This window comes from Arachis hypogaea, chromosome 1, assembly GCF_003086295.3.
Source record: "Arachis hypogaea cultivar Tifrunner chromosome 1, arahy.Tifrunner.gnm2.J5K5, whole genome shotgun sequence".
Lineage (NCBI taxonomy): Eukaryota > Viridiplantae > Streptophyta > Magnoliopsida > Fabales > Fabaceae > Arachis > Arachis hypogaea.
Genome location: NC_092036.1, coordinates 47339627 through 47411715, shown reverse-complemented (window position 1 = coordinate 47411715; position 72089 = coordinate 47339627). Strand labels below are relative to the sequence as shown.

At 30.9% G+C, this 72089-nt stretch overlaps 1 protein-coding gene and 1 long non-coding RNA gene across 3 annotated transcripts; both read right to left on the bottom strand.

Annotated features, from left to right (window-relative positions):
• Positions 1–13652: 13652 nt before the first annotated feature.
• On the bottom strand, positions 13653–35044 carry LOC114924248 (uncharacterized). The gene is made up of 22 exons (XM_072229363.1): positions 35012–35044; positions 31975–32245; positions 31761–31860; positions 31186–31307; positions 30997–31081; positions 30802–30913; positions 30517–30671; positions 30323–30416; positions 29577–29694; positions 27463–27537; positions 27120–27260; positions 26936–27019; positions 26532–26756; positions 26270–26275; positions 25713–26151; positions 24678–25606; positions 23762–24487; positions 23270–23590; positions 23031–23135; positions 14357–14434; positions 14163–14275; positions 13653–14066 (listed from the first exon to the last, which is right to left on the bottom strand). The coding sequence occupies exons 1-22, from the start codon at positions 35042–35044 to the stop codon at positions 13653–13655; spliced, it is 4746 nt and encodes a 1581-aa protein (XP_072085464.1).
• A 3999-nt stretch (positions 35045–39043) lies between these two features.
• LOC112803505 (uncharacterized) lies at positions 39044–41150 on the bottom strand. Of its 2 annotated transcripts, none has more exons than XR_003202674.3 (3): positions 40674–41150; positions 40132–40212; positions 39044–39975 (listed from the first exon to the last, which is right to left on the bottom strand). It is a non-coding gene; the product is annotated as an uncharacterized lncRNA (long non-coding RNA). The 2 variants fall into 2 exon arrangements; XR_011862915.1 differs by having other exon boundaries at positions 40132–40238; positions 40674–41125.
• Positions 41151–72089: the final 30939 nt, after the last annotated feature.

Sequence of the window (72089 nt, the reverse complement as noted above, 5' to 3'; positions counted from 1 at the left end):
TATCAATTTATTATGCTTTCTTTTTGTGTCTTCCAAGTGTTTGATAAAATGCTTGGTTGGATTTTAGAATAGAATTTTGTGCTCTTGGCTTGGAAAGGAAACTTAGGAACTCTTGAGTTACTAATGTCCAAGTAATTGATGATTGGGAACCATTGACTCTAGTTCTCACTAATTGAATTAGTGGAGAGTTAGGACTTATGGACTTGGATTGATATAGCTCATTTGACTTTCCTCTTCTATTAGTTAGAGGATGACTTAATGGGATTAATCCTTGCCAATTCTCAAGTTGTGGTTAGTGATTAGGATAGAGATCCTTGTCCACCAACCCTTGCCAAGACCTTTTTAGCTATTAATTTACTTTCTTGCCATTTATCTTTCATGTTTCTTATCAAAACCCCAAAAGATAACTCATAACCAATAACAAAACACTTTATTGTAATTCCTAGGGAGAACGACCCGAGGTTTATATACTTCGGTTATAGATTTTAGGGGTTTGTACTTGTGACAAACAAGTTTTTGTATGAAAGGATTATTGGTTGTTTAGAAACTATACTTGCAACGAGAATTTGTTGTGAAATTCTAAACCAAACGAAAATTCGCTCATCAAAATGGTGCCGTTGCCAGGGAATTGCAATGGTATTGTGTTATTGGCTATTGTATATATGTGAATATTGTGAATATGTTTGCCTTTTGCATCTTTGTAAGTACTTTCTAGTTTTAGGATTTGATTTTCTTGCTTCTTATTTGATTTTTGTTTTCATCTTCTTTTGCTATCATGAATTCTCACTTTGGCTATGAGTTTGGTTCTAACTATGTTGTAGGAGATGGAAGCTACAATGAAAATGTGTATCAAGGATGGGATAACCAAAGGTGGGAGGAGCCATATGCATATGATCAATCTTCATGGCAACAACCTTCACCAATGCACTATGAAGAAGAGCCATTCTATGATGCATATCAATCCAATGGCTATGGTGAATCTCCTTGTGACTTTCAAGAACCACCACCATATGCCTATGAGTCATACCCCCAACATAACCCTCAACCATACTCATAAGCCTCTTTTCACCAACCGCCCTCATATGACCCTAACCCATATCCAATATTCCGACAACCATGTGAGCCATATGAGCCACCTCCTTCATATTATTGCCAAGATGAACTACCTCCAATATATGAAAATTTTCAACCATAAGATGAATACTACTTTCCACCACAACCTCCCATGGATGAATACTCATGTCCTTCAATCCAAGAGCCATATGATCCTAATCATATTATCCAAGAGGAACAAGAGTCAAGGGATCGTCTCAAGAAAATATTGGATCAATTTCAAGCAACCATGGAGCGTGTTGTGCAAGAAGTGAAAAAAGTGGAAAGTATTGAACCACGACAACTCTACCAAGAAGAACCACCTTCCTACTATGAGTCATTCCCCCAAGATCATGAACCCTTCCATCCACCCCAAACTCCAATAGATGACATCCTTAATGTTCTTGTTCAAGGACAAGAGGAGATGAAAAGGGATGTGAAATAATTCACGGCTGCCTTGGATGAGGTGGTAAACTGGTTAGCATCCCAATGCTTAAATACTCAAGGAACTCCCATGACTACATGTGGAGAAACAAATGAAGAGCATAATATGAAGGAGAGATTGGTGGAGAATGGGGAAGTTGCTTTGTATTGGAACAATTGGAGGAAGCTACAATTGTTGAAGAAGAGGAAGAAGTGGTTGAAGACTTAGGAGATGCAGAACCACCTTGGGAATCTAGAATTGAAGAAAACCCCTCTAAGATGATTGAATTTGATGCTAAGAAGGAATGTGAACAACCTCCAAGGCATATCCCTTATGAAGACTTGGATGGGATAGAGCAAGAATTGAGTTCCCTTGGAATTGAAGATCAAGCATCAAGTCTTAGTGGTGAAGAATCCTTTGAGCATGAAGAACCTTCTCCCGATGAGATGGAGAGTAATGTGGAGGTAAATTTCTCTCACCCTCCCATTTATGAATTGAGTAAGGGAAAAGGCTTAGATAAAATTATTGAACAAAGGATTGAGATTAAGAGATCATGTGAGGAGGTGGAAGTCCTTAGAAATAGAAGGATAGGAGTGGAATACACTTTGTCAAGAACCTTGGAATCATCTTTGCCTAGGTTGCCATCTACTCCTTCATTTGAGTGGGTAAAGTTTATTTCTATTAGCTTTATTATTCCACTTGAATATGGTTTGCTTGAAACGGATGGCCAACTTAGGGAGCTTTGTGGGATGAAGCGTAAATGAAAAAAGTTTTGTGGTTGGCGTTGCAAATCAAGGCTCATTATGGTTGATTCTTCAAACATGAGATATAAAGGTTGGGGTAGTGCTCAACTAGAGGGGTCTAGGAGGATTGTTGGCCACTTTATTGAGAATTCATCTTACTCACCACCTGGTTGGACTAATAATGATGATCAACTTCAAGACATGTGTGAAAATAAAGTGTGGGATCCCGGATTATAAGAAGGGAATCAATTTTGGAAGCCCCAAGCTTGTGAAGAACTCCATCAACACTTGGTGCAACAAATAAGAAATCTTGGGACACAATGGAGAACCAAGCATTAGTGGGAGTTCCAAGATGAATTCAAGCACAAGCCACCTTGAGAGGAGCTCCCCATAAGTCCAACTTAAGGACAATAAACAAAAGTGCTAGGTGGGAGACACCCTACCATGGTAAAATCTTTTCATTTTCTCTTTTTGTACATATTGATAAAATTAGTTTAATTTCATGTTTTATTTAGTTTGTTGAGTTTATTTGGTAGTATAATATGTTAAATAAGGTTTTAAGGTATTTTGGTAGCTGTTTGGAGGTTTAGAATGCTTAGATTGATGCAAAAACATAGAAAAACTTTTGAAAAATAGAGCACTATCCGCGCGTACGCGCACTGCGCGCGTACGCGTGCATCAAGCATTTTCGCCTACCCACGCAGATGCGCCATGCACACGTACGCGTGGATTGAGAAATTCCACCCCAAGCCAAAAACCCGAGAGTTGTGTGAATATTGCGCGCGCATTATGCCTTTGGCACAAACCAACTCGCGCGTAGGCGCACATGACGCGTATGCGTCACTCTCGAAATAAGCCATCGACGCGGACGTGCCAGGTACGCGTACACGTCCTGTCCATTGCACCACCATCCGCGCGCGTACACACAGATGTCCTTCCTTCACTACATTTCTTTTCTTCTCCTCTTTCCATTCCTTTCCTCCTTCTTTCTTCTTCCCTTTTTCTACCCCTTATCCAACACTCCCAAACACCATTGATAACCATTTATTTTAGTTAACTAATTAGTTAGTTAGTTAGTTGATTAATTAGTTTTAGTTAGTTTTCATTTCGTTTTCTCTTTTTCATTGTAAGCGTTGGATTGTTATTCTTGTTTACCATTAATTGCTGCTGAGTATTAAAAAGGGATGTTATCTTAACATCATTATGTTTATAATCTTTGTTGGACTCTATTGTTGAGGTTATATTTTGCTACTTGGTTTTGAGTTTTTCATGCTTATTTTTTAAGAATACCAAGTGATGAGAATTGCCTTCGAGCTTGTAACTCTCTTGAATTGCATGATTTGGCCACCATGTGATTTGAACCTTATTCTTTGATTAGGTAATCTCTTGATGGATGTTGTGCATTTACGTTAATGCATTGTGTTTCATGCTTATATGCATCCATATGTTTACGGCTTGAATGCTTTCATGCTTCTTTAATGCTTGTTTTACCTTACAAGTTTACTTAAAGCATTCAAGCATGCTAGAATGAGTAAAGTGCATGCTTCTTTAGTGACATAGCTTTTATGCTAATGTGTGTTCTAAACTGCGCAATTTAGAATTCACATACATAATATTTCTTAATGTCACACTAATTCACTCACTCATTCCTAGTGATTTACCTCATTCCAACAATTATGCTTCTTTGCTTTTGTTTTCTCATCTTATGGTGTTATATTTTTTTTTTCATGAATGATGCACCGCAAGCAAAAATGAAAGCGGAAGAAAGAACACGCAGCAACCAATTGATCTACCAACTGAAGGTAGAAATCCGTAGAGTCACCGTACCCCCTTGCTCATCTTTGAGTTCACCGAGGACGGTGCAAACTTTTAAGTGTGGGGAGGTCGTCCGACCGTTCGGCGATTTTGGGTGACAAATTTCTAATTCCAACACTTTTGCAGTTCATTTTTTTAGGTTTTTAAGATTTTTGTTGCATTTTCTTAAATTTTGCATATATATATACACAATAAGCTTAGTCAAAATAATGAAATTTTTCGAGAAATTATCTATAGGGCACCTCAATTGATTTGAGTGGAAAACTTTTCATAGAACTTGCTTGAATTATATATATATATATATATATATATATATATATATATATATATATATATATTGTGGATCATATTTTTGAGCTAAGAACATAAGCTTGTGAAATTTGAGCCTAATGGTGTGGTTACATCTTATAACCACTGAATTTTCCTTCTTGTGTGCATTATTCTCTTTCTATGATTGTGATCTTTGATTTGTTTGATTCTTTATGTCCATTATTTTGTGTATTCATGCATTTATATGATTGAGGCCATCATTTCAATTAGCTCACTTACCCAAATTGCCTATCTTTTACTCTCCATTGTTAGCCAATTTGCGCCTACAATAAACCCACTTGTTCTTAATTTAGCACATTACAAGCCAAAAGTGGAAAACAATAAATGTCCTTATTTGGATCTTTAATTAGCTTAGGCTAGTGTGTGTATCATTCAAGTGTGGAAACTTTGGGACATTGGGTGAATAAAAGGGTAGTTTTGTATTTTTGTTGTAAATATTGGAAATTGGGTACATGCTCATGTGTAATGAATGTATAGACCTTATGCATTGATACTTTTGTATATACTTTATTACAAAAAGAAAAAAATGAGAAAAACAAAAGAAAAAAAGAAAAGAAAAAGAAAAAAATAATATGAAAAAGAAAAAAAATAGAAAAAAATAGGGAAAGAAAGAAAAAGAAAAGAAATAAAAAGAGGATAAAATACCCCAAAGTGAAGCTCAATAAAATCAATGCATATGTGTTGTGATCAAGGAAAAAAATGCATTAGTATGTGAAAAAAGTGAAAAATGGGTAGTTAGGTTAGTTTTGAATTGTATAGGATGTCATAGGTTAGGTGGAAAGTTTAAGCTTATCAAAGATTCAAATTTTAAGCTCACTTGACCAAATATGCATCCTTACCTTTACCCTAGCCCCATTACAACCAATGAAAAGACCTCATGATACTTGTATGAATCCATGAAATAAATGTTGATTGTTAGAAGAAAAACAAATCTTAGAAAACATGAAATAGGGGAGAATTGAGTGAATCAACCCTAAACACTTGAGCGAATAGAGTGCAAACACATCCGGTAAGGGTTCGACTGCTCAATTACATGTTTTGCACCTATGATCATCACTCTTCATGCAAGTTTGTAAAAATATTTAATAGCTAAATTCAATTGTGGTTTGGCATGTTTGTTAATACCCTTAGCCCTTGTGCATATATGTATTCTTGTGAATTGCTTTATTTTGACCAAGCACTTGCATTCATGTAGATAGTCGCATATAGATAGGTTGCATTTAGATAGTTTGTTTCATTGAATAAATGTTGATACCCTTTGTTTCTCTCTCGGCTTAAGCATGAGGACATGCTTGGTTTAAGTGTGGGGAGGTTGATAAACCCCATTTGTAGGGTTTATCTTATATTGATTTTAGGGTGGATTTTATCACCTTTTACCCACATTTATCCAAGGAAATAGCATGGTTTTGTGATTCTCCCTTAATTTGTGCTTAAGTGTGAAAACATGCTCTTAGACCTTTAATTTGATGATTTTTAATCCACCTTTGATTCCACTAGATGCCTTGATTTTTAAGTGAATTCGCACCCAGCGAATTCTCAGGAGCTGTGGGGCCCAATCTACAACCAACTTTGGCGCCAAAATGCCTAAAAGGACCAAGGATTGAAGGGAATGCATCTTTGATCATCGAGGGAATCATTTTTACACATTAGGATTAGGATTAGTTAGTTTTCTAGAGAGAGAAGCTCTCACTTCTCTCTAGAATTAGGATTAGGTTTAGATTAGAATTTCTAGATCTAGGTTTTAATTCATGCTTTCATCTACTTCTACCTTTCAATTCTTTATTGTTACATTCATGATTCTTCTATTCCTTTGTTGTAATTTTCTTTATGTTGTTCTTATACTTTGTTGTAGATCTACTCTTGTCTCTTCTACTTTCTTCCAATTCCATTTGAGGTAATTCATAATAATTGTGTCTCTTTTGATTGTTGTTATTAATTCTTTGCAATAATTATTACTAGATTCTATTTTTGTTATCAATTTACTATACTTTCCTTTTGTGCCTTCCAAGTGTTTGATAAAATGCTTGGTTGGATTTTAGAATAGAATTTTGTGCTCTTGGCTTGGAAAGGTAACTTAGGAACTCTTGAGTTACTAATGTCTAAGTAATTGATGATTGGGAGCCATTGACTCTAGTTCTCACTAATTGAATTGGTGGAGAGTTAGGACTTATGGACTTGGATTGATATAGCTCATTTGACTTTCTCTTCTATTAGTTAGAGGATGACTTAATGGGATTAATCCTTGCCAATGCTCAAGTTGTGGTTAGTGATTAGGATAGAGATCCTTGTCCACCAACCCTTGCCAAGACCTTTTTAGCTATTAGTTTACTTTCTTGCCATTTATCTTTCATGTTTCTTATCAAAACCCCAAAAGATAACTCATAACCAATAACAAGACACTTTATTGTAATTCCTAGGGAGAACGACTCGAGGTTTAAATACTTCAGTTATAGATTTTAGGGGTTTGTACTTGTGACAAACAAATTTTTATATGAAAGGATTATTGTTGGTTTAGAAACTATACTTGCAACGAGAATTTATTGTGAAATTCTAAACCACATAAAAATCCGCTTATCACTGAGCCAAAGAAAACAACACATGCTGAAACCAACTTGTTGCAAACTAGAGTTATCATCGAAGCTCCATCAACTACTCCTGACATTATTGTGGATACTGTTTCTAACAAAGACGAACTCACACCCTTTGCACAAGACCCAATTTCTCATTTGCTTCAAACTGGGTTCACAAAAGTTCATCATCGAAAGAAAGATGCCATTGATCCAAACCAAAGTGATGATATTTTAAATGACCAAAGGGAAGAAATAATCGATCTTAGTCAAGGAGATGACATTATGAGTGAGCTTCTTGGAGTTATCTCGAAAATCTCAAAAGGCAAAGAAACTGAGCTTTTGAGTTCTGAAAACAAATCAATTCATCTGGATCGAACTTCGCAAATTGCTAATCCTCTTGAAGGCATACATGATCAAAATATAACCAAAAATCCCATTGATCCTGATGTTTTCGAACTTCTTCAAAAGCTGAAACTTCTACTTGTCAACCCTGTTAAAGTATGGTTTTCACAAGACGGTTTTGACGCTGCGTTCAACTAGACTTTGATCTCTAACATTTCTTTGCAAAATCCCTCTGACCATGTCAAACCATTTGTGTCCTTGATCAATCATACCAAAAAGTTCTTCTCTTGTTAGAACGAAGCTCATCTGACTGATGCTTCTGTCGAAATGAATCAACTAATTGCTAGGGAAAAAGAGCTCGAAAGAGAAATTGCTAAAATCAGACAAAATAAAGCCCTTCTCCAAAAGCCACTTAGAAAAATTCAAAGTATAAAACATTTGCTTGACAAAAAATGGTCCTTTCTTTATAAAAAAAGGATGATCTGGATAGTCGAACTCTTTAACACCAAACTACAGAAAACGAGCGTTTTCAAGAACTTCAATCGTTCACACAAGATCACACCAAAATAAAAGAACAACTGGATCAAATCTTGCAACTTTATGAAGATTGAAGGCTTGGGATGCCAAGTTTCTTTTGTAATTGAAATTCCTTTTAAATACATTTTTTGCACTTGGTTTTAATTATCTTGTGACATCGATAACGTTTCAAATACTTTCCATTTATCGATTTTATCTCGATTCCAGTATCAACATATTTAATTCGATATGCATTCCCTGAATACAAATTGATCACTTGAAAAGGCCCATCCCAATTAGGGGACCACTTTCTATAAACTCCAGATTTTTTATCGATGGGCAAGATAACTTTAAAACTAACTCGCCATTATCAAAAACCTTTTCCTTAACTCGTCAATTATAGATATGCGCTATACTCTCTTTTTGGTGAATAAGATTATTGAGTGTTAGAATGCATTCATCATCTAAGTTATTTAATTCATCAAACATTGCATTCCAATAATATTTGACTGGCAACTCATCTTGTCTCATTATTCTTAGAGTATTAAGATTAATTTCCAAAGGTAAAATTGCATCATAAACAAATTTATAAGGAGACTTGTTCGTCGATCCTCTTTGTGAATTTCGATAAGCCCATAACACTTGCCTTAAAGTCTCATGCCATGTTCGAGGTCTTTGACCAATATGTTTCTTAATCAGATTGATTAAAATTTTACTTGAAGTCTCAACATGGCCATTTGTTTGCGCATAATATGGGCCGAGAAAGTCACCATAGTTATATTTCTTGATATTGAAAAATTCTTAATACGGTGGCCAGTAAACATGGTACCCTAATCAATGCTCAAAGTTTGAAAAATTCCAAATCGATGAGTTATATGTTCTTCTATGAAATTAATAATTTCATTCTAACCAACTTCTATTAAAGGAATGGCTTCGACCCATTTTATAAAATAATCGATAGCCACCAAAATATATTTGTGGTTTTTAGATTATGGGGGATGAATTATTCCAATCAAATCTAAAGCACATCCTCTAAATGGTCATGTTTTTATAATTGAATGCAACTCAGAAGCAAGAATTTGTTGTATTACTCCATGTTTCTGACACTCTTAACGTGCTTTTACATAATCAATACAATCTTTGACCATAGATGGCCAATATACTCGATCACGTCGAAGTACCTATTTCATTCTTTCACCAGCTTGATGAGCATCACATATACCCTCATGTACTTCACCAAGAACAATAACTATTTCAGATTGACTTAAACACCTCACGAAGCTTCCCTCAATGCCTTTTTTATACAATTCATCGCCTACCACCACAAAATTCATTGCCTTTAATTTGATCTTTCGATCAGCCAAGACATTAGGATTTTTCAAATATTCTACAATTGGTTTTCTCCAATAAGCATCATTCCACTCATCTATGACCAAAACTTCCCTTTCTTCAATAGGCTCAAGAATTTGTTGGACTTTTGCTAATTTTATTAAGGTCTCAGGAAGAACCTTATATTTCGATGCAATTTGAGCCAACTCATTAGCAATTTTATTTTGAATTCTTGGAATATGAACCAATGATACTTTTCAAAATGACAATAATAACTCCCAAGCTATCAACAAATACTTTTGCAACTTTTTATTATTACACTTAAATTATTTCGACAACTGTTTTAAAACCAATTGAGAATTCCCTAAAATTTGGACATCTAATGCCCCTTGTCGATCAAAATTTCTAATCCCAAAATCAAAGACTCATATTCAGCTATATTGTTCGAGTATGGGTATTTTAATTCGAACAAAAATTTTGATTGGATATCTTCTAGAGATATAATCAAAATGCCAACACCAGTACCATCCTTGTGTTTCGATCCATCAAAGTATAACTTCCAAAGTTCGGAATTGACTTCATTAATATTTTCTCCCTGGTCATTGAGATCATACGGTCGATCAACTAAAAAATTTGCAATGACTCGACCTTTAATAGCCATAGCTAGGACATATTGCAAATCAAACTCCATCAACGCGAGCATCCATTTGCCTATTTGACCTCTTAACATTGGATATGACAACATGTACTTTATCAAATCTATCTGAGCAAATACTTTTGTAGTTTTTTCAACTATATAACATTTCAAATTTGTACAAGCATAATAGAGGGATAGAGACAATTTCTCAATAGAAGAATATCTTGTCTTGATATTAGATAATACGCGACTTAAATAATAAATTGCTCTTTTTTGTCCTTCATCATCATCTTGAGCCAACATATACTTAATTGTATTTGTCGAAGCCACAATATATAGTTTCAAAGGCTCAAAAGAACGCACTGTTGCCATTACTGGTGCTCTTGACAAATAATTCTTAATCAAATAAAATACTTTTTGATGTTTGTGTGTCCACACATATTCGGACTCATTTTTAAGTTTAACCAAAGTCGAAAAAATGTGTGTTTGACCAGATAATTTAGAAATAAATTGGCGAAGAAAATTTACTTTTCCCAAAAATAATTGAATCTCTTTTTTTGATTTAGGGGGTGGCAATTCTAAAATTGCACATTTTAAAGGATTCATTTTTAAACCTTTCTGTCGCATTGTGTTGAATGCCTGACATAAATAATCGAGATGTTGATCCATCGAGTTTGATTTTACCATCACACCATCGATATACACCTCCATAAATTTTTCAATAAATTCATAGAAGATAGTATTCATGGCACGTTGGTATGTTATCCCAGCATTTTTCAAACAAAAAAGTATCACTATCTACTCATAAGTTCCCAAAGCCCCAAGACATCAAAAAATAGTTTTCGGTACATCATTCTTAGCTATGAAGATTTGATTATAGCCAGAATAACCATTCATGAAACTTAAAATTTCATTACCTGCTATTGAATCTATTAACATGTCTGCCACAGGCATAAAATACTTGTCTTTGGGAGTAGCATTATTTAGATCCCGAAAATCAATACAAACACGTAACATTCTATTCTTTTTCATAATTGGCACAATATTTGATACCCAGTCAACATAACGAGCTGTTCGAATGATTTTTGCCTTAATCAATCTTTCAATCTCCCTTTTAATCTTAAGATTAATCTCAAGAGCAAAACGTCGAGGTGCTTGTTTCCTCGGTCGAGAGAATAGTTTTAATGCCAATTGATGTTCTACCAAAGATCGGACAAGTCCAGGCATCTCATCATAACTCCAAGCAAAAAAATCTTTGTATTTAGTCAAAAGATTGATCAAATTTGCTCGAAATTGCACATCGATATTTTTGCAAATATAAGTGGGTCTGACATTGTCATCAGATAATTTCTTAAAGAGCCTAAATAGTGCAATACATCTTGCTGATTATCCATGACAAAATAAAATCGAACTCTCACACTAAACAGAATCACTCCCAGCCAATACGAGTATAATCAAGTACCGGGTGTCGAAGCTTTACACTAAGTCCTTTTGAAGTTAAAAAACAACCTTCACTATTATAATAATTGAGCATCCTGTCAACATCAAGAGGTTTCAACTCATCATTATACACCTTGAAATCAATATGCATTTGCTTATATAAAGACTTGAATCTGTCTTTACTACTTAAGACTTTCCTTCATCAGTCCAAAGAATGATACTTTGATGCACAGTCGAAGGAACAGCCCTAACAACATAAATCCAATCTCGACCAAGTAAGGCATTATGACTTGCCTTTGAAGAAACCACCACAAAAACCGTGGTCCGAGATGATGACCCTACCTGCACTTGAAGAGTTACCAAGCCTTTTACAGGTGTTGATACTCCACTATAATCAGTCACTAAAATATTTGTGGGTATCAGGTCATCAAAATGCTTTCCTACTTTGTTTAGCATCCTCTCCAGCAACAAGCTAATTGTCGTGCCACCATCAGTCAATACTTTATTAACACAAATACCACTCAAATAAGCGGTAATGTGTAAAGGTCAAAGATGTGACTTCTGATTCTTTGTTGGCTTTTGGAAACATCCCAATTCTTCATTTTCATGAATAAAAGAAAAAAAAATCTTCATCTTACATATCATAATCCTCATTCAAATTTTCTTTATATTCTCCCAAATATTCTGTAGGGTTGATGGAGATGGTACTCACCATTTCCTCATCCCCCTCATCGAAATACTCCTCATCAAGATCAGCATCTTTCTCATCAGTTTTAATCAGGGTCACTTTGATGGCATTCCCTTTCTCATTTTTAGCTAAAGTAATTCATTTAGGATGAGTTTTCCCATCAATAAGAAAAACTATTCGTGAATGAAAGGAAGGAGTTGTCCCCTTGCCTATCGAGGTCGATGGCTTTTCTGGCACCAATTAACGTGCAAATCTTCTTCCTTAATTACCTCTTGCCCTTCCTCAGGGGTATGGATATCGACCTCGATTAAAACCCCTATGACCTCTTTAGAATTGGCATTGTTGATATTGGGACATTTCACGTTACCGAAAGTCTTGACAATTCTTGGTCCATTGGACTCCTAAAGCTTGTGAACGATTAAGTGGAGGCACAAAATTTCCTTGAGAACTTCGAGAACTCTATCCCTCTTGTCGTCGAGGGGGATGCCTCTGACATATCTATTCCTCCTTATGAGCTAGCTCCTTTTTCATTCTTTCCTTTTCAAATATTGTCGCAGCCTCAGCATCAAACACAACATTACATCGAGGGCGTAAGGACACAACTCGACCCTCTAATTTCTGCTGCATCAGAAACTCCAACAACCCCTCACCAACACTAGTGTACACTGATCTAACATTAGTTTTAAAGTTTCCCAAAGTAGTGTCAAATTCATAAGTGAAGCTGACCATGTGGATCCCTAAGAAAATAGGCTCACCAAAATTTGCTCCAGCATCAAAAGGATTAGTATCAATTTTCATATCCTTTTTGCCATCATCGAACTTTAATCTCCCTTCCTAAGTGCTTCTTGGATCAAGTCCCTAAAACAGACACAATTATTAGTCAAATGTCTAGTTTCTTGGTGAAATTTACAATAAGGTTTTCCTTCTAGATCTTTTATCGAAAGCAATGTCTTGCCTTCTGAAAAATCCAATTGTTTATCTCTAAGCAACACATCAAATATTTGATCTAATTTCGAAATATCGAAACTATACTTTTTTTTCACTCTTATATTTCATATCATTAGCTTTATCAATACTTGTGATTTTCTTAAGAAAAGAACAAACATAAGATGGACCTTTTTTCAACTCAACCAAATCGACTTCAGAAAATTTAACATCAGACTCCTCACTCGAGGACTCTATTTCAACATACGAAACCTTTCCCTTTTGAGCAAAGGTTTTACTTCTTAACTTGTTCTCACTTTTAAACTTTTCTTTTTCTTTTCCAAGAATTTCTATCTGACGAATTCTTTCAGCCAAATGATCTAAATCAAGTATATGCACATTAAGCAACTTTCGAGGCATATAAAATCCTAATCCCATAGTTGCTATTTTATCTACTTCACTTTCGAGAAGTGACGCCATAACATCAACTCTGAGAATTCTTAAAACAAATCATGAATAATTAATCGACTCCCCATCATCGCACTTCAAAACCACTAAATCAGTGATTGTTACATTCAATTCTCCTCTGTAAAATTGGGAATGAAAAGCACTTTCCAACTATGCCCAAAGTTACAATCGAATTAGGCCTAGGATTCGAAAACCAAGTAAAAGTATTCTTTGTTAAAAGAAGAAGGGAAAATTTTTATTTTCAAATTTTCATCATTTGCTAAATTGCCTAATTCGACCATATATCAAGCGATATACTCGGTAGTCAATTCACCAACCTCTCCTGTAAACTTTGTTATATCATAGGATTTTTCACACCCTTAGGTACTTCTGCCATTTGCACGATAGCAAGAAATGTAGAAACAAAATATGATCGATTCATATAACCCAAATTAAATCTGACCATGTTAAAATCATCTTCAACAATTCTCGTAACTTGATAATGTTCACCACATTGATTGACTCGCATTCGAGCCAATACTTTATCTGTATTTTGGCCGCGTTGAACTACTCGAGGGATATCTCCACCCAAACGTATATCAGCATCCCTATTTCTAGGCATGTTCTCTAAATCTTCCGGATTTACTTCAACATTATTACAATCAACTTCATCATAATTAACAATTCGAGCAATCCGCTCGACTTGTCTAGCAAGACGTTCAAACTTTGTCACATGATCAGCCATCATGGGATTCAAAATAGTAGTCATCTGCTGAGTCAATAAATTGAACAAATCATGATGACTTTTATCGACATGCTGTCAAAATGCTGCTATCGAACCAAAGGCATTCGATGTTGAACTCACCTGATAATCACAGGCAAACTCAGGATGCTGTAAAGGTGGTTGATTGTTAATTGTTCCTGATGTATTTCCAAATCGAATTGGAGGCCCGTAACCACCCATTGGTGGAGTATAATCTGGAGGAAGGCCGAAAGGAGGCCAACTTGAAGTTACTGGTGGTTGTGTTTGTGTTGGAGCAATTCGTGGTCATGGATTACGCCCACTATTCCCAACAGCGGGATTGTTAACCGTCGCATTTTCTCCTAACATACTACCTTCCATATGTGATGCGAACTCTGCAGAAGTTTGTGCAACTATAAGAATATTATCAATTATAGATGATCCACCAATGGTATTAGAAATTTCTTCTGCCATATGTATAATTCTTCCATTTCTAAGTTGCATAAACTAAATCATTACAAAAGACTTTTGACACACTTTTTCAAAGTTGTCCCACCGAGCGTGCCAATTAGTTATGCAGATTTTTAGCAAATCTGAGTTGGTTCGATATCTAGTGATTTGGGAGCGAAACATACTTCTCTTTAAGAATTTTAGTTTTTAATTGTGCATCAAAAACTCCCGTTGAACTAATAATAAAAGAAAGAACGTAAAAACAAAAGACAAAAAACTACAAAATTTGAAATGAAAATGATGCAAGAAAAATAAAGTAAAAGAGTAAATTTAAAAAAAAACAATAAAATGCCTTTAGCGAAGTCGAAGACATCAAATTCAAAAGACAATATAAAAAATGGAATGCAAATAAAGAAAACTTGCAAAGGAAAAAATAAATTTCAGAAAGGAAACTTGACAAGAATCTTAAAAGAAATGTAAGACAATGGAAGGAATTCTATAGGAAAGAGACTCAAAGCAAACTCAAAAAGTCGCTTAGATATGATTGTGCGTGAGTGTTTTCCAAGAACGAATTCCAACCCTTATTCCTCCCAAGCTATGTCTATTTATAGCTAGTTTTAACCAATCAAAAGTCCTTCACGTGCTCCACATACAAAAAAACCAGACGTAATTGTTCCCGCCACAACAATAATGTGATAACCGTCTTCAACTGCCTCAATTACTGGTCTTTCCGTTGCTTTGATCACAAATCCTTATTTTCGATATGTATCTTCGATCAACCTAGCTTGCTCATCGATGATTTCTCTTCAATCACCTTGAGCACCTCCTCGACCTAATCCGGACAAATATCTTCGATTTGTTCATCATCAAATTTAAATTTTTTTAGCCAACACTTACATTATCAGAAATTACAAAAAATAGACATTCTCAATTTTTTTTATTTTTAAGTGTAATTTTTTTATCTAGTTTTTGTATATATATTTTTTATTTTATTTAAAACATGTATAGTAAAAAATCACACTTGATAAAACAAGTAAGAAAAAAAATCATTCTTAAATTATAGGAATGTATTTCTCTTTTTTTTTGAATAATATAATATAATTGGTGCACTAAAGTTGGATATAACAATAAAACAAGGAAAATCATAATACTATTTCTATTTTGATAATTGAACTTTTTTTTACAAATTCATAAAAAATATAATGCAAAAAAGGTTACATGAGGAGTGATATTATTATTTTTTTAAATTAATTATATTAATTAATTTTTTGTAAGACAATTCAAATTTGTTCTGATCAAGAATTACTCACAATGGTAATGGTAGTAAATGATAAGTTGAATAAGGAGTCAACAGTCAGCTGTTATTTCGGTATCTAATAGAAGTAGTATACCTATAAAAATTCCAACGATCAATTCAAGTTGAGATTTGAAAAATACAAAATTTAAGATTAAAAAACTTTTTATAAATTTTGGTGACTAAAAAATTTGAGGAGAAGCTTTATCTAATTCTGTTTTGTTTTGTGAGATATGATCTCAATTTACGCTTGTGCAACCCCTACAGCTGGACAGTAAAACTCTGTAAAAAAAATTAAGTTGTGGTGTGGTATGTTGTTTATTTCTGTTGTAGTATAACAACAATGTAGGTTAATTATATTTTATAGGAAGAATTTTAAATATACAAAAATATCGATATTCCAATTATTTTAACAGTTGATTTTAATTGATATATATTATATATTTTATAATTTAGATCAACAGTTAAAATAAAAAGAACATTAATATTCTTGACACACTTAAAATTTTTCCTATTTTATAAGTAAAGGGTACTAATATCTTTACAAACAATCCATCAGGTAGGCATGCCAAAGGAAATATTTTATAAACAAAATTGAAAAGCGATTTTATTGACTATTTTATTTCTTTTAAAATTTCCGCCGTCTCTTTCATCATATTTTCTTTTATTCTCAATCTAGAAGAAGGATTAAAACGCATGTAAATTATAAATCATTAATGTAATCATCGTCAATCTAGAATCAGACTAATAAATCTGTCAACCACTTATTATGAGTTATGACATTTCTACATATTGCATATTTCATATCATTAGGTGTGATTATTCACAATCAATTAATAAATGGTCCACAATGAAAATGTCTAAATAGTATTGGTTGCGAATAGCATACGCACACGCATGACTCAAATAACGTAATTGAGGGGAGACACCATCCAAGACCAAAAGAGAACAAGTTCGAGTGATTGCTTAGTAATTATTTTCATATGAAATTAATAATTAAAAATATTAAATAATAATTTAATTAAATATATTAAAATATTTAATAATTTTAATTAATAATTTTATATAAATAATAAATTATCATTCTTCATTTCTTTTTAGCGGTGCTTTAATTTTCAAAAAAAATATTTACATATAAAAATAAAAGATTCATAATTCTTTCGTATTAATTTAACGAAAAACTAAAAAAAAACTGAAAATATATAATATAAAATAAATAAATAAATAAATATAATAAAAATAGAATAAAAATTGTGGGGTATGTCTAAAATAAGCACAATAATTATATATTTATTAGATGTATCACATTTATATAGACTATTAAATTTTATTATATGAAAATCAAAGGCTAATATAAAAGAAGAACATTGATAGGTTCTAATAAATATATAATATCCTAATATATAAATAAATATTTTAAATAATAATTTTAAGAGTAAATCACAATAATAAGTAAAGGGGAGCAAAATTTTACACGAATAAGTCAAAACAAAAACTGCTTCATGAATCTACTAATGCACGTTTAGAGTAGTTTGAACCAGTTAAATTCGAATTTTATTTCTACATAATTCGAACCAGGTTCGAATTATACACAAATACACGCACACAGTAATTCAAACCAGGTGGGTTCGAATTATACACAAACACATGCACATAGTAATTCCTATGCTGTTAAAAAATTAATAATTTATTAAAAAATTTTATTAAAAAATTTATTAAAAAATAAATAATTTAAAAATTAAAAAATATATATATATTTTATTTCATACATTAAAAAAAAGCTAACAAAATATTTAATTACGATAATTATTTAAAATATTTGTGATCTATCAATTCAAATTCTATACAATATTCTTTTGTCCATTTTTAATAGCTCATGAATATTTTTTAATAAATTTTTTTAATAAATTTATTTAAATTCTACTACAAAAAATATTTTATCTTATGCAAAATAATTTTAAAAAAATGGATTAAAAAATGTTAGGAGTACTATAAAAATTTGTAATGTTCTAATAACTTAGGTAAATACATGCATGCATGTACTCAAATTTTAAATAAAATACTCTACATAGTCAATAATAATTTAGAAATAAAAGAAAATATTTTATTCCATACAAAACAATTAAAAATATATTTTATTCTAATACAAAATAATTTTAAAAAAATAGTTTAAAAGATGTTACGAGTACTATAAAAGTTGTAATATTCTAGTGATTTAGGTAAATACATGATAAAAATAATTTTTCTCTAATAATACATGATATTTTTTCTCTAAAAATTTGAGTACATGCATGTATTTACCTAAGTTATTCGAACATTACAAATTTTTATAGTGTTCCTAACATTTTTTAAGCCATTTTTTTAAATTGTTTTGCATAGGATAAAATATTTTTTGTAGTATAATTTAAATAAATTTATTAAAAAATTTTATTAAAAAATATTCATGAGCTATAAAAAATAGACAAAAGAGTATTGTATGGAATTCGAATTGATAGATTATAAATATTTTAAAAAAGTCTCGTAATTAAGTATGAAATAAAATATATATTTTTTAATTTTTAAATTATTTATTTTTTAATAAATTTTTTAATTAAAATTTTTTAATAAATTATTAATTTTTTAACAGCATAGAAATTACTGTGTAATTCGAACCCAGCTAGTTCGAATTAGTGTGTGCGTGTGTTTGTGTATAATTCGAACCCACCTAGTTCGAATTACTGTGCGCGTGTGTTTGTGTATAATTCGAACCAGCTAGTTCGAATTATGTAGAAATGGAGTTCGAATTCAGCTGCTTCGAACTACATATAAACGTGCATTGGTGGATTCATGAAGCAATTTTCGTTTTGGCTGATTCGTGTAAAATTTTGCTCTCCTTGGCTTATTATTGTGGTTTGCCCATATTTTAATACACAATTCTTTAAATAGCAACAGAATTTTCTATTTTTAAATAATTAAATATAAAACATATAAATACAAAAAATAAGAATTTTTTTATTCACTAATATTAATTATTATGAAAAAAATTTTATAATATTAAAAAATTATATTAAAATAATATTTTAAAATATAATATAAATATAAAATTATTAAAATGTTATTTTATACAAAATTTAATAACTAATTTTTATGTTAAAAATATTATTATATAATATAATTTTTATCAAAATATTTGAAAAATATAATTTATTTAAATTATTATATATAATACATGAAAATATTAACTTTTTTATTTTTAATTAAAAAAATAGAATAAATAATATAATTCTAAATACACACCTATCATATTATATATTTGCTTATATTAGTATGACCTAAACTAATCAAACTTACACAATTAAAAATATTAAAACTATATACAAAGTCAGGCTATTGGAGAAGGAAAAGTCTAGAGAGCCAATAACTTTATTAAATTCTGGCTAGCATGTAACCAGCAAAATAAAAATGAATTATCTCACATTATTGGATGAAATCTCACACTATTAAAAACATTATTGATGACTACTTAATAGTTACAAATCACAAAAGTTACTAACCCCTAACACTCCTCGTTTGAGAAATATAATCACATAATACGCTCTTTCTTTTTATACTTTTCTCAAAACAACATATATACTATATACTATCTGAATTAAAATGTAGACTAGTTATTATATATAATTATACCTATATATATATATATATATATATATATATATATGTCTAAAAAATTTGAAAAAAAATAAAAAGTTAATATTTTTATATATTATATATAATTTTTTAAATAATTTTATTTTTACAAATATTTTAATAAAAAATTATATTATATAATAAAATATTTAACAAATTAATTAGTTAATAAATTTTAAATATAATAATCTAATTATTTGTCAAATAATATAAAATAAATTTTAATTATTTTATATATTTATGTTGTAGTTTAAAATATGATTTTAATATAATTTTTTAATATTATAAAATTTTTTTATTTAATAATTAATTTTAATAAATAAAAAATATTTATATTTTTTATATTTATCTATTTTATATTTTTTGGAACAAAAAATTTTCAAGCTTTATATATTGAAATAGGTAATAATCTTCATAATATATATATATATATATATATATATATATATATATATATATATATATAAAAGTCTGGTCGAGTTAAAGAATAATAAATTTAACTAGAAAAATAAAAAAATATTTGAAAATAATAAAAAATAAAAAATAATGTTATTATAAATATATAATTATAAATATTATATATAGAAAACTATAAATGTTAAATTTAAAAAGTTATTTTAAATTATTATCTATTTATTATTACTATAAAATAAATATGAATAAGAAAGACTATAGAAGAGAATCATAAGGTGGCATGTATATTAAAAAGTCTAAAAAATAAAAGAATATATACTAATTTTTTATTAGTTACTATTACATACACACATATGATATATATACATAGTTGATACATATTATTCATTTAATTTTTCTAAAAAAATTAAAAAAATATTTTATATATAAAATTTTAAATAAACTATATTTTGACAAATATTTGATAAAAAATTATATTATATAATAATATTTTTAACAAAAATAATTAATTAATAAGTATTGAATATAATAACTTAATTATTTATCAAGTAATATAAAATAAAATTTAATTCTTTTATATTTTTATATTGTAGTTTAAAATATTATTTTAATATAAATTTTTAATATTATAGAAAGTCTTTTACATAGTAATTAATTTTAATGAATAAAAGATATTTATATTTTTTGTATTTATATATTTTATATTTTTAATTATATAAATTTAATTAGTTTAGTTCTTACTAATATAAGTAAATATATAATATGATAGGTATATATTTATAATTATATTATGTATTCTATTTTTTTAAAAATTAAAAAAATGAAAAAGTTAATACTTTTATGTATTATATATCATATTTTAAATAAATAATATTTTTAAAATATTTTGATGAAAAATTATATTATATAATAATATCGTTAACAAAATAGTTAATTAAAAAATTTTGAATTTTATAATTTAATTATTTGTAAAGTAATATAAAATAAAATTTTAATTATTTTATATATTTATTTTTTTTAAAGTTAGAAGTGAGACTCGAACTCAACACCTCTAAATGAGAATGAAAAAATTATGTCATTTGAGTATAATGGGCTTTGGTCGTTTTACCTAATTGAAGTCTTACAAGTTGAAAAAAAATCTAATATATTGGACTATAATAGGATTTGATAATTAATTAGCTTTTGACAGTAATTTAATTTAATGTTATTTTAAATTTTATTAATTTTTTAGATAAAAAATTAAAATATTTAATAAATATTGGTGTTATAATATTTAAGGTTTTGATATTTTAAGTTCTAAACTAAATTCCAAACAATTATAATTTTATATATTATTTTTGAAAAATTAGATAATTTAATTTAATATTATTTTATAATTTTTTTAGTTTCTTAATTAAATTTATTTATTTATTTTAATGAATTCGTGTGTATATGATTCTAAATTATGTCTGGTTACATTGAGATATGATTATGGATTTATGGTACGGTAGAACAATTGGAATTGAGGTGTAGATTTAGTATGTTACTAGTGTTAAACCCGTGCGATGCACGGGCTTATATTTAAATTTGATAAGTTAAATTAAAAATAATATTTTATAACTATATATTTTTTTAAATTTAGTATAACACTATCATCGTAGTTATATAATAAACGTGTTAAATATGTTGTTTTATCTTTATTCAAAGTAAAATATAAATAGAAAAGTTTGAAGTTTATAATATTCTTAAACCATAAGGAGGGAGACATGAAAAAAATAAGAACATATATAACTGTAATAATAGCATGTTAATTTTACACTAAATTTTGTATAAAATGCTAATAAAAATTTATCGATCGATAACCTAGTATCTTACTAACTTCATTAGAAAAGCAATTGGCATAGGATGTTGTGCTCCTTGTTACACATTTCATTTCAAATCTGAAAAAAGAGTTATAGATAAATTAGTAATATCTATAGTAAATATTTGTACAAAAGTATAAATCATAACATGCTATTAAAATAAAAATAATATTATTCTTACCTAAATATTATTAAAAACCTCTTTGAACACGACATTTGTTGTTGATGACTTTGGATTGCCGTCTTCATCTAGAATTAAAACCCTGAGGCCACTGCGACTCTTAACTCTTGACAAAGCAACATAAAGTTGTCCATGGGTAAACACTGATTTTGACAAATAAAGCCCTACATGTGATAATGATTGACCCTGACTCTTGTTAATGGTCATTGCAAAGCATACTGTCAATGGAAATTGTCTCCGTTGGAACTTAAATGGCAATCCTGAATCTGAAGGGATCAAGTTCATTCTTGGAATGTACACTTTATCTCCAATATTTCTACCGGTCACTACTGTCGCTCCAATTACATTGCTGCCAAGTTCGTTAACTATTAATCTTGTCCCGTTGCATAAACCTGAAGTCTGGTCTATGTTTCGCAGTAGCATTACAGCGACTCCTGGCTTCAAAGTCAACTTGTGATTGGGTAGTCCCGAACATTTGATGTCATTTAGGAACTCTGGTGTGAACCACTCTTGTTGTACATCTTCATTCTCATCAGCTTGACATGTTGTGTCAGAGCTCAAATACTCCTTTTCCATCCCTGGAAAGATTGTCAAGACAAAATCGTTTACCTTCTCGACACTCTCAAGCGTGGGTGCAAGAATTGCCCTACTCTGAAAATACCTGTAATCTGACATGTTTTGCAACAAATTTGGATATGCAAAGTCTACCAAATGAGAGAGAGGGTCATCAGTAGTTGTAATCAATAGATCATTTGGAATTTCAACTTCTGATTCATCACCAACAACAGAGCCAATATTTCCATTTCCAACATCAAGTATCCAATTAGCAAATCTCTTCATTTCACCTTCATCTTGATCCGAAGAAGACATTAGAAGCCTCATATTCGTATGCAGTTTCAGAACCTTACAAAATGACCACAGATGGGATGAGTTAATAGCGGATGCCAATATATCGTGTCTACTTCCTTTCGGAATCACCGGAAGTATCTGTCTGAAATCACCTCCTAGAACAACAACCTTACCACCAAATGGTTGATGTATCTTATGTTGATCGGTAACTGACATAAGATCCCTGAGCGTCCGATCAAGTGCTTCAAAGCACATTTTATTGAGCATTGGAGCTTCATCCCAAATTATTAAGCTACTTTGGATGAGCAGCTCAGCCTTCAAACTGCCATGCTTGATGTTGAGTATCTTCTCAATCTCAATAAGGCAGAGGTTTTTCAATTCGTCATCAGTCATGCTTAGTCCTAGAAAAAGCACATAGTGGTTTTATGAAATATTTAATAAATAATTCTAAAATAAAATTATTAATATTCTTAATAAAAATAAAGATAATAAGAGAATACAATCTTGATATATAAAAAAAGACATAGTAAAATACCTTGGTTTTTCAAAGCTTTTCTCCTCTCATATAGTATTCCATTAGCCAATAATGTCCAAGTTGCATTCCAAACACGCTCTGGGTTGCTAATGCTATTAGATATCAGTAGCATCGCAAATAATTTTCTCAATTGATGACCAGATGCAAGTTCAGCTACCTCATTAATAGCTGCAATGAATTCCCTATCATCGCACAGTAGTCCCATGGAATAGCAAGCATCTTGGAAGCTAGAATATGTAATTCCATTAACTGTCCTAATAGACTCATATGTTGTGCAACCTCTCTGAACAGCTAACAAAATTCTCATATAATAAATATCACCTGTACCCGGTGGAACATAATTTAACCTCCCGATAGAATACCCTCTTTTGCGTGGATGCCACACCCTTGATTCTCTATCATAAACAAATTGATTTGGAAACTCAGCATACGTCAAAGTTTGACCTGCTTCAAATTTTTTATTGGCCTCCATCCATGCTAAGAACATTGTACATTTTCCTTCCTCTTCTTCCACGATTTCTTCAAGATCGTCATCATCTTTAAAGATGATATTTTTCTCTCCAGGCAAATGAAAGGTTAATCTCATCACTGAAGGCCACCTTTGATGAATATCATACGCTAAGGTTCTCCACACAGCCTCACATGCAGACAAATATCTGCAATCATAGAATTGTTTGATCTCATCAATAACCTGAGCATCCTCTCCACTGGAAGCTTCCTTTGTAACTCCAACTGCTACCCTGTCTGGACCTTTATTCACATACTTGAACAAATATTTGATAGCATTCGACTTGTTGCAGTACTCTACATTAACATGCGCTTGATAAGACATCAGTAGATATGCATTGTATGGAACCACATTCCTATTATCCATATGGACTCCCTTCTTCTCAGTAACCACCCCTGTGTCTCGTCTTCTATATGATGGGTATCCACTATCATCGATAACTGTGGTTTTACTGAATGTCTTGGGATAATATTTGGTGCAGTACCCATCTTTCATGCAGGGAGATTTTGAGAATGCTCTACCACATGGTCCATGAATCATATATGTAGATACAGCTCTAAACAATTTTGGATGCTGAGCAGGATCTGGCAACTCTGAAGATATTAATTGATCAATTTGAGTTGTCGTTGTTATCTTATGGTCTCCACTTAACCACAAAAGAATGTGAGCATGTGGTAGACCTCTTTTTTGGAATTCCACCGTATACATTCCTTATACCAAAAAGACAAAAAAAAAGTTATATGTTATATTTAAACTATCTATTTTATGTATGTGCTTTGATAAATTAAGGGTGATAATAAAAAATCAACAATACGTTAAGTAAGAAAATATTTTGCCATTTATTTTATAACAATCTAAATGAATATTTCTCTAAAAATAAGGTCGGATGATGAGCAATACCTGCATCTAGCACTCCAAATGGAATTCCTTGCTTAAGATCCGAGATTATCATGTCAAGCTTAATTTTGAATACTCTACACGATATATCCGGCCGGTCTTCAACCTTTAAGTTCCTTGGATTGTTAACCCTGCCAATCTCTTGCCAACTTGAGTTACATGTCATTGTGATGAAGAGGTCTGGATATCCATATTTCTTACAAATTGCCATAGCATCTTGACAATTATTAAACATGTATCTCATGCCACCAGTGAAGGACGCAGGTAGGATGATACGCTTACCTGCTTTAGAAGCACGTGTCTCACCCCTAACAACTGCATCTTGAATCCCTTTGTATATATCACTCCTCACCTTGGTTTGGTTGTTTCGGTAGTAGGTCAACCTTTGTGCTTCAATTATAGAAAAGCAATCAACCAAGAACTGCTGAAATAATCTTCCACCATTGACAATGGTTGCATACTCGACCTTTCTCTCTTGTATTCTAAATGCTATGAACTCCCTTAAACTCACACGCTGTCTCTTTCTATTTTCATCAGCCCTATGAGATTCTCGCAAAGGAATGTCTTCTTGGTAGCCATCTTCACCGTAAGGAAACATCATAGGGTACTGAAGAGGAATAAATGCGGTGTGTGTCTCATGAATCCTTTGCAGATGTCCAGACTTTAATTGAACTATAATATCACGCCCTGCATCTCCAGAATCAAAATCTCCTACTATTAGAGCTGCGACCTCGTTAGAAGATGGTAAATTGTAGACTCTTGCATCCTTTGATCTTTTTCGGTACAACCGTAGTCTTATATTTGCGATATCTCCTTGATTCAGGTAGTTTCTCACTATCCTAAATGTGTGAGCAAGAACATTATGTTGATCGATCATGTCCTTGAGATCTAGAACTAAGGACTGGTCAATGTTGTTGTTGTTTGTTCTTGAACTGTATAAAACATCAATTGAAAAATATTAGTATTCATAATTAACCAAAATCAAAGTACGAACTACCTAAATAATTTTTTAATCAGTTTGGAATGCATGATACAAACCTGAAAATCTCTATCCTGTTTGAGACCTCATTTTCTGTATCATAAATATATAACTGCGTAAATTTTGGTCTTTGTCCCTCAATTGGTACCAAGCTTCCAATTCTGTGGTAGTTTTGTCCACTCACAATGAACTGGGGAGGACCTGTCCCATCATTGATAGAGGTCTCTATTTTACCTCCGAGGGACGTGAAGCAAAACATGCTATTATAAGTTCTTATATTATCCTTAAAGTGTTTGCTTCTCTGGTCTGCTCCAGATAATAAACCTTGCAAGAGCTGAGGTGGACGTTGCAAAAACGGCAATTGTACCTTCCCTCGCATACAACATATTGAGAACTCAATATTGGATCCTGTTTTAGACTTTTCTGATCTCTCCTCATACCACATCATGGCGTCGCAATGCCGACAAAAAAATTCTGGGTCACCAATATCTATCACATCTAATAATCACCAAGATAATAAATTATGTTTCAGTTATATCTGAAAAAAATACTTTATATAAAAATATATCTTTCTTTCACCATGTTAGGTATAAAAATAATATTTATAAAAGATTACCGAATACTGCAATTTATAGATTAAAAAGATGAGATCATATAATACAATTTTTTTGTGCCAACCTCAAGGTTTAAGTTTTATATGCACACTAATCAAACAATAAGAATTACAATATATCAATGTTCAAATACAAAAATCATAATATATAACCATATCTTAGTTTGAATTTTAAAAACTTGAACACTAAACGATAATTTTTTGTTTATAAAAAGCATAACAATAGTAAATAATAAACTGCTGATATTGCTACTTCTTAGATTACCTGTATTCTCAGCAACATCGAATATGGCTGGGTATTCAATTTGCACAGAATCATCTAATATAGTCGTGTTTTCAGTAATATCCTCAACTTCTTCAAAAAATTTTGAAAGATTTATAGCCAATTCCTTCAAGAATATTTTTCTTTGTCTCAGGTGTCTTCCTTTTTCAGCTATGCACACTTCTTCTAATTCTTTAGTATCTAAATTTGAATTAGATGTACTTGCTCCTGTAATCATTAGAGATAGTAAATCAAGCACTTTATATTATAAAAAAAAAAGAAAAATGAATATATATTAAATGTTTGAATCAGCTGAGTTATGAATATATATTATGAAAGTAGTATTAAAGATAAAAGAAGTAGAATTTTAGCTTTATGATAATTACAATCTATCATGCTTATCTTACCATGTCTCTTTTGAAGTAGCATAGTCTTTCTATTCAGTCTTGCATCCCTTTGCAATCTAATTCGATTTGAGTACTCCAATGAATCTATAATAATTATTTAGCATATATCAAAGATTGTTTTCAAGAGACCAATTGAAAAGTTAAATGTTTGGTCTTTAAGTAATAAAAGCATATATTAACATACGCTGGCTTTGCAACTGGTCGATATTGTTTGATGTTTGTTGAAGCTGTTGTTGACTTGTCTGATGACATGGGCTATCATATGCTTCGCATGTGATACCTGAATTACTAATATCACTAATATTGGAACATCGTTCCTTTTCACCTACAGAGTGTAGATTAGTAGTTGGAGACCTTGATCGATATGGTGTTGGGTTATTATCTAATAAGATAACTCGAGATATTAGTTTTTTGAACATATTTTTTGTTAAAGTTTATAATTGAATAAATAGTAGGAAAATCAAAATACATAAAGTGCATGTACATTCACATAAGTAAGTTCCAAAAAAAATCATCCAAAAATTAACCTGTATTGAGTCCATTTGTAATGTTCGACAACACCGATTGAAAATGCACATCATTGGAACCATCACTCGAATTTCCTGTAATTTTTTCATAAACAAATTTAGTAACATATTACAAAAACAATGTAAATTAATAATTTATTACTTGTCAATAGCTAAATAATATATAGAAAATATTGTATTTTATGGGCTTTCATTCGTCCAAAATACTCATGACATGTTAGTTATTTTTTGTATGAAGTCTACCTTGAATTGTGGTCCGCTTTGTATTTTCTTTGTCTTTTAATATCAATTTTCTCTTCGATCTTGCTTCTCTTTGGACTTCTTGCATCTTTCAATATATACCTGGAAATACCAAATAAATAATTTTTTAACTAATTAAAAATATATATACCTTATACCTAATACATTTTTATTATCAATTTTTTTATATTATTAAAAAAATAAAGTACACAGGAGTACACATATGGCGGCGTTTGTTTTTGGTATACATATCGATCAAAACATAGATACGGGAGTACATAGGAGTACATGTATAGTGCTTGAATACTGAGACAAAAATGATGAAAGACATGGTATGGATTTAAACATATTTTATGGAAAATAATATATATTTTTTTTCAAAAGTATCTTTTTTCAAATAAATATAAGTTTAATCTCACGATCAATAAATTCAACTTACAGTTAAAATCTTTTTTTTTTATTTCCTTAAATAAAGAGATTGAAAATGAATAATTTATAAGTAAAAAGAGAGAAAAAGATGAAAGTACCTCTATTGTTGTGCTGAGATAATATAAAAAATAACAATGTAAACGAAGTAAACAGAGAAATTTATAAATGTGACAAATCAAAAAAATTTAAATTTAAAAATCAAAACGGTTAAGAAGTCACTTAATTAGGAATTAGTATTAGAATTTTAAATTTCAAATTTTTAAATAGAGTTTCCTAATTAGCTAGTTTATTTAAAAAATTTTAAATAAACTTTCTTAATTAAACGTTTGTTGTTTATTAAGAATATAGAAATTTGTTAATTTACAAATAATTTTTATTAGTTTTGTCATAAATAGTATCAATCCTATTATTTATCGATAAAAATAATAAAATTAAATATAATCTAAAAATTAATAACCTTATAAATATCGTAAATTTAGAAAAAAATATTTAAAAAGAGAGAAAAAGATGAAAGTACTTCTATTGTGGAGAAATAATCTAAAAGATAATAATAAAAATTTATAAATATGGCAAGTAAAAAAATTTAAATTTAAATATTGAAATGGTTAAGAACTTACTTAATTAGAAATTAGTATTAGAAATTCAAATTTAAAATTTTTAAATAGAATTTTCTAATTAGCTAATATAAATTTTAAATTTTTAAATAAAATTTTCTAATCAAATGTCCGTTGTCTATTAGGAATATAAAAATTTGTTAATTTAAAAATAATTTTTTTAGTTTCATCATAAACAGTATTAACTTTATTATACTTTTTCTAAAATTTAAACAGTATTACATTTTTTTAAATAGTATAAATAATTTCACGTCTTAATAAGACTGATAATTCTATTTACTTTATTATACTCCTTTGTAATTAGCATAATAACTTATAAATTATATAAATTCTTAAAAAATATTGTCAAATTGCTTACGTAAAAATTCAAAAAAAAAGTATATTTGAATTTAAATTTAAAATTCTAAACATAATACTTTAATTAAAAATTATAATTAGATTTTTTTTAAAAAATAAATACACATTAAAAATTAATAACTAACTTAATTGTATCAACAATAATTCAAAGAAAAAATTTATAACTTTATGACATTAAATATTAAATTAGATATTATCAGAATATCAACGGTGAAAATCAAATTAAAAATAAAACCACAAGTAATAACCAAATAACTTCAATTTATATTTAAAAAAATTCTAAATTCCAAACATAAAAATAGAAAAGAACCAAAAGAAAAATAACAACTCAAGAAAAGATAATGTTTCCACCAAAACAAACATATGCTTGACATTATTCTATAAGATAGACTCTAAAAGGGATTCCAAAACATGTGCATCCAAATTCTCAAGTTTCTTTCTCAATCTTGATCTTCTTGGAAGTTGAGGTATCACCTTCTACCTTCGATTCTTCCGACTCCGAGCATAATCGCTTAGTTGGTGTAATAGCATTTTCCAACAATTCGGATTCATCATTGGCAGCAACTTCATTGGAGAATTCAAGCAACAAATTCTGTACAAAATACCACGTTAAATTAAAGACTTCTTTCTAACCTTTGATTTTATAATTAATTATTAATTATAAAAAAATTAATTTCTAATTTTGAGAGAACAAACAAAAAAAAATTATTTTTTGAACAAATACCTTAGCACCTTTTACTTTCTCCCCTTCAATGATTGAGGATGTTTTTGAAATTGGAAGCAAACCACCGGTGTAGTCAACATCCTAAAATTATAATTAATTATTAATTATAAATTAGATACTACTAATGACCAAGGAAGCAAAAAATAAATTAATTTTTAATAGAAAATACACTTATAATTATACTCACAATTTGAATAGGGTGAGCCTCTTTGAATTTATTTATGAGGTCCACATTATCAGTCATCTTCTTAACTTTATAAGAAGGTGAAAAATGTGGATTATCAGATATTTGAACTTCAACGATGAAGAGAAATGTCTTATCAATTAGGTTGAGCAAAAGTGTAGGTGTATCCGATAGATCTCCTTTCTGTAGGGTATTACATAATATATTAATAATAAATAATATAAAAATTACCAATAAAAATATCTTCACTAATATTTTTAGAAATAAATATTGGTTAGATCTTACCAATAGGAGTGGATCAAGTATCTCTACACAGCTCTTTCCCAAAACTTGTTTTGCCTCCTTGTCAAAGACTACAAAACATGCACAGTCAGAATCATCAATGACACCAAGCTTTATTCGATATCTGCTTAAAAAAAATAACATAAAAAAAAGTTAAATATAGACTTATTCAATATCTAATCCAATGTGCATATACTTTAATTTAAAAAAAATAAATAAATAACCTTGGAGTTATGGATAAAAGGAGACGGCCACAACTTGAACATTTGAAAGTTTTTGTAAAAGCATATGTGGACCTGTTGCATTCACATTGGCCGTACCACCAGTCTGGAGTATCCATAATATGACTTATAGTAGCCAAGACAATACAAATAGAATTCTGAAAAAAAAAATAATGATTTAAATTCCCTAAATTTGGTGAATTTTTTAAATAAATAAGATGAATAAATAAAAATAATCTATGTACAACGGATTTCAATTATTTTTTTCTCCATTTAAAAAAAAATTACCGTTTCGAATTCTTTTAACTGCTCGATGGTTTTGCCTTGATAAATTTTTAAGAATGCAGCCTCATTTGGAATTCCGCCGATGTTACCTCTAGATTCTTCAAATCTTACAAAGCTTGATAAATAAAGTTAAAAAAAAATTATGTTAGATAACACACACGTAGTATGGAACTAAAGAATTAAAAAGAAAATACCCACCTATTTTTAAATTGGATGACAGTTGTATCTTCAAGATTGAAGAACATCTTTGTGCCATACATGGAATTTTGTAAAACAATCTTTTCTGAAAAATTTATTTTAATACAAAATGAGTAAAAATTCACATAAACAATAAGTAAAAGCTCACATATAAAAATATATTGTTAAAAAAATATGGATAAATATTACCGTTAAATAACTTCACTCTAACAAACTGTAAGACGACAACAGCTCCATCCTTATTGCCAGATCCCAGAAAAGCATTTAATTCATGTGCATAGTTGCCAAAAAGTGCACACTCCATTATTTTTCTATATCAAATAGAATGTTTAATGTTAAAAAAGTAACTACCAATAAAATAATATCAAATTATATATATTTTATATTTTTAAAATTTAAAATTTAATAATAAAATTAAAATATCAAATACAATTTAAAAAATTAATAATTAATTAATTATTTTAAATTTGTAACAAATAAACCGCGGAAAGAATGCTTTTTATTATTTTTTTTAAATTTGAATCTTTTTTTTTTAAATCAATCCGAAGTGATTTTTTTTAAAAAAATTTAAATTTAAATAATTAGACGTTTAAAAACGGTGGCTTTGAATCTAAAACATTTTAACTAAGCTTAATGTTAGTTAAGATACATTTGTTACTTATTAATATTAATAAAAATATTTATAATAAAATAAGTTAAAATAATAATTTAAAAAGATGAGATTAGCAAAATTTGTATATTTATAAAAATAAATAGATAATTACCCATCATCAATCTCTAATTCGATAACAATATATTTGGTAGATTTGCCATCCTTTTCAAGAGTCTTCTCATTCCCAATTCCAGCAAGATATCCAACAACATCTGAAATGATTTAAAATAAAAAAAATTATTGTCAATAAATTTGTTAAAAAAAAAACGCAGAATAAATTATCAATAAAATAAATAATTATACTTTTTCTAAAATAATAAACTTACCAACTAAATAGGTGCAATCATACCCAGGAGCATTGAGAGTGTCAAAACTCACAAACTTAAATCCATATCGTGGGATACTCGACGATTCTGGAAGTCTGTGCACATCAGTACGTTGGTTTAAATTAACCACGTATTCATGATGTGTAGTCTTGAAGTAACCCTTATTGAGTCCAACACCAAAATATCTTATTTGGTAAGATATTCCTTCCTCCAGCAAATTCACGAATCGAGACAAAAAAGCCTTCTTAACTGAGGCGTGTATTTTTCCTCCCTAGAATTAATGAACAAAAAAACGATTAGATGGGAATAAACAAATAAATTTAAAATATAAATAATATAAATTTTAAATAAAATAGAAAAAACATTAGTAGAAAACTCACGTCTTCATCGAGCCAAACCATCTCAATTGAGTATGGCAATGGAGAATTTCCGTAACTTGGCAGTGTCCATAACCGTATCACTCGTATACGTACACACAAATTGTTGATTGTAGGATTGATGTTAGCAATTTTGTGAATACCAGCCATTAGAATAAATAGAGAGATTTTAGATATATGTAAAGAAAGGGATTGATGTACTTTAAATTGTGGTGCTTTACATCTCTCGTAACTTATACTTTTATAGTTGCATCATAACTAATATTTTTTAAATTTGATTGACTTTAATTTAAAATTTAAAAAATAACAAACTAAATAAAACAACCAAAACTTAAATTTTAAAAATAACAACTTAAACAAATTATAATTTAAAAATTCTAACATAACGTAAATTTTTATAATAATATAATAATATAATAATATTAGTACGTAACAATCGAAGAATAATTAACGTAAATTTTTTTAAAACTCTAAATTTCTTTAAAAAAATTTATGTAGCTGCAATTTAAAAAAAAATTAAAATTTTAAAAAATAATGCTAAAAAGAATTAACAGATATTTAAAAAATAGTGTTATAATATAAAAAAGAACAACCTAAGTAAAATCTAAATAAAATTAAAAAAATAACAATTTAAATAAAATAATTTGAAATTTAAAAAATAACAACCTAACTAAAATAACCCAAACAAATAAAATAATTTAAAATTTAAAAAATAACAACCTATGTAAAACAACCCAAACTTAAAATTTGAAAATAACAACTTAAGCAAATAATAATTTATAATTTATAAATATAAATCTAAAAATTTCTAGTCACGACACGTAAGCAAATAAACTCCCAGACTCAACGTATGAGCGCCACGTCAGCAAATTGGCTCCCTATTTGTATTACTATAAAGATAATTTAAAATATTATTTTAATATAATTTTTAATATTATAAATTTTTTATGTATAATAATTAATTTTAATAAATAAAAAATACTTATATATTTTGTATTTATATATTTTATATTTAATTATTTAAAAAAAGATTATATTGCTATTTAAAATATTATGTATTAAAGTATTGTTATATAAAATATTTATTTATGTATTAAGATATTTTTTATTTATTAGAGTCTATCAATATTATTTCTTTTTATATTAACCTTTAATTTTCATCTAATAAAATTTAATAATTTATATAAATATAATACACTAATAAATACATAATTATTATATTTATTTTAAGAGATACTCTACTATATAGATTAAAGGGGAAAACTCTGCGTACAAGCGATTAGGGCTTGTAAGTATTACAAGCCAATTAAACTCTAATCCCCAAAATTCGCTGCAAGTGCTACGTTTCTTACACGCGCTACATCCCTTCTTCTTCTCCTTCTTTTTCGATCGTTCTTTTCTCCTCCTTTCTCACTGGTTTGTTCTTCGTCGTTGACGTTAGTTCCTCCACATACTGTTACGGCACGTTTTCATTGCACCTTCTTCTTCTTCTTGCTGCACGTTCTTCTTCCTCTTCATCTTCTTCTTCTTCTCTTTCTCCTTCTTCATTTACGTGCTTTTCTCTCTATTTTCTTTTTTCGTTATTCTCGATTTCTATTGTTTTTTGACATCAAGCTCTAAAATCGTTTTTGAAGAAGAAGAAGTAGCAGAAGATGAGGAGGAGAAAGAGAAAGAGTTCTGAATTATGCATGATTTTGGGTGTATTTCTTAAATCCTTTGGGTGTATTTTCTGTAATCTTTTGGGTGTATTTCTATAATCGTTTGGGTGAATTCCTGTAACCGTTTGGGTGTATTTCTGTAATCTCTTGGGTGTATTTTATGTAATCGTTTGGGTGTATTTCTGTAATGCTTGCCATTTTTTCTGAAATGAAAAATACACCCATAGATATCAGTAAGATACACCCATAGATATGAGTCAGATACACCCATAGATATCAGTCAGATATCACTCAAATACACCCAAATGATTACAGAAATGCACCGAAAGGATTACAGAAAATACACCCAAACGGTTACAAGAATTCACCCAAACGATTATAGGAATACACCCAAAGGGTTACAGAAAATACACCCAAAGGATTTAAAAAAATACACCCAAAATTCGTTGAAGTACATCTTATGCATAATTCAGAACTCTTTCTCTTTCTCCTCCTCATCTTCTGCTGCTTCTTCTTCTTCAAAAACGATTTTACCATGAAAAATCGAAAAAAAAGAGAAAACAAAGAGAAAAGACGTAAATGAAGAAGAAGAAGAAGAAGAAGAAGAGGAAAACGAGGAAGAAGAACGTGCAGAAACGAAAGAAAAGGAGAAGAAGAAGAGTAAGAGGAAGAAGAACGTGTAGCAAGAAGAAGAAGAATTTCAGAAACCATGAAAATCGAAAAAAAAAACGAAGAAGAAGAAGAAGAGGAGGAGGAGGAAGAGGAAGAGGAAGAGGAAGAGGAAGAAGAAGAAGACGAAGACGAAAAAGAAGAAGAGAAGAAGAAGAAGAAGACGAAGAGGAACCGTTTGAGTGGGGCGCGTGTAGTTACGCTCCATTCAAAATGAGTTAATGCGCGTGTTAATGAAATTTGGGCTGATAACTTGTAAAACTTGTACGGCCTTTTTACTTGTATGTGTAGCAGGCCCCTAGATTAAAATTATATAAAAAAATATAAACTTACATCGTTATTGTATAATTTACCCAGTTTAGACATACTCAAAATTGTGATTCATACAAGATGAAGCTTTTGAAACAGAAGAATTTCGGTCGCAAATCTGTCAAACACGTGTCAGAGAACAGTGTGATCCCTACCAAGTACCAACACCGTGTCAACAAAAAGTTCCACGGATGGGACCCACAAGTAGAATGGACCTTCTTTTCTTTGCACTCCATTGTCGCAGGTCACATGCATTGCAAGCGCGTCATAAAAGCATGTAGGAGGGACCTGTCCGATGTGGCAGCAAGAGGAATTAACCTGTCGTCAACTAACAGTTTAGGGGAGCTTCCGTCGTTAAGGCTGCAGGCGAGGACGGCTTGGGAAAAGACAAACGGCCGTTGGGTCATGAGAAGGAGCGCATTTTTGAAGCGGAAAAAGATGTGGCGGGAAGAGACACTGTTCGCGCCAAAAAATGGGACGGTGGTGGTTACAGGTTACTTGACCCCACTTATTATCCGCATAGATATTGTGGTCTGTGGAGGCTAAAAAGGAATTCATGGGTCCCCCTACTCCCTATTGTTCCAAAATTGAAATTATAAATAGTGGCATTGAATTTATATGCAAATTCTTTTAAAAAAATTTAGTTATTTTCTTTCAAGTGAAAAGAGACCGATTAACTGATATAAATAATTTTGAATGTTAGGTTAAGGGCCTAATTACTAGCTACTACTACAAGTGGTCCAACTCCAACATTTTTATTTAATATTCATTGATCGGCCATTTAAAAGTTACATTGTACTAACGAACCAATCAGTTTAAATAAGTAAGATTTGATACGTCGTTCATATTTTTATTGCCCTTAGCCCCTTATGGTTTTCATTTTGATTAGGATATAATTAATAACAATAAAACATAGATCGACTGTACAGAATTAAACATAAAATAGACTCCAAAACTTGACATAAAAAGAATAAAGAGACAACAATGTGGGTGAAGAGAATAGAGTGTGGTTGCTTGCTGGGGCTAAATTAAAAGCCAAAATGAGTGAATTCGAGAATGGTAGCCAGCCACAACGTGGGTAGCGTCTTTTGACAGGGGCGAAAGGGCAGTGTACTAGAGAAGATAGAGAGAGAAGCCTTCAAGAGTTCGCGTAATGAGAAGTGAGAACCAGAAATGAGTGGTGCCACGTCATTGACAACTCAGAGAGCGAGGACCTCATGCGGGCCCACCAATTATTTTTCTCATTTTCTTTTTGAAAAAAAAAAGTTTTTAGTATTTTCGTAAATCCCGCCAATTTTATTGCGTGTCAGAACCTTTTTGACCGTTAGGACTTCGGTGCGGTGGATGGCGCCAAATTCGAAGTTAGCGTGGTTGCGTCGTTAGTTTGAAAACTTGGATCGATGCAACGGCGCCGCTTGTGTTGGAGGCATGTTTTCTTCTTCTCTCGACGTGCATGAATGAATAAGAATAGGTATTGAATCAATCAAACGAACGTGGTTACCATTACGATCATTTATGTGGAATTGTGGATGGAAATTGGAAAGCACGAATCTTGGCCTGAATTTTGGCATCATTTTTTTGGTTTTCAACTTTCTCGCTTCCATGCAGGCCACATTCCCTGATTTGACCGCTTTGAGAAAAATATTCCTTACGCAATTTCTCGTGTCTCGTTCCCAAGTCCCACCCCATCAGCTTCACGCCTTTACAATTTCATTGTATATATCTTTTTCTTTTATGGTTAGGTAGCAAGCTAAGGGAAAGAACATGCACCTATTCTTATCATTGACCTTGGCATAAACTACTCTTTTATCTTATCTTTTCTAAGTCGATTACTATAAATTGAATTTTTTTATCATTTATTATGCCAACTTTCACTGATGTTACACTGTATAAGTTAAATCTTTAATGATTAAAACTATAATAATATTAGGTACACAAAAATCAGTTATTAAATTAGTTATTTTTATAAAATATATATTAAAATATAAAATAAATATTAAAAATGAATTATACAAAATATATATGTATACATAAATATATAATAACTACTATAATAATTAATGTGCATGTAATATTTTTGTTAAAATTATTAATATATTTGAATGTATATTATTTTAAACAATGTTTTTTTTTAATTAGTATCCTTAAAAGGTTTGTAACAAAAGGTCTTAATAAAATAGAAGATCGTGTAATAAAGTTATGTTTAGATAATCAATTATAATAGGTGTACATAAAAAACATCTATTTTATATAAAAAAATTATCTACTAAAATATTTATTCTTAAAAAAAATATAAATATATATTAACAATAAATTAAACAATATATATTTATATTTAAACACATGGTGAATAATTTGGTAGATGATTTAATGTTAGGATGCACGTAATATTTTTTATTAGAAAATACATTAATTTTAAATATTATGCACTTATATTTTCATTCTTATTTTTGTGATTGACATTTTTTTATATAAAAACTCTATCTTTTTCCATATATATATAAAGAGAGCGACAATGTCATTTTTTAATTTGATTGATAATATCAACTTTTCATAATGTGATTTTTTTTTTGTAATAATCCTCCATTACTTTTGTTATTCGATTTTTTTTAATGATGAAAAAAGACTCATAAAAATTGAAAGTAATTGAGAAATAATAAATAATAAAAAGTGATATTATTAATTAAAAACTTGAAAAATCTTTTCCATAAAATAAGAGATATCGGATTACCGTTTGCCAAAAATTGGGGTAAATTACACAAATAAATTAAATAGGAATCAATTTGATTATGCATTGTGTCATTGTCTCTTTCACTATAAGAAAATCAGTTTTATGCCATGTTTTTAAAGCGTGTCGAAAAGTGCAAAAAATCAGGCCAATATATTTTCGCCATGTTTTTTGAGCTATCGGCACGTTTTTAAAAGGGTCACATCCACAAACGTGTTGGTTGCTCTATCGCCACACTTTTGTGGATCTATCGACATACTTTCTTTTTGTCATGCTTTTCGCTATTGTCACGCTTTAAAAATGTGGTCGTATATGTGATGCTATAGCCACACTTTACAAGCGTGCTTTCTGAGTGATAATACAGCCACGTCTTTTTAAACGTATTTTATGGCCACGCTTTTGAAATTTGCCAATACTAAAGCAATCGGCACACTACAATAGCCACGCTTTTAAAGCGTGCCGATTGCTGAAGCTATAACTACGCTTTTGAAACGTGCCAAGTTTGTGGGATATGGCCATGTTTTAGTAGGAATAACAAATCTACGTATCTAGTACATAATTTTATATGATCTATCAAATTAAAGAAAAGAATATAAGACAGTAGAATGAGAACCATCCATTCATGTGAAAATTTTAAAAATATAACAACACTTCAACATTATATATGCCTAAAACCAAACCAATGAAATCAAAATTATTATTAGAAATACAATATATAATATGTTTATTGAACCATATATATAATAATAATAATAATAATAATAATAATAATAATAATAATAATAATAATAATCCCAGCCATCCCCCACTTTAACACAATATGCATTCTCTATTTTCAAAACACTGGTTCAGCTGCCAAAATCTCTTCAGTGAGTTTGTTGTCCTTGCCAATCTTATGATTGGTGAATGTCTCAAAATTCTTCTGGAACAACCCAGTAAGTTTCAATAGTGTCTTATTATAAGCCTTTTTATTTGACCACTAGAGAATACATAAATCAAAACAAAATGTTAAATTTAAAGACATTGGCAAATGATAGAAAAATAAAAGTATTAATAGAGTTAAAGAAAAATTATTAACAATATTAATAAGATCAAGAGTTTGTATTGAATCAATAACCATAGCATGAGGGGAAAGAAGCTAAGCTTTCTTCAATATGTCTTGAAAACATGAAATAAATTAAGATAAAAAACATACAAGTATCTAGACTTCACTATACACTTCTCGCAAGTTAAGGCTATTACTTGAAATAATTGGTTAATAGGACCCAGACAATAACTTCAATAAAAATCCATGTATAAAACAGAAAATAATATAGTAAGAAGAATGCTAGCAGCAAAACTAATCAGAAGAAATCTAGATTTCTACCTCAATATCAGTATTTGAATATAATATCTGATTTAATTCCAAGACATTCTGCTCTGTTACCAATTTACTCAAGACTTTGTCACATGACACAAAACAAAATAAATGCAACTAAATTAGAGAAAGTCAACTAACTCTAAACCCAAAGCACAATCACAAATCAAATGTTAAACTTCAGTGCCCACATAAGGGAAATCAAATATTATCCCAAACTACAATACTAGGATGCAAGAAAGAAACCTAATAAAAGCTAACCTCTTCACTAGATACATATAAAACTCGAGATGCTTTGCCTTCACTGCAACCCTTTACTATCATTGTTGTCATCTTTCAATCAAATTGTCACAATAAAAGAAAGCATTAGTGGTACTTGACCACTACATAAATAAAAAAGGTGATAATCCGATATTTAGATTCAGTTTATCGACCAAATAAATAATTCATACTTGTAACAATAGAGTACTCTTCCCAATACCAGGATCACCACTAACTAAAGTTAAGGAGCCTTCAAAACCAACAATTATTGATGATGTTAGTCATTGTCATCAAATTCACCCCAAACTGAAGTGGTAAGTAAATATGACACCCCCCATAAAAAAACAGCAAACAAAAAGTCATTGTAACTTCTTAAACAACTAGCTCAAAGCAAATGCCAAATATTAATTCATTATGTTTATGTATCTCAAAAATATCATTGACATCATCAACAGGGTCGTTAATTAAGAAAATACCTTTTACACTTGCTCTTTAAGACAGGAGAAGAAGAAGGATTCTTGTTCCAATTTCTCTTCCTCTAATTGATAAATCAATTATTAATCTGCTTTAATTACAGACCAGTTTCCTGCATCAGCCTTACCTTATCTTCCTCTTGAAGAAATCACATAAATGTTCAGCAATCTTTATGGAATATCCAACATGAAAGTGGGAGAAAAACATATCAATATATTCAAGAGCTTTTCCTTGAATAACAATAAGATCAAGTAGAAAGGGTTATGGTAATAAATAAGATCAAGTAACTACAAGATATCATGAACGTCATTAATTGTGACATACCTTGAATACCATAAGTGTTGCTGTTGTCCAACATCTGTGACGTATATAATCCATTCAGCCTTCTCTTCATTTATCCAATACCTACATGGTTCAAGTAATAGAGAGAACTAAAAGGAAATAGTTTTCCCAATCAATATATTTCCAATTCTACTCAGGGATAAAAATGCAGATAGAAGTAGGTTTCCAAAATGTATATGAAACATCCAAGATTAAAATAAATAAAAGTTGAAATAGTATTTGCAAATATTGAATCAATTATATTAGATTAGATAAATAAATACCTTGATAATACACAACAAAATAAGAAGCAAGCACAATTAAACTTGATAATACACAATGTACAACACAAAACAGATTCACAACAAGCCAATTCTCTCAATTTTTTGGTAAAAATATTCGATCTTAGAATATTCTTAAATTTAATATGTCAATATTTAAACATCTATTTTCACATCTGCAACACAGGAATAGATTCACAGCTAGGGAACAAAAATAATGGCCCTTATCATAAGAACAGAGAAATAGAGGAAAGAAATAGTTACCTTGTAGTGTTCATGGTTAGGGTTGAGCGCCGATTGAGGGATAGGCAGTGACGGTTTAGCACCGATTGAGGGAGAGCATGCCTATACAGGGTGCGCCGACGGAACAGTGCCGATGGAGGGTTGCGAGAGAGTGCAAGGTTGCAAATCCAAGGAGGAGGCTTGCGTTGAGGGTGCGAGGGTTGTGACAGAGAGGGTGAGACAGAGGGCTGCAAGAGAGGGCTCAGAGAGAAGGATGTGTGCAGGGGTTCTCAACAGTGGTGTAGGTTCTCATCAGTGATGAAGATGAAGGGCTCGGAGAGAGGGCTGGGTGCGAGGGTTCTCATAGTAGTGATGAAGATGAAGGGGTGGGAGAGAGCACAGATGGGTATGAGGGTTCTCATCGGCAATGAAGGGTGATGATGAAGGGCTAGGTAGGGTTTGTTCGACGGCTAGGTAGTAGGGTGTGTTTGACGGCTGAGTGATGATGAAGGGTTATCACTTAAAGGGTTTAGCGTTAAAGTGTTTAACTTGGAAAAAAGTAGCGTTTGGAAAAAAATGGGTGGTAAAATTAAATTTTTTGTGGGAACTCTATCGCTATGCTTTTTTAGAGTTTTTAAATGATTAGAGGATATCGGCATGCTTTAAAAAATGTGACCATTGGAAGACAAACTGGCCACGCTTTAAAAGCGTACCTGTTTTCTTCTATGACCACGCTTTTGAAGTATGGCCAAATTACTATTTAGTCGCTATCCTCATTAAAGTGTGCCGGTTTTCCTCTACGGCCACACTTTTGAAGTGTGACAAAAAAAGCGTGGCCAAATCACAAATTAGTGGCCGCCCCTCATAAAAGCGTGGCCATTGACCACTTTTAGCCATGCTTTTAAAGTGTGGAAAGAAAAAAGGGTGTTGACAGGCCCTTGTAGTGTTCGTTGTTTATCCTGTGGAATGGGGAGAGATTAAATAGCTTCACTCCTAACCAAGGACTCAGATAAGGAGACCCAATGTCACCATATATGTTTGTGTTGTGTATGGAGAGATTGTCCTGCTTTATTAATCATCAAGTTGAAAGGAGCTTGTGGAAGTCGGTGGCTGCTTCTAAAGGGGGTCCAAGAAATTTTCATTTGATGTTCGCTGATGATTTACTTCTTTTCTGTAAAGCTGAAAAATGGCAAGTTCAAAATATAATGGTTGCTTTGGATAACTTCTGTAGAGCCTTGGGAATGAAGGCTAATGTGGAGAAATCTAAAGCGCTATGCTCCAAGAATGTCTCAGTGGCAAGAAAAATGATTTTTACTGGGGTGTCATCCATCATTGTCTAGAACTTGAGCAAGTATATAAAGGTTACCCTTAGTCACTCTTGGATGACACAAGCAGCATTCGATGATGTTCTAGACAAGATTCGGGGGAGGCTGGTTAGCTGAAAAGGGATATTTCTTAACAAGGAAAAAATACTATGTTTGATCAATTCAGTAGTGGCTGCAATTCCTTCTTACCGCATGCAAGTATCTTTATTCCCTTTAAGATAGAATCTATGATGCGGAGCTTTTTCTGAAAAGGTCAAGTTGATGGTAGAGGCATGAATCTGGTTAGTTGGAAGGTGTTCACCCCTAAGAAATCTAGTGATTTGGGGATTCGAGATCCGTTTTATGGTAATATTGTTCTTCTTGAGAAGCTAGTTTGGCAATTTTTTTATCATCCAAACAAGTTAAGGGTTCAATTCTTGGCGAAATAATATCGTTCCTCTCCCAGAGACTATTTCAATCAGTCTCGAGACACGGGCTCTTATGTTTGGAAGAGTATATATAAGACTTGGGATCTCTTGAAGGATGGCATTGTTTGGTGCATTGGGATCTAAACCAGAACTTATGGTTTTCTAATTGGAGACAAGAGGGGCAACTTTGTCATGAGATGGATTATATTCACATTTTTTATTCGGATATCCGGATCTTGGATCTTTGGTCATCTGGATAATAGCACCTTCAAAATATCTATTTTCCTCTAAACCATTTTTTGCAAGGCAACATTCTTTCCTATAATTTGGATGTGCAAGCAGGTTCAGTGGTAAGATGGTTTTGGTCTGATGCAACGTCAAAAGTATATAACTCTCGTAGTGGTTACTTGTGCCTCAGTAAGAAAAAGTTTGGTTGGAAGGACCAGGAGAATTGACTTTGGCTTTGGCGTTAGCTTGTTGCAGAAAAACATAAATTCTTGGCTTGGTTTTGTCTTAGGCAGACTCTGTCTACTGCTACTTTTTATTTCAGGAGGGACATCTCATCGATAGACAGTTGTCCACGATATTTTCTAGTCAGGAATTGGTTGTTTATTGTATTTGGGATTGTCTAAAACCTCAACTAGTTTGACAGGCTTTGGAGATTTTTGATCAATCTCTAGAGGTTCTTGCTTCATAGCAAAGAGCGCCCTTTTAAATTCTTTTCGAGTCTATAATGGATTTGGCGTTCCAGGAATTATGAGATCTTTCATCCACACGAGTCCCCCTGAATAAGGTGACAAGTTTGGCTTTATCCTTGGAAATGGTGTTTCAGAATATTTTTGAGTTGCAACGAATTTCAATCCCCTCTACCATTAGTGGCTCATGGATTCTCCCTCAGTGGGCACTTTTAAGATTAATGTGATGTAAGCTATCTTAGTATTGGTAATCGTGTTGGTTTTGCCTGTGTTGGAAGAGATTGGAATGGAAGTTGGTATCGAGACTGTTTGGAAACGATTGAGAGTAGTAATATTTTGCAAGAAGAGTTGTTTGCTATTTAGAGATGATATCTTCTAGCCTAGGACTCAGGGCAAAGAGATATGATTTGTGAAATAGATTGTGTGGATGCCTTGACTCTTGTCAACAATTTCCAAGGTAACTCTGGTTTTGTTGGCCCTTTGGTGCTGAAAATTTGAGACATCATGTCTTGAAAATGGTGTGTTGACCTCCGGTTGATCCTGAGAGATGCAAATAAAGTGGTAGACATCATGGCAAAGACGACAATGAGGAGTCATACTCATTAAGTGGAGCTCCCGTTACTTTGGAAGGAATTTGTGAGTAGCATTCAATGCGACTATCTTGCTTCTTAAGCAGTTTCATGTTCTTTATTTTCTCTTTTTTTGTTGTTACTTTTCAGTCAAAAAAAAAAATTCAATATTATACAAATATCATAAAGTGAATTAACTTACATGTACGTTTTAAAGTAATTATATGTAAATTAAATCAACTAATCGATTTATGCTTTTTCAATATAAATCTAATATAATTAATTTGATTTACATAGATATATAGATAAGACATGCATGTAGGTTGTTTTATTTTAAAATATTAGTGTACTATTAGAGATTATTTAATTTGTTTATTTCATTTAGGCCAAAAATTGTGCTAGGCGTCGGCCGACTAGGAAACAAGCATGATGAAAAGCAAGGAAACATGGAGACAAATTGGAGGAAGAAATGCGGAAGCAAACTTATTTGTCAATGGAGCAAGAAACTAATTTCTCACCATGTTATTGTTTCCCCCATTTTTCAATAGACATGACGTGACGGGGTTCCATTCTTTCCACTTACTCTTGCGAAAACCACGTCACTAATCACTCGACAATATTTGACGTTGTTTGCTTGTTTCCATCAACCAAACCACGTAATAGAATATTGGAACAAAATTGTGTTGAACGGAAAAAAAAATTGAAATTTATCAAAAATGTAAAGATAAAATTAATGTTAATAAAATTTTTAAATTTGTTAAAATTAATGAATAAAAAATATGTAGTTCTGCCACTTATTTATATCTAAGCATTATCTTCACTAAATTTTAAATAAATATCTATTGTATCCCTTTTAAAATATAACTCTACTATACACTATATTTTAAAATAATAGTTGATTTATCAATTAATAAGTTAGAAATTATAAAACCAAAACACCAAAATTTATCTACCCACTTGTTATTCAATACAAAATACTTTGTATTAATAACTTAACATGCTTCAAACAAAGAATAAACATATATTTTAAATAAAATAAATATCAATATAATTCACTTAATTCAAAACACGTTACATAGATATAAAATAAGGGAGATATTCTGATACAGATTTAAAAAGTAAAGAGATACAAAGAGGAAAAAAAAACATATTTATAGGTTTCTCTTTTGTTATTATTTTTTTTTTGTCTTTTTTTTTAATGATACTACAAAAGAATCTATTTATGTATCATATATGAATATATATGTGAAGACCCACCATAAAATAAAACTAAATTTTGCAAAATATTTATTTTTGTTTAAAATGATTTATTTGTTAGTTGTAACATGCATGTTTGTTGCAAACAATAAGCCATTTTCATTGGATTTATAAGTATGCTACATATACATTGAAACTAAGTTATCTAAATAAAATACGTATTAGAATACTATTAAGGATACAACATAATTTAATAAGATTCTGATGAAGAAAGAGTGAAAGAAGAGTAGTTAGAGTCTTGTTTTAGTCTGTTATACAGCCTAAGGTCTATAGTTTCCTTATACATAGTGCACGCCTTATATTAATGGGATGAGATTCTGTTTTGTGTAATTCTACACTAATATATTAATTACTCAATAGTTATTAGTTCTTTGGTTTATTACTTCATTTCTTACCGTTCAAGAAACCTTCTTTACTTCTCTTCAGTACATATGCTTGACTTGTGTTTGGCTTCTTCCACAAGCAACTATGCTTGATCTTTTATATGGTACCAGAGCTTTTGGTTCTCTCAAACAGGGATGCATCTTCTAATAACCTGAATCCTGTAAACGCAAGCAATTCTGATTATGAAAATTATGCTAACAATCAAAATCTTCTCATTAACCCCAAAAATAGGCGCCTAGGGAATGGTTTATAAAATTGATTTGTACATTATAGTCTTATGGAATTTATAGTACTAAGTCTGATACCTCTTTATTCATCAAAATGAACCTCATTATGTTGGGTATATTTTGTGTTATGTTGATGATATCATTATTTGTAAAAAACCTTTTATTTAAGCTTGGGAAGAATGAGGCAAATGCTATGCCCACCCTAATGATATCATCTCTTTAATTATTGTCTTCTAGATCAGAATAATTTGATGATCCTAAACTATTTCGATTTGTGGTTGGAAGTTCACAATATATTATTATAATTCGTCCAGATTTAAGTTTTGGTGTGAGTAAAGTGAGCCAATTCATGCATACTCCTTTATTGGCTCATTGAAAAGCTGTGAAAAGTCTTGAAGTATGTTCAAGGCACAAAAGAGCATGGTTTGATTATGCATAAGTGTTTAGATTTCAGGTTGTATGCTTGTTCAGATGTTGATTGGATAGCAAATAAATTTGGAGGATAGAAAGTCAGTTTTAGGTTATTGTCTTTATTTAGGTACTAACTTAATCTCTTGGTCTTGTAGGAAATAAACTACTTTTAGTAGATTATCATTTGAGGCTCAGTTTACGAATCTTGCATCATGTGAAGTTGAATTAGTATAGATGAAGAATTTGCAAGAGTCCCAACAATATTTTGTGATAACTTAAACATTGTTCTCTTCATAGCTAATCCAGTGTTACATGATAAAACAAAGCACTTCCAACTTAACATTCAAGCCAAGGGTTTACAAGTTGTGTACATCTCTGGTTCTGAACAAATTGTTGACATTCTGACCAAGCCCTTCTCAACAGCTTCTTTTGATCGATTGAAGACCAAACTCATAGTTATTCTAAGACACAACTTGAGTTGGGGGTATTGAGGATACAACTATAACTGAACAAGATTCTGATCAAGAAAGAGCCAAAGAAGAGCAGTTAGAGTCTTGCTTTAGTCTTTTATACAACATAAAATCTACGGTTTCCTTATATATAATGCAGGCCTTATATCAGTGGGATGAGATTCTGTTTTGTGTAATTCTACGCTAGTGTATTCGCACTAACACTTTCTGTTTTTAATTACTTAGTGATTATTAGTTCTTTGGTTCATTACTTCATTTTTTATAGTTTAAGAAACCTTCTTTACTTCTCTTCAGTTTGTCTGCATTGCTTCTTGTTGCTTCACTTGTGTTTGGCTTCTTCCACAAGCAACTATGCTTAATCTTCTATAAATATTAAATACACATTAAAAATATATGAAACAATATATATGTATATCAATATATAAAAATATATAATAGTTAATTATGACATGTCATCTTAACCAATTTTTTATTTTTTTAATTTTAATTAAATTTCTTATATTTTCTAATAGCATTTAATAGGGTATATCTAAAGCGAGTTCAACAATGATGTGTTTATTGAATGAGTCACATTTATATAGGCCATTATATTTTATTAGATGAAAATCAAAAGATAATATAAAAGAAAAGTATTGATGTACTCTAATAAATATAGAATATCTTAGTACATAAATAAATGCTTTAAATAGCAATACTTTAATATATAATACTTTAAACGGCAACATAATCTTTTATTCTTAAATAATTAAATATAAAATATAAGAGTATTTTTTCTTTAACAAAATTAATTATTATGCAAAACTTTTTTATAATATTAAAATAATATTTTAAACTGTAACATAAAAATATAAAATCATTAAAATTTTATTTTATATTACTTGATAAATAATTAGTTTATTATATTCAAAATTTTAATAAGTAACTATTTTTATTAAAGATATTATTACATAATATAATTTTTCATAAAAATACTTTAAAAAATAATTTATTTAAAATATTATTTATAATTTATTTAAAATATTATTTATAATACATGAAAATATTATTTTTTTTATTTTTTAATTAAAAAAACAGAATAAATAATATAATTTTAAATGCATATCTAAATAAAAAAGTTAATATTTTTATTTATTATATATAACATTTTAAATAAATTTTACTTTTACAAATATTTTGATAAAAAATTATATTATATAATAATATATTTAACAAAGTAATTAGTTAATAAAATTTAAATATAATAAACTAATTATTTGTCAAGTAATATAAAATAAATTTTATTTATTTTATATTTTTATGTTGTAGTTTAAAAAATTATTTTAATATTATAAAATTTTTTTATAATAATTCATCTTAATAAATAAAAAACTTATATTTTTAGTATTTATTTATTTTATATTTTTTAGAACAAAAAATTTCTATCTTTATATAATAAAATACGTGATAATCTTCTTTTATATATATATATATATATATATATATATATATATATATATATATATATATATATTAGCGGTGATAAAATGGGTCGAATCCATCGGACCGACCTGTTAAAAAAGGTGGGTCGAGTTAGAATTTGAGACTTGTCAAATTAAAAGAATTCGCCAAATTATGTATATATGTTTCAATTATGTAACATTATTTATTTTATTTTACAATTTCGTATATATGTTCAAATGATATGATTTATTTTTTAAAATAAAGATGGTTCTATTGACAAATATTATTTTGAACAATTTTATTGAAGTTAAAAATTTAGAAAAAGATAGTAAAAAAATTATATTATAATTTGACTATTTTTTATTTGTATTTAATTGTTTAATTATTATTTTTTTGTTAATTTTATTTTTCAAAAAAAAAACAAAGTCAAATGGCTAGCATTTTGTACCCACTTTAGTTGACGGGACGGGTTGGCCCACATTGTCACCCCTAATATATACTATCTAGTAATTTTTTTTATATATTAAATAATTATAATCATATAATAACATTGAAATCAGAAAACATATTAAATCTGTTATAATATAACTATTTAAAATATCATTTTAATATATTTTTTAATATTATAAAAAATTTTGCATGAAAATTTGGTGGGTTTGACGAATTTTTTTAATTTGACAAGTTTCAAATCCTAGTCTAACCCACCTTTTTTAGCGAGTTCGACAGGTCAGCCCAACCAGGGGTGGCAAGTGGGGAAGCCCGCCCCGCCCCACAGAAGCCCGCTCTTTGGCGGGCTGGCCTTCTCCACCCCGCCTAATGAAGCGGTCCTAAAATCCCACCCCGCCCAGCCTAACTGCGGGATGGCGGGCTAAACCCGCCAAAGCTCCTCTTTTTTTTATTTTTTTTTTATACTATTAGCTACTAAATCATATATATAATTTCACAATCATATTAATAAATTTATAATTTCTAAAGGCATAAAAAAATTATTTTTTTTTATATTCATAAATATTAAAATCTTTGTAATTATAAATATCTAATAAACATAATTATAAACCAAGTTTTCATCCAAAACATAGGTATAAATATTCTTTTCAAAGCAAAATAAACATAATTTAAAACATAATTATAAATATTGTCTCCAAAGTAACATAAACATAATCCAAACCACTCAATTTTTATTTTCATACTCTTGTAAGTTAGGTTGGGGGAACTTAGGTTTTGGCAAAAAAATTATAAAAGTACCCCTCACTAAAAAAACACTAAACCCGGCTGGGAAGCCTGTCCCGTCCCGCCAAAGCCCGCGATGCGGGTTAGGCAGGCTTTTGCTATTTGGCAGTCCCAATTTTCCAGCCTGACCCGTCTTTTTTGGTGGATTACGCGGGTCGGATCGGCGGGTTTAGGCCCGTTTGCCACCTCTAGGCCCGACGGATTCGACCCGTTTTACCACTTCTAATATATATATTAAGAAAATTATCACATATTTTACTATATTAAGGTAGAAACTTTTTGTTCTAAAAAGTATAAATTAAATAAATACAAAAATATAAATTTTTTTTATTCATTAAGATTAATTATTATTCAAATTTTTTTATAATATTCAAATGATATTTCAAACTACAATATAAAAATATAAAAAAATTAAAATTTATTTTATATTACTTGACAAATAATTAGATTATTATATTAAAAAAATTATTAATTAATTATTTTGTTAAATATATTATTATATCATATAATTTTTTATCAAAATATTTGTAAAAATAAAATTTATTTAAAAAATTATATATAATATATAAAAATATTAACTTTTTTTTTATTTAGGTATGTATTTAAAATTATATTATTTATTCTATTTTTAAAAAAAATTGAAAAAAATAAAAAATTTAATATTTTCATGTATTATATGTAATATTTTAAATAAATTAAATTTTTAATATATTTTTATAAAAATTATATTATATAATAATATCGTTAATAAACGTACTTAGTTAATAAAGTTTAAATATAATAATCTAATTATTTGTCAAGTAATATATAATAAAATTTGAATTATTTTATATTTTTATGTTAGTTATAGTTTAAAATATTATTTTAATATAATTTTTTAATATTATAAAAATTTTTTGCATAATAATTAATTTTAATAAATAAAAAATTTATTAAAATTATTTATTAAAATTTTTTATTTATATTTTAATAAAAATAAAAAATACTCATATATTTTATATTTAATTATTTAAGAATAAAAAATTTTATTGCTGTTTAAAGTATTGTGTATTAAAAGTATTGCCATTTAAAGCATTTATTTATATACTAGAATATTCTATATTTATTAGAGTCCATCAATGCTCTTCTCTTATATTAGCCTTTGATTTTTATCTAATAAGATCTAATGACCTATATAAGTGTGGCTCATTCAATAAGCACATAATTATTGAGCTCGTTTTACCCATACCCCATTTAATAAATAACCAAATATTTGAAATCGGGATAGTATTTTTATGTGTTTAGAAATTTTGGACACAAAAAGTAAAAAAATTCAAGACTTTTTTCACAAAGAAAGCACAAAGAAAATAAATGGGTAGCCTAAGAAGTATAGTCCAAGGAAAATGAAGTTACGGAGTAAGAAGTGTAACACCCTTACTACCAGAATGTCACGCTTCCGGCTGCACTAATTTGATAGCGAGGATATTACAATGACTTTCATATACTTAATAATAAAATAGGAGCCTGTAACTCAAAATTATATCGCTATTTTTTTCGAAAAACCAGAAATACTTTTTCTTTTTACAAACATACATAAATACAAATCGAATCACAACACTATATATATAACTAGAGTTCCTTATACAAGTAATTACAAATATTACATATGTCCACATCATTACAATCACGACTCCTATTCCTCTTACAAAAATATAATAATAGAAGCGAGAGAAAAACTATAACTAAGGCATTAAAACAGATACAGTGTAACCGAAATACTCAGAAAGGTCCTCGCAGGCTTTTCGTCCGTTTTCTGAAAAAGATAAGGCTGTCGGGGGTGAAAACCTAACCACACGGTCTTACCAGAGGATTTTAGAATTGTCAAAAAGGATATGCGTAAGAAAAAGAATGGATTTCAATCACAATGATCATCATTCGTCTTATGAATCTTTTTGAAAATGATCAATTATCCAAAATTCAAGTTCATATTTTAAATTATAAAAAGACCCAATCAAATCACGGCCTCCAACCGAAAATATAATCAAATTACGGCCTTCGTGGCCCAACAAGTAATCAAATCACGCTCAAACCACCATAATCCGAACCAATAGTCACGATCACAAGTGTTGAGATTCAAACACAATTATGAGCAATTACAGCAAGTACGATAATTAGCAGCTAAATAGAAATATTCACATAGGCAAACCAAATACAACATGCACACCCAAACAATGTCACATAAATGTATATGGTGCATGCCTATCCTATTGGCCATGAGCTCACATGTCGGTTATATTACCAGAGTCCGACACATTCAGTAGCTAACCCGGACATAGAACACCACATCACGAAACAAGTAGGATCAACCACAATCCTTGCATCTATCCATACAGGTGCTTCACACTGCAATCCGGATGCAAGTGGGACGAACCAGAACTCTTACATCTACGCAGGTAGGTGCTTCACCACATTTTGGATGCAAGTGGGACGAACCACAATCCTTATATCTACCTAGCCAGGTTTCTCTCATCACAATCCTGGATGCAAGTGGGACGAACAACAACTCTTATATCTACCCAAGTAGTGCCTTTCACCACAATCCTAGTACAACCCTTACATCTACCCAGGTAAGTGCCTCTCAGCACAATCCTGGATTCAAGTGGGACGAACCACAGCCCTTACATCTACCTAAGTATGTATTTAAAATCTCAATCCAAAGTAAGTGAGACTAAACTACAACCCTTGTGTCTATCTAAATATCTCAAATCTTAACCCAAAATAAGTGGGACTAAGTCACAACCCTTGCATCTACCTAGGTGTCTCAAAAATCAAGTCTTTATCTCATTTCAAACGTAATCATAATCAGGCATAACCAAACTCAATAGCAGAACCACAATTATATAATAGTTATATTGCAATCACTTTAAGGGGGTAACTAAATCCAACTTTCAAGCTTCACAGGTTCTATTTAAAGTACTCCCAAAGTATTCAACCTTTATCTTATAATTCTTGAAATTCACAAATAAATTTTCTAAATTAACAAAACCATAAATATTCTATTTTTCTTTAACCAAGTTATCAAACTAACTTCAGTAATAAATTCCTTTAAATCCATCTGAAATTTTCAAGAACATAACTAATAATTAGAATTAATTGAATAAATCTCACTTTCGGTTCAACAAAAAATCTTTTACCCAAAAACTTAGCGCATAAAAAATAAACTATTTTCCAAATTCACTTTCTTGAAAAGCAAGTTAAATCCTCATTGTTACTCAACGAAAAATCCCAAGCTAACTCCAAAACTGTTTTAAGTTTAAACCTCCATCAAAAGACTCAAAAATCATCCTATTTACAAATCATAATCTTAATTGAAACAACATAACCATTTATTCTTTAATAATTACTTTAAAACATCCCAAATCATACTCTTTTCTTTAGTTAGATCAAAATTAAATAAAATAATTCTTCAATTAAATAACCAAACTAGAACTTCCAAATTCTCATAAAAATTTTGATAGCATCTCCTCTAAAACTTGAACTTTGCCACCCTCCTCGAATCCTAACCAAACCATTTTTCAACCTCTTCTCAACCATTTCCGAAATCAAATCAATTCAAATATCAGATTATTTCCAAATCTCAAATCATTTTCAAATATCAAACCAATTCTATCAAAATCAACTAACTTACAATAAATATAGAAAACTAATTCAACAAAGTCAACCAAGAAACTATATTATCCAGTCTTCTCAAATAGTCAATAAATCAACTAGGCAAATAATTGCAATCATACAGAGTAATACAGTTCAATCCATATGACTCACGTAATCATAAAAATACATTTTTCATGGGAATATTGACTTATAACAATTCTTGATAATAAAACAGTTTCAAGAAAAGACCCCTACCTCAAACGCGACTCAACTTCACGACAAACTCCCTTTTTTCTTTTAGTTCACGGTAGCGGCAGCTGCAACGTCTACAGAAACTCCGCCATAGTGCTGCAACAACATCAAACGTGGAATGTAGCAACAGTAACCCAACCCTGAGACGTTAATGTCGCAAAATTCTCAACAAACTATAATAGAATACTAACGGCGAGGGTTCCGGAATATAAATACTTATTGTACCAAAGAGGAATGAAAGAAGGGAGCAGCAACAGCTCTGGTAGTGGCTTCTAGGGAGTAGAACAGTGACAGAGAGCTCTGGCAACGAAGCTCTTTTAGTGATGATGGGCGTGGCTCCGATGGTGACAAAATGGCATCCCTAATGGCACCGTGCAACTCATTGGTGACTGCAACAGCGACGGCAGCAAAGCTACCTTCTCCCTAGCCCTCACGATTCTCTCATTTTCGCGAGCTCCCTCCCACTACGAAGCCCTAGTCCATAGTCATGATGACGATTCTTTTTGCGGTAACATAGCTGGCAGCATCTAGGCGCGATAATGGAAACGGGATGCAGCGCGGGCTTTTTTGGGTCCACGGGTGACATTCTCCATCAACGACAACGATGAAGACTCGCTCCAGTGGCGGTGACGTGCACGACGATGATGATCTCATCCTTCTCGGTGCAGCTCTGTCTCTCTCAAGGCTTCCCTCTCTTTAGCTCTTGCTTAACGGCTCCACTCTCTCTTTCTCTTCCTGCTGACAACGACGGCGACAGAGGCTCCCAGCCCCGCCGGTGCCATCCTCTTCCTCTCCTTCCTTCTTTCTTTCTTCTTTTGTGGGTGAGGGATATGTGGGAAAGGGGGTGGCGGCGCTGAGTTAGGGTTTTAGTGTGTGTGTGTGTGTGTTGAGAGTGTGTTGTATTAGGGTTATGACTGATGTAAGTATTTTTAATAAAATAAAAGGGTATATTAGTAATTAAAAATTAAATATAGTTTAATATAATTATTTTGAGAATAATATTTATTTATCAACTTACAAATTATTTCAAGAAGTACTCTAATTTTAAATTAGAGATAATCAAATTAATTTTTTTTTATTTATAAAATAAAGTTCAAAATCTTAATATTCAAAATAAAGCATATAAAATTCTCATTATTTTTAAATTACTAAAGTTTTAAATTATAAATAAGAAAATACCCAATTACTATAAAAATTATATGAGTTCTAATTAATTTTAAACTCAAAAACTCATAACTTTGCTTTAATTATCTTTCTATAAGATAATTTTTTGAAAATAAAATCATAAATAAGTATCACAAATCTCAATTAACTCATAATTTAATTTCTGAAAAGACGGGGTCTTACAAGAATTACGCCTGGCGGACGCTCCTTTGCGTTGCATGCACGCTCTGTGGGAGGACCCTGTGCCTGGCGGCCTCCCCTTGTGCCCTGCAGTCTCCCTTCATGCCTCACCTTTGCCTGGCAGCCTCCATCTCACGCCTGGCGGACACACCCCTCTTGAAAAGGTGTTTTTGGGCTTTTTGCTCAAATTATCTCCAATCCAAGTCAGTTTAAAGGTAATTACAACTCTCAGGATTCAATAATTAAGTCCCATCATTAGAAGTCTTAATCACATCCACAATATTAAAAACTTATATTAAAAACTTTAGAAGATTAGTTATTGATTCTCTTCAGAAGCATAAGAGATTTCGTTATTAGAGTTTGAATTAAATTTTCATTTTGAATTTGAAATTGAAGTTAATAGCTTATCTTTCTCTTCAGAAGATAAGTAGTTATCTTATCTCTCTTTGAAGGATAAGATTAGTTTAGTGTTGAATTTGAATTCTAGAATTTAGGCTATAAATCAGTGAGCATAGCTCACAGAGAAGGGTATCAACTCCTTGGACTACTTCTGTTCTTCTTATTTGTCTTACTTCTTCATGGGTAACTAATTCTTTGTCAAAGGTTAAAAGCTCTATTTTTATTTTCTATGGATAATTAATCTATGTTTATTTTATTTTGAAGTCTTGTATTGATCTATTTCATAATTGACTTATTCGTTCTTCATTCGGATTAGTGGATCAAAAGGTAAGCTAATTCTTCTTGGATTCTTTTATTATAATTGGAAAATTAATATTTGAATTAAAGGTTGAAAACTCTTTCACATGATTATTTGAATTCGGCTAGGAATAGTAATTCAATTAGTGTGCGATACATACATGATTTTCTCACTTTAATTTTGAATAAGTGACATATAATTCGGATTAGAACAACTTTTGAAAATTATGTTTTCTTTTAAGATTTTACTGGACAGGACTAGCTTGAATACGTGACATATAATTCGACCTAAGGACTACTTTTAAATCTTATTTGAATCTAAAATCAGTTTTTACGCTTAATCTCTTGATTAATTAATTGACGTTTAATTAATGCTTGAGAAACTGAGGAGTCAATAAATTGAAAATCAGTTATTAAAAGTTTGGCCGTGAAAATTTTTTACAAACTTCAAGATAAATAAACAAGATTGATTTTCCTAAGAGCATAAGCATCTCCAATTCTCTTGACTCTCATCATTATTGTCTTCTCTCAATTCATTACTCAAGCTCACTATCCGTGGCATCCAAATATTCAGCATTCAAGATTATCAAAGCTCGGAGTAAGACAGTCTCTTGCTCTCTTCGATTATCAATAAGGTTTTATTAATTTAATTAGACTTTTCTATCAGAAATTTATTTGTTCAATACTTTAATTCTCGTAGAAATGATATCCACTTATCATAGTATTATTTGTGTGATCTAATGCATTTACTGGTATCTCTGAGCTTCAATTTCTGCTCATCAGTTAATTTGAAAGTTAGTATTTAATTTATACTTAACATTTTTATTTATTAAATATGTTTATTATTTGGTTAAAGAAAAATTGTTTTCTTTTGTCAATATAAATCATGTTTATATATTCTTTAAAAAGCACAGAGATCATTCTGATAATAGAAATAACTGTTTCGAGAGATCTAGTATTTATTTTGTTTGGAATTGTTTAATCGTTACATGCATGTTTGTAAACTATGAGTTCTTTTTATTGTATTTGTAAATACATGTTTATTTGTCTAAATAAAATACTTGTTTAATACATAGATCATGCTTACTTTCTTTTTGGGAAAATAAAATAAAATATAGAGATGATATTTATTTTGCTTATAAGAATTCCGGCTTGAAGATATTTGAGAGGCTAAGATTGACCCATTGCTTGATTTTTGTTCAGGGGAAAAAGGATTTCTTTCGCATATAAAATTATCCAAAAAAAAAACAAAAAAATTACAAAAGTTTTTGAAGTAAATTTAGTTACATTCACTACAAAAAATTGTCAGTATATTGATCGATTTAGCAACTAATTCTACTAATCATTAAAACTTTAATCGTTAAATTTAAAACAGCAATCAATGTTGATTGTTAATCATTAGTGACTGATTTTCAGCCAAAACTACCAATTCTCACCAAACAAATTAACTAAATCGGTCACTAATTAGCAATCAATATATCAGTCGCTAAATCGATTGTTAATTAGCGACTAAACATTAGTAGCTAAATTTTCTGTTGCTAATAACGACAAGAATTTTTGGCGGCTAAATTGAACACTGATCCTAATTTTCTAATTACGTATTTTTTAAACTAAATTTTACATTTATTATTCTTAACTCCTAATTTTTATATATAATTATAATTTAACAAAATATAAAAATGATCAAACATAGAAACAAAATATCGGTTAACAAACATAATGATTCACATTTATTTTATAAAATCAGTCATAGTTCAGTTCCAAATTCTAGCAAGACACATTGAAGATTTCTAATAAACTAGATAGGTATATAGCACAACAAAGTACAAGTTCCATCATGTTTATATAGTTCTTTTTTTGTGGAGAAGCATATGATCAAAGTGTCACACACCTGAAAAGACACCAATTAAAAAATACTAACTTAAGAAACAAGATTTATTTTTCTTTTAAAAATGCACATAAAAAATAAAAAATTATACCTATATTATTCAATAATGAATATAAATTCTAAGATTCTTAGCACATTTTTTTTTTGAACTCTTTTGAGCTGAACAACATATTTAATAATTATTTTTCTACAGCTTAACACTTTACACCAAATTTTTAACTTCTTCATTTATGAGAAATATTGTCATTAAAAGCTTAACATAGTCCATCCAAACAAAAATAAAAGAGGAATTTGTGTCAAGCTATTGACAGTCAATGTAAAATTTCACAAAACTTTATATGATGGATTAGATTTATAATAGAAAATAGTGACCTTATTTGGTCCATGTATATCTAGTGAGAAAATGCATAATTTTTTTAGGCTGTATTAAATTTTTATTGAAAATAAAGAACGGAAACTGTGCAACTCAAAAGACCATTTCAAAGACCATTTGCAGAACCACAAAGAAACTAAAAAGGCAACCATATCTAAAGTATTGAAAAACTGAAGACTTCTCAAAAGTTCTAATATTCCAGCTTAAAGACAATAGAGAATAGTAGATGACAACATTAGATTATTACCCTGATCGGAGCACCATTAAAATGTGGGAAAGGGAATGCTTCTTCAAACGCACCAATAAAAGATCAGGCATTCGCTATACTTTCAAAATTTGACTTGTCATTGCATAGATCCACTAAATTAAGTAATAATTAGCAAATGATAACAGTGTTGCTTCAGCCAGCCTTATTACACAAATTCCTAGTTCATATCCTTTAGAATTGCATATCTTTATTTTTACGCACAGAAATGTTTACCTTGGGAAACTTTAGGAGTTAAGTACGGACTAATGAATAGTTTAATCAATTTCAATGCAATAACAAAATACAACTCAGACATTTAAAAGAAACAAAGAATTACAACATCAGTTGCATCAGGAATTCGAAGTCGAGATTGTACATTTGCGAGAAGGTGGATTATGTGTTCGCGTTGATGAGATATATTATCTTTATGCCAGCAATAAATAATCGTTATTTGAGGCTTCAGAATATCAAATAAATTAGATTGAGAAGAAGTTATTGGAGAGACTGTTGTTGTTAGAGAAAAAGTTACCAGAGGAGGGGCAGTGAGAAATGAATTATGCGACAAGAAGTAACGACAAATTTAAACGACAAGGCGACGATCTACAACAAAAGAGTGAGCAGAGGATCAGAGGTGGCGTGATAACAACAAAAAAGTCAGATCTGGACGGTGATGTAGAACCTATGCACAATTACTCAAGAGGGGGGTGAATTGAGTATTGCAACAACAATGAATCTTTTTGCGAAAATTAAAGACAATATACAAAAGTGTTATTGTACTAGTATTTTTCCAAGAGCTTAACTCAATTGCTAAGCATTTATAAGGAGCTTTTACTTTCCAATAGACACCAACTCAAATAAATTGATCAAGCTTTTCACCAATCGGACTTAAGCTACTCCTTAAGTACTTACGAAGCTACTTTTCGATCACAATTTATTTGCTCAAAGGTAAAAGACAATAATATTGAAGAGATGAGTTTGGAGAGATGCAAACGCTATTTAGAGTGGTTCGGCACAATCCTTGTCCTACGTCCACTTTCTTTCTCAATCGCAATTGAGAAGTTCCACTATTGCCAAGCTTCAAGGTGCTCGCGCAAAACCTTTTACAATCCGAGTCCTTAGTTTCTAACACCTCACGGTATATGATCACCACTCGTATACTAACCCACTCCACTTAGAGATACCTTCTCTAAGATTTGCCTTGAGTACTTAGTATACCTCTTTGGTATCCTCACCGACTATAGTGTTTATAACTCTTGACTCAACCTTGGAGATCACACTCCAATTTACAAAGTGTACAAGAAAACAATTCTCAAAGAATTGTTGAGATGAAATGAGTACTCTCTAGAAGAGTGTATGATTACAAGTTTAGCACTATTGAACCAATTGATATTGCTCTCTCAAATTGTGTATTATAACACCTTAAAAAAAATGTGTAGAATGAAAGAATATGAACAAGATAGTTTCCAAAAATTCAAGTAACTGAAATAAGGCTTCAATCCATCTATTTATAGATTCCCCAAACCTTAGAAACGTTGGGGAATTAATGGGATGGAGCCTTTTTGTCAAAACTAGCCGTTTTTTATGTTTTTGAATTATTTGCATCGATGCATAACACTTTGCATCGATGCAAATGTGTCTTTGAAGCTGAAATTTGAATTTTCAGCTAGGTTGCATCGATGCAAACATCTTTGCATCGATTCAACAAGTCGTCGCATGCTTTGCATCGATGCAAGATGAGTGTGCATCGATGCAAACCTTAAAGAATGGCTTAAAATCACTTTAAAATACTTAGGATTGATCTCAAACTTGTTGGAGTCAATTCCTATGCTTTTGTACCTTTGAAAACAAGTTTTAAACCATTTGGCTAGCATCGAATTGCAAGATGTGCATCAAGACATTTTGTGAGTGTGTGTTGAGAGATTTAGCAATTGGTTCTTAACAAGAAGTTACCTAAGTTCTAAGACACTATACTTGTCTTCAAATGTTGTGGACTTGAGTTTCTTGTTGTTGTTGTGTTGCTTTCAACTCTTCATTCCTCAACGTTGAATGTTGGTTGATCTTTCATGTCGTTTGTTGGTTTGTCATTCATCAAAACCTACGAATACAAACTTCGCATACAAGCAACATGATTTACAATTTCCCCCTTTTTGATAATGACAAACCAATTTTGAGGATATGCATTTATAAATGATTTTGAAAGCAACAATAATGCACTTTGTTTTATAGAAAGCTTTGGAGAAGACTTCACAAAAAATTTTTTGCAGGAGTTCCCCCTAAATATGTGCATTTGTTCCTTTAAAGGGCATTTATCAAAGAAAACGATTTAGATATCAAAGTTTTTGCTTAGCGGAAGTCTTTTTGAAATCATTGTTTCGCAAACTTATTTCTTCTTTTCAAATCCTCAAACTTCTTCTTTTTCAAAAGTTCAAAACTTCAAATATCCTCAAACTTTTCTTCCTTTTTCAAAAGTTCAAAACTTCAAATATCCTCAAACTTTTCTTCTCCCTTTTGACATTATCAAAAAGAAGGGAGTTTGAAATGTGTCATAGAAGCATGCATAAAACAATGAAATTTTTTTTTTAAGTTCAATTTCTCTATTAATCTCAAGGATGAGATATTCTCCCTTTCAAAAAGAATTTGATTTCCTCTTTTTTTTTTTTATATATAATAAGCATGCATAATTCCCCCTAAAGAAGTGAAATATATCAAGGCATGCACATTAACTTAAAATAGGGGTACCAAGCCTATTTTGAGTTATTCACCAAATAAGCATACAAGCATTAATCATTAAACAAAATTATGAAGGAAATATCAAAGTATTTAAACCATAATAGAAATCCTTAGCTTACTAGGAGTTAGTTTAACAATTCATATAATCAAATAAGCATAAAGCAATAAAAAGTGACTTGATGAAGAGGAGACAATCAATCTTGGTCTTCATCATCATCAGTATCCTCTTCATATGGTAGGTGGATGCCGAAATGCTCATATAAGTCATCAATACGACGATCCAAGTGACCCGTGCGATGATCTACACGAGACACACGACGATTAAGTGCTTCAAGTTGCCTACCATGCTCTACTTCAATCCTTTGGATGTTTTGGTTGATGGATTGTAATTCTCTCATTACATCAACCAAGGAGGGTGGTTCTTGAGCTTGAGGTGCTTGTGGAGGAGCTTGCTCTTGAGGACCTTGTTCATCAACATTTCTTCTTCCCATTTTGTTGAGAAGATGAGTGTTGATACAAGATTAAGGTGGTACTTCCTTGGCAATCTCATTTGATACATCAATACCAACATAATCAAAGACTTTAGACCATAGGCAAAGGAATCCTAATCCACCATTCCTATCCTTCATCTTGAGCCTAATCATATGTTGTACTATAAAGTATGGCCAATTAATCTTAATCCCATTTATCATAGCCCACATGACAATCAAATCTTCATCATTTACATTCGCATGCCCGGATATTCTAGGTTGCAATACATAGGTAACTAGATATAACAAAGTTCTATGTTCCGGACTCATTGAATTGCAACTAATTTTGGAGTGAGCTCCTTGTACAAGGTTGAACAAATGCATGGCATTGTCCTTTGAATAACCCCATTCATCAATTGGGGTTTTACCACCTTGAAACAAGTCACCTTGATTTGGCAACTCCCAAATGGTGGCTAACTCATCACCATCTAGCCTATAATCCTTTCTTCCTATCTTGAAAAATAATGTGAAATTTGATTCATCTTCCTCATCAATCTCAATCATGAGTGTACTATAGGCTATGGCAACTAAATCCGGATAATATTTACTCTTAATTTGAACAAAATCCATGAGGCCTTGATGAACTAGAATAGCCTTAAGAGTATCAAACTTATGAATGACAAGAAGGGCCGGATCCAAATACCTCGGAGGAATTTCCTTTCTTCTGGCGAGCCTTGCCTCATAGAATTGAAGATCTTCATTAGAAGCAAAGTACCTTGCCAAAGGATGATCATTTGGAGGTGGAACCACATTTGAAGAGCCTTTTGACTTCTTGATGGTTCTCTTGATTCTAGGCATTGTGGATGATTTTGTTTTATGGGTTTTGTAGAGGAGAGTGTGGGGACTTCAAATATGTAATTTGTTTGTAGTGGGTATCAAAGTTTTGTGAGTTGTATGAAGCTATATGTGAGCTTGTTTTGGAGGTTATGGAGGTTTGAATGTGGGGATATGAGTTGTGAGGTTGAAGATGATGAAAAAGTGGGGTTTTGTTGCTCAAAAATGCCAAATTCACGTGTTTTTGTGCAATTTGGTCGTGTTTGCATCGATGCAATAGGCTTTGCATCGATGCACATAGCACGTTGTGTGCTTTGCATCGATGCAAAGCTTGGTTGCATCGATGCAACATGCATCATTTTGCCCAAAATCACCAAATTTTCATCCTTTGGTGGTTCTTTCTTCAATTCTTTGAGTTCCATCATGTATATACTCACTTAAACCATTATAAACTTCAATTTGTTGATCCTCCATTGTTTATAATCTTTAAATTCTTCAATCTACCTCAAGATTAATCACTCATTCATCAACTCATAAACCTACAAAACAATGGCTAATTGGATATCTCCAATGCTTAAGTTAGTAAGAGATACAAAAATAGCAATATAAATACAATGAATTCAAACAAATCATATTAGATTAGAATTCAAGATACCAAGTTCATTTCGGATGTTAAAAAAACTTTCTTTACATAAAGGTTTAGTGAAGATGTCCGCTAGTTGTTTACTAGTTTCGACAAATTCAATAACCACATCACCCTTTTGAACATGGTCTCTTATGAAGTGATGTCTAATCTCAATATGCTTGGTTCTTGATTGTTGAACCGGATTCTTGGTTAAATTTATTGCACTAGTATTATCACATTTGATAGGAATGTGATCAAGCATGAGTCCATAGTCCATAAGTTGTTGTTTCATCCATAAAATTTGGGCGCAACAACTACCGGCGGCTACATACTCGGCTTCGGCGGTAGACAAGGCTACACTTACTTGTTTCTTACTATGCCATGAAACAAGAGAGTTTCCTAGCAAGTGACAAGTGCCGCTAGTGCTTTTCCTATCCAATTTGCAACCGGCAAAATCGGAATCGGAATAACCAATTAAATCACAAGTGGATCCTTTCGGATACCACAATCCAACATTTAATGTTCCTATGAGATACTTCATAATCCTTTTCACCGCACTTAAGTAAGATTCCTTAGGATTAGCTTGGTATCTCGCACACATGCATACACTAAACATGATATCTGGCCTACTTGCCGTTAGATAAAGTAATGATCCTATCATGCCTCTATACTTCTTTACATCTATGCTTTTACCTTGTTCATCTTTGTCAAGGTAGCAAGTAGTGCTCATTGGTGTGTCCATTGCCTTAGCATTGTCCATTCCAAATCTTTTGAGCAGTTCCTTGCAATATTTGGTTTGGCTAACGAAAGTTCCTTCTTTTCCTTGTTTGATTTGCAGACCAAGGAAGAAGTTGAGTTCGCCCATCATGGACATTTCAAATTCACTTTGCATGAGGTTTGAGAAAAACTTGCAAAGTGATTCGTTAGTTGAACCAAATATTATGTCATCGACATAAACTTGTACCAAAAGGATATTTTTGTTTTCAATCAAGATAAATAAAGTTGTATCAACCTTCCCTCTTCTAAAACCCTTTTCTATTAAAAACTTGCTCAAACGTTCATACCAAGCTCTTGGAGCTTGTTTAAGACCATAAAGAGCTTTCTTGAGTTTAAAAACATGATTAGGATTTTCATAATTCTCAAAACCGGGAGGTTGTTCAACATATACTTCTTCTTTAATGAAACCATTAAGAAAGGCACTCTTAACATCCATTTGATAAAGTTTGAAGTTATAAGAGGATGCAAAAGCAAGTAACATCCTAATTGCTTCTAATTTAGCTACGGGAGCATAAGTTTCGTCATAATCAATGCCTTCCTCTTGATTATAACCTTTAGCTACTAATCTAGCTTTGTTTCTAACAATTGTACCATTTTCATCGAGTTTATTTCTAAAAACCCATTTTGTTCCTACAATTGTTTGATTACTTGGTTTAGGCACCAATTCCCAAACGTCATTTCGTTTGAATTGGTTAAGCTCCTCTTGCATTGCCATAGCCCAATGTTCATCATCAATTGCGGACTCAATGGTAGATGGTTCAATTTGAGAAACAAAAGCACTATATGCAAATAAATTTCTAAAAGTGGATCGAGTTGTTACCCCTTTCGAAACATCACCAATGACGTTGTCTAGAGGATGATCCTTTGAAGTACGCCAATCCTTTGGAAGTGCATTTATTTGTGCTTGTGATGGTTCAATTTCTTCAACTTGAACACTATCCTTTGTTGAGCTTGTAGAGGCTTCATTTAAATCTTTTTCTTTGTCTTCACCATTCAAATTTAGTGAATCAAAGTTTTCTACATTTTCATCAAAATCTTTTCTAGCACAACAACGGTTAGTTTCATCAAAAGCGACATGAATACTTTCTTCCATAGTCATGATGCGTTTATTATATACTCTAAAAGCTTTGCTAGTTAAAGAGTAGCCTAAGAAGATTCCTTCATCAGCCTTAGCATCAAATTTGTCTAAGTTATCTTTTCCATTATTTAGAATAAAGCATTTACAACCAAAGACGTGAAGGTGGGAAATATTTGGCTTTCTTCCTTTGTTCAATTCGTACGGTGTTTTCTTAAGAATAGGTCGAATGATAATCCTATTCATAACATAACACGCGGTACTAACCGCATCCGCCCAAAAGTACTTAGGAATATTAGCCTCATTGAGCATAGTTCTCGCCATTTCTTCTAAATGACGATTTTTCCTTTCAACCACACCATTTTGTTGTGGTGTTCTAGGAGAGGAAAAATTATGCTCAATGCCATTTTCTTCACAAAAAGTTTCAAAAAGATTGTTTTCAAATTCTCCACCATGATCACTTCTAATAGATGATATATGCAAATTCTTTTCATTTTGAATAACTTTGGCTAATCTTTTGAAAGCTCGAAATGCATCACTCTTGTTTGCTAGGAACAAGGTCCATGTAAATCGAGAGTAATCATCAACAATAACTAAAGCATAGTAATTGCCACCAAAGCTCATAGTCCTAGAAGGACCAAATAAATCCATGTGCAAAAGTTGTAATGGCCTTGTTGTTGAAACAATGTTTTTGGATTTAAAAGAGGCCTTTACTTGTTTTCCCTTTTGACATGCGTCGCAAAGGACGTATTTTTCAAAACGTAGCTTTGGTAAGCCAATTACTAACTCTTTAGAGACCAACTTGCTAAGATGGTCCATGTTAGCATGAGCTACTCTACGATGCCATAACCAAGTTTCATCATTTTTACTAACAAGGCATTTCACATCATTTGAGGAAACTTCATTTAGATTAATCATGTATACATTGTCAACACGGTGCCCAATTAGCACAATTTCATTAGTGTCTTGCCTTTTTATCAAACAACATTTTGAATCAAAGGTGACTAAGTTTCCTTTGTCACAAAGTTGGCTAACACTAATGAGATTATGTTTGAGACCTTTGACAAGTATAACATTATCTATGGAGGTAGAAGGATTTTTACCAACTTTTCCAATGCCGATTACTTTGCCGGTGTTGTTGTCTCCATAGATCACGTTTTCTCCGTTTGTAGGCTCTATTGCGGTGAACTTTGATTCATTGCCGGTCATGTGTTTGGAGCATCCACTATCAACATACCAATTTGTATCCTTAGCTCCAACACGTACCTACAAAATAATTAAAATTGGGATTTAGGTACCCAAGTGAATTTGGGTCCTTGATGGTTAGTATGAGCATAATGCCCATAAGGTGCCCATCTCGTATCTTGACTACGAAAGTTTATATGTTTAATTCTAGTAAAGCATACGGGTGCTATATGACCTACTTTATTACAATAATGACATATGACATTTGGATTATGCATCCTATGCATGTTTCTAAATGGTTGCCTAGGTTGTTTCCTAAATGCAACATTTTTTGATCTATATGCATTGTGATTATAATTTCTAAATGAAGCATGTTGAGGAGGATGTTTAAAGGCTTCATTCCTTTTAGGCATGCTTGCCTTTTGGGCTTGCGGTTGCCTAATAGGAGTTTTAGCATTTTTAAATTTTCCTTTTTCAAAACCTAAACCTTCCTTATTATGAACATGCTTTTGGTTTTTCAACATTTTATCTAAATTCTTTGAAGATTCATTGAACTTAGCTAAAGTGTTCTTAAGATTTGTAATTTCATTTTCATGCATTTTACAAGATTTGTATGGATCACTACTTGTGCTACACTTATCTTTTCCAAGATTGATATTCTCGTTTTTCAACATCTCATTTTGTTTTAAAAGATCCATATTCTTTTTCTTTAGGAGAGAATAATCTTGGGTAAGTTTTGTGTACACCTCAAGTAAGGCATCATATTCATCTTGTAAATTAAAAGAAGTGAAGTTGTCATCACTAACCTTTTCTTCGCTTGCCATTAAGCAAAGATTTGCAACCTCGTCGTTATCGGAGTCGGATTCATCCTCGTTCTCCCATGATATGTATGCTTTCTCCTTCTTCTTAAATTTCTTGTTTTTGTCCTCCTTTTGAAGTTTTGGACAATTGGGTTTGATGTGTCCAACTTCTCCACACTCATAGCATTTTGGTACCTTTGTTTTGCTCTTGAAGTTTTTCTTCATTGCAAACTTATTGAATCTTTTTAATAAGAGTGCAAATTCTTCATCTCCTTCTTCTTCATTATCATCACTCTCTTCTTGCAGTGATGTTGTTTTAAGGGCGAGACTTTTCTTCTTGCTTTCTTCACCTTTTTGTCTATTTAGCATAGTCATTTCATAGGTGAGAAGATTACCTCGTAGTTGATCAAATGTAAGTTGATCATAGAGCCTTCCTTCCACAATGGCGTTCACTTTGGAGTTCCATTTTGGTGTAAGGCTTGTAAGCACCTTGATCACAATTTGTTTATCATTGTATTTTGTGCCAAGCATGCTTAGATTGTTGAAGATCTTGGAGAGTCTTTCAAGAGCTTCTTCAATGCTCTCTTCATCTTTCATTTTAAAATTTTCCCATTCATGAACCAACATAAATACCTTTGATTCTTTAACGTGGTCGGTTCCTTCGTAAGTGATTTGGAATTTATCCCAAATCTCTTTAGCGGTTTCACATGTAGAGATCTTCATATAATCATGCTCGTTAAGTGCACAATGAATGAAGTTGATGGCTTTATCATTCATTGCCACTTTCTTCCAATCATCGTCACTATATTCATCTTCTCCTTTCGGTACTTGCTTTGAGACGGAGACTTCTCCTTCTTTAGCGCTTGTTGTCTTTGTTGGAATGTGATTTCCATTCTCAATCACTTTCCAAATTCTCACATCTTGAGAACGGATCCAAATTCTCATCTTATTTTTCCAATAAGAGTAATTTGTTCCGCTAAAAAGAGGAGGTCTAGCGGTTGAGTTACCTTCGCTAGTGTTGTTGTTGTTAAAGCCTGTGCTTGCCATGATCTTTTCCCTTAAACGGTTAAGTCTTTCAAAGGGTTAAGCTCTGATACCACTTGTAGAACCTATGCACAATTACTCAAGAGGGGGGTGAATTGAGTATTGCAACAACAATGAATCTTTTTGCGAAAGTTAAAGACAATATACAAAAGTGTTATTGTACTAGTATTTTTCCAAGAGCTTAACTCAATTGCTAAGCATTTATAAGGAGCTTTTACTTTCCAATAGACACCAACTCAAATAAATTGATCAAGCTTTTCACCAATCGGACTTAAGCTACTCTTTAAGTACTTACGAAGCTACTTTTCGATCACAATTTATTTGCTCAAAGGTAAAAGACAATAATATTGAAGAGATGAGTTTGGAGAGATGCAAACGCTATTTAGAGTGGTTCGGCACAATCCTTGTCCTACGTCCACTTTCTTTCTCAATCGCAATTGAGAAGTTCCACTATTGCCAAGCTTCAAGGTGCTCGCGCAAAACCTTTTACAATCCGAGTCCTTAGTTTCTAACACCTCACGGTATATGATCACCACTCGTATACTAACCCACTCCACTTAAAGATACCTTCTCTAAGATTTGCCTTGAGTACTTAGTATACCTCTTTGGTATCCTCACCGACTATAGTGTTTATAACTCTTGACTCAACCTTGGAGATCACACTCCAATTTACAAAGTGTACAAGAAAACAATTCTCAAAGAATTGTTGAGATGAAATGAGTACTCTCTAGAAGAGTGTATGATTACAAGTTTAGCACTATTGAACCAATTGATATTGCTCTCTCAAATTGTGTATTATAACACCTTAAAAAAATGTGTAGAATGAAAGAATATGAACAAGATAGTTTCCAAAAATTCAAGTAACTGAAATAAGGCTTCAATCCATCTATTTATAGATTCCCCAAACCTTAGAAACGTTGGGGAATTAATGGGATGGAGCCTTTTTGTCAAAACTAGCCATTTTTTATGTTTTTGAATTATTTGCATCGATGCATAACACTTTGCATCGATGCAAATGTGTCTTTGAAGCTGAAATTTGAATTTTCAGCTAGGTTGCATCGATGCAAACATCTTTGCATCGATTCAACAAGTCGTCGCATGCTTTGCATCGATGCAAGATGAGTGTGCATCGATGCAAACCTTAAAGAATGGCTTAAAATCACTTTAAAATACTTAGGATTGATCTCAAACTTGTTGGAGTCAATTCCTATGCTTTTGTACCTTTGAAAACAAGTTTTAAACCATTTGGCTAGCATCGAATTGCAAGATGTGCATCAAGACATTTTGTGAGTGTGTGTTGAGAGATTTAGCAATTGGTTCTTAACAAGAAGTTACCTAAGTTCTAAGACACTATACTTGTCTTCAAATGTTGTGGACTTGAGTTTCTTGTTGTTGTTGTGTTGCTTTCAACTGTTCATTCCTCAACGTTGAATGTTGGTTGATCTTTCATGTCGTTTGTTGGTTTGTCATTCATCAAAACCTACGAATACAAACTTCGCATACAAGCAACATGATTTACAGGTGATGCGACGATTAGTAGAGGAGGCGGTGCGACTAGAGGAGACGATGGTGAAAAAAGATCGACAGGACGACGAAAAAGTCAAATATGGACAGTGATGAAACGATCTGCAACAAAAAAATGAACAGAGGAGGAGGTGGGGTTTAGAGTAAAAGCAGAGACTTTAGGAGAAAAAGAGGAAAAAATAGTGACTGACTTGGTAGCTGATTAAGTTATAACATTATTTTTATTTGGTGGCTAATTTGATCACTAAGTATTTAATTAGCAACTGATTTAGCGACCAACCATGTAGTGACTGATTTAGTGACCAACAAAGTTTGTCCAAATATTTGTTCGTCGCTAAATGGTTACTAATAAAAAAAATTTTCAACTGATTTAACGACTGACTATTTTATAACTTGGATTTTATAATTGGTCGCTACATTGGTCACCATCTTAATCCTTAACAACTGATTTTACGACCAATTTCCTAATGACTAATTTAGCAATTGACTATTTTTTATACTCTTTTTTTGTTGGTTACAAAATCGGTTACTAAATTAAAAATAACAATCGATTTAGCACCAATAAACTTACAAGTCCAAATATTTTGTTTTGGTTGCTAATTTGGTCACAAAGTAAAAAAAAAAAAACTTATTTTAGCAACCAAATAAGATGACTTTATTATTGGTCGCTAAATCAGTCGCTAATTTCTAGCGACTGATTTAGCGACCGATAATAGATGGTTGCTAAATCAGTATGGATCGCTAAAATTGGTCGCTAATTTAAAACTTTCTTGTAGTGATATCTGTCTTTTTTATATATATAAATTATGGTTTAAATTCACAAATTAAGAAAGAGCATAAATTGTTGTTGTTAATCACGAATTTAGTACGTCAAATTCTTTCGTAACTCATGGAATAGAATCACGATTTTTGAACAGTAAATTAGTGAAAATAAATTGTAAAACAAAAAATTATAAACGTCATATATTAATATAACTAAAATTATTTCTAAAATTTGTAAAATTTACTATCAAGTTTTGAAAGTACTAATATTTAAATAATAAGTACCGTTGTCATTTAAAATTTGATAACAAGTTTTACAAATTTAAAAAATATTTACAAAATAATTTTAGTTATATTAGTATGACATTTTCAAATTTTTAATTTACGATTTATTCTCACCAATTGCCTGTTTATAAATTGTGATTTTGTTTCACGGTTTATACAAAAACTGTGTGTACCAAATTCGTGGTTAACATCTACGATTTATGCTCTTCTAAAATTCATAAATTTGAACCACAATTTATATATATATAAAGAAAAGAACATGAAAGTAATTAAATTTATTTCAGGAGATCTGTAATTTTTTATTTTTTTATTTTATATAAGAAAAAAAAAACTGGAGAAAAATGATAGAAACGAAGAGGAAGAGAGTCTTGAGTCTCTTTAAAGAAAATAACCATCACCGAATGTTTATGTTGAACCTACATAAAAATCGTTTGAAAATATGTAGAAAAGTGAAGAGAAGATAATGAATAGAAAGAAAAAACACAAAAGAGGAAATTGAATAACTGGAATTTAAAACTCTACATTCAACCAAAATAATATTACATAAAAAAAATTGTTCCTTTCCTGTTTTTCATTTGATGGAGTGATCTTTATTAGTAATTTAATTTTTACATATATATTGTCACTAAAAAATTAATTAAAGTATAAAATTCAATCAAACTCAATACAGTATTTGATTAAGTAGTTTCGAGAAACCGTTTTCGCTTAATAGCAACGCTCTTTCATGAAATCGTTACAGATAAAACCTTCTAGCGATCCTTTAAAATAGTTTACAACAATTAAATGACAGCATAAAGGCAATTTTAAAATGAAAAATTAGTAAAATTCGTTCAGTTCCATTTTTATTCATACCGTGTCTGTATTTAGCAATCACGTTTTGCATTATCCATGCATTAATATTACTGTCTTAATTGCTGTTTCCGCGGGGAAACAATCGTATCGGAAAATCTAACAAGTAACAAAAATGGAAATATATAGTATAACACGTGCATGCATTCAAATGGCAAGCTACTGCGTGCTGCTAGATAGAGTTAATACTTTAATACTACTGAAATGCTTTGATCGTTCAAAAGCTCACATTTTTATTTACTACGTACGTTTTGAACATCAAATTCATTGAAGTAGGTGTTAATGATTTGCATTATCATTGTCCTTTCTGCCAAAAGCAAAGAGAGCAGGTGAAGCAGTTGGGTGTTCATTGAAACGACTAGTATTAAAATAATGAGAGAATGAGTAGCTGTGGTTCATTGGCTTCAACTATAAATAGATGATAATGAACTCTTATTTTCATCAACTAAAAATACAAAACATTAAGTTAGTATTTTGAAGAGAAACTAAAATTAAAAAATAGAGATTAGAGGATAGAAATTGAGAAACAAATATTTAATTAAGTCTTTGAATTATGTTTGGTATAAAATGTGGATGATTGAATTATGTCTAAATATTTTATTTAGTTCAAAATAAATGCAAAGATTAAAATAAGTGAAATGACTAAATTAACCTTGGTTATTAAAATAAAAAATAAAAAAGAAAGCTCTAACTTTTTTCGATCCCTTTTCCCTTTTTCATAGGTGCCAGAGCTTCACTACTAGAGAAGCCTATTTCGCCGCCACCCCTCTCCTTTTCCGGCGTCGATTTCGCCGTGGCGAGGAAGGCTTGCCACAATTTCTCCTTTTCTATAAAGACGTTACTCTCACTTCGTCCTTTGCATTCTCTGTCGATCTCTCTCGTCTCTGTAGCCACCAGCCTCTGTCGATCTCTCTCGCTCTTTGTGGCTGTCGACCTCTGTCAGTCTCTCTCCCCATCTCTCTCTCTCGCTCTCTATAGCAACTGTTGTTATCTTTAACTTCTTCTCCACCCATATTCTGTGCTTGTTTGGGTGCCATTATTTTGATAAAAAAAGATCTTTTTTCATTGATTTTTTTTATTTTTTAGCGTGTTTGTCAAATTTCTAGTAGTAAAAATAAAAGCACTAGAAAAATAAACAAAACATATTTTTTGAAAAGTTGTAATTTACATCTTTTTTTAAAAGATCTTTTTTCCTTAAAAAAAAGATGTTTTTCATATAATAAATAAATAAAAAGTACTTTTATATTGTTATACCCAAACATAATTGATAGATAAAAATATTTTTTTACATGAGATACCCAAACATAAAATTACTTTTACTTTTCCATAAGATCTTTTAAAAAAAGATAACTCGAAAAAGATCTTTTCTTAGAAGTTCACCCAAACAAACCCTTTGTTTTGTTCTTTTTTCCCTTTTTTTCGTATGTTTTTTTTTTTTTAAAATTTGTTTCTTCTGTTGGTTGTAAGTGATAGAATTGAATCTGTTGAAGTAACTTTGAATATTGGCATTCACTACAAGAGGTGGCAGATAGTGACAGGCAATTTAGGGCGGCTAGTGAAAGCACTGCTATCTGCCAATTTTGTGGCAGTTTGATCGTAATTTGGCGACAGTGTTAAAAAAGTAGCTATATGCCTCAATTTGTCTGTGGTTGG

Coding starts and splice junctions, on each gene's coding strand:
- LOC114924248 (XM_072229363.1), bottom strand. CDS start 35,044: ATGTCTAAACTGGGTAAATTATACAATAACGAT. Junction 30,417..30,516: donor CTTTTATCCATAACTCCAAG/GTTATTTATTTA, acceptor TTTTTTAAGCAG/ATATCGAATAAAGCTTGGTG. Junction 26,757..26,935: donor GCTACTTCAAAAGAGACATG/GTAAGATAAGCA, acceptor TAATGATTACAG/GAGCAAGTACATCTAATTCA.